The sequence below is a fragment of the Meriones unguiculatus genome, chromosome 3, assembly GCF_030254825.1.
Source record: "Meriones unguiculatus strain TT.TT164.6M chromosome 3, Bangor_MerUng_6.1, whole genome shotgun sequence".
Taxonomy (NCBI): domain Eukaryota; kingdom Metazoa; phylum Chordata; class Mammalia; order Rodentia; family Muridae; genus Meriones; species Meriones unguiculatus.
This window is the reverse complement of record NC_083351.1, coordinates 28,023,094-28,093,385: the sequence shown is the minus strand read 5'-3', so window position 1 is coordinate 28,093,385 and position 70,292 is coordinate 28,023,094. Positions and strand designations below refer to the sequence as shown.

The following is a 70,292-nucleotide window of genomic DNA, read 5'->3' as shown; positions in this document are numbered from 1 at the left end:
TTAAAAGCAAACAGCTTTATTTATTTATTTATTTATTTATTTATTTCAGCCGGTGGCATGCACCTGTAATCCCAGTGCTAGGGAGATGGCGACAGGTAGACCGTCTGAGGGGAACTGACCTCTGGCCTCTACACACTCTTGAATGTATCTGCCTCCTTCCCACCACACAGACATGTTACCCACACCCACAAAACACATGAAAATTTCATGAATGAGTTTGCTCACACGACTGTACTTGTGTGACGGTGAATCATCGTAGAAGGAGCGCCAAGGTTTTGGGAGAGTGAGATAGGCAGAGAACGAAGGTGGGAACAAAGACCTGAGCCTTGAACTGGCCCCAGCACCCAGGGCCCATGGTGGGCACAGGCTGTGGATTTATAAGACTGTTTTACGCCCTCCCTTGTGCAGCCTCCATTGTACTCTACAGACACTGGGCCGCCTTTAGACACACATAGCAAAGTGACTGCACTCACTTATTCTATCTAAACTCTTAAACAATTTGTTTGAAGCAAAAATCTCACTGAGTAACCTGGGCTAGCCTGGAACTTACTGTTAGCTCAAACTGGCCTGGAATTTGTAGTGATCCTCCTGCATCAACCTCCCAAAGCGCTAGGATTACAGGTGGGTGCTCAGCCATGCCTGGCGCTCTTTAAATTTTTGTTTTTGGTTTGGTTTTCTATCTTTATTTTTATTTATTTGAGACAGGGTTTCTTTTTGTAGCCCTGACTGTCCTGGAACTCATTCTATAAGCCACGCTGGCCTTGAACTCACAGAGATCCACCTGCCTCTGCCTTCTGAGTGCTGTGGTCAAAAGTGCAACCATCACTGCCCAGCCGACTCTTTTAAAACTTTTGTTTAGGGATAGGGCCACCCAAGTTGCCCAGGCAGGTTTTCAACTTGCCGTTCTCCTGCCTTAGCCTCCTGAGACACTAGGGCAGCCCTCATCAGTCCTGGCCCAAGCCAGTGGTTCTCAAACCTCTGTCACGAAAGGTGAGGGTAGGATCCTGAATTTGTACTGCTAACAGGCAAGCAAGCTAGTGGACGTGAGATGATGCTTAGAAGAACACTGGTACAGGTGCTTGGAGTATCCTGTGCCCTGCGGTAAAGGCAACGGCAGAGCAGTATATGCAGCTCTGGCTTCTCCCTTCTGGCTGTTTGACTTAGTCAGGGTTGTCCTTGCTGTGATGCAACACTGTGACCAAAAGCAGCGTGGGGAGGAAAGGGTTTATTTGGCTTGCACGTCATGAGTCACAGTCCACTGAGGGAAGCCAAGGCAGGAAGTCAAACCTGGCAGGAACCTGGGGGCAGAAGCTGTTGCAGAGACCACAGAGGAGCGCTGTCCCGGCTTGCTCCTCATGGTTTGCTCAGCCCGCTCTCTTACAGAACCCAGGACCAACAGCCTAGGGAAGTACTAACCACGATGGATGGGGCTCTTCCCCATCGATCATCAAGAAAATGCTCTACACGGTTGCCAACGGTTCAATCTGATGGAGACATTTTCTCAAATGAGGGTCCATCCTCTCAGATGTCAAGTTGACATAAGACTAGCCAGGCACACCATTCAGGAGCCTGGTCACAGGGTCACAGACTCAGAAGGAGAAAAGAATTTTAGTGGTTATTCCATCAACACCATCCTGCGCAGGTAGTATACTTAAATATGCTTGGAGAGGAAGGTGTTCTGGGACAGGGGAATAACTTCAAGAGAAGCAATTGGGAAGTTTGTGCTAGATCTAGGTTGAGGGGAGTGATCTGGTTTGATTTACCAGCCAAACACATTCATTTTGACAAATTAGAGTCACTTTAGGTTTGTGAGGAGATCCTGTCAGAAGCAAACATCCTCTCGAAATTCTTTGAAAGGGAAGTCAGAGCTGGGGATGTAGCTCAATGGGAGCATTTGCCTAGTGAACACAACGTTCTCAGCTCTGTCCTAAGCAATGCACACACACAGAGAGAAAGAACTCTCTCCTAAGCAATGTACATTCACACACACACAGAGCTCTGCTCTAAGCAATGTATACACACACACACACACACACACACACACACAGAGAGAGACAGAGAGAGAGCTCTGTCCTAAGCAATGTACACAATACACACACACATACAGAGCTCTGTGCTAGGCAATGTACACACACACACACACACACACACACACAGAAAGAGCTCTATCCTAAGCAATATATATATATATATATACAGAGAGAGAGAGAGCTCTGCTCTAAGCAATGTATATATACACATACACAGACAGACAGAGAGCTCTGTCCTAATCAATGTACACAAGACACACAGCTCTGTCCTCAGCAATGTACATACACACACACACACACACACAGAGAGAGAGAGAGAGAGAGAGAGAGAGAGAGAGAGAAGTCAAGGGAAGAAACTGAAAACTGATTGTGGTTTGGAGCACAATACGACTGAGCTGATGGGGTTATCCAAAATGTAGCTCCCAAGAAAACAGGAAATAGGACAGGAGCCTACCACAGAGGGCCTCTGAAAAACTCTACCCAGCAGTGTATCAAAGCAGATGCTGAGGCTCAAAACCAAACTTTGGGCAGAGTGCAGGGAATCTTATGAAAGAAGAGGGAGATAGAAAGACCTGGAGAGGACAGGAGCTCCACAAGGAGAGCAACAGAACCAAAAAATCTGGCCCCAGAGGTCTTTTCTGAGACTGGTACTCCAGCCAAGGACCATTCATGGATATAACCTAGAACCCCTGCTCAGATGTAGTTCATGGCAACTCAGTATCCAAGTGGGTTCCCTAGTAAGGGAAACAGGGACTGTCTCTGACATGAACTCAGTGGTTGGCTTTTTGATCACCTCCCTCTGTAGGGAGAGCAGCCTTACCAGGACACAGAGGAAGACAATGCAGCCAGTCCTAATGAGACCTGATAGGCTAGGGTCAGATGAAGGGGAGGAGGACCTGCCCTATCAGTGGACTGGGGGAGGGGCATAGGAGGAGCTGAGGGAAGGAGGGTGGGATTGGGAGGTAATGAGGAAGGGGGCTACAGCTGGGAAACAAAGTGAATAAACTGTAATTAATATAAAAAACAAACAAACAAACAAAAACCAAAATGGAACTCCCAACAGAAAGCTAGAAATGCGATATTAGGAAGGGTTTGACCTAGCATTTGGCAGGCTGAGGCAACTGAGTTTGCCCTGAGTTTGATACCAGCCAGGGCTACATAGCAAGACCAAGTCTCAAAAGATAAACCAAAATCCGAAAGAAGATGTCGATGGTGAGGTGGCTTAGCCGGTAAAGACCCTTGCTGCCAGACATGATGACTGATTTCTATCCCTTGGACCCACGTGGTGGGTCCAACTCTTCCTGCAAACTGTCCTCTCCCTGTCATGCACACACCACAGCACAGGCCCACGTGCATACACACACAGTGAAAAAATAAGACATACTACAAAACTTAAAAGGATTTCAGTGAAACAAACAAGTTTGAAACTCACAAAGATATGAAGGGGCCACCCAAGAGAAAGAGAAGGGGTGACGGCAAGAGAAGAGTAACAAGCAGGAAGAGAATTTGAAACACCCATGAGGTTAGGATGGGAAAGCCCTTCTGAAGGTCTGCACTCTCCGACTCTCCACCCTGACTGTACGGATTTCCCACAGGGCTGAACAGGTTGTCTCCCTGGAATATGCTCTGGACTAAACTCTATGACTCAACTTTTGGTAGAACACAAACTCAAGAACAAAGAGAGTACTACCCTCGTCTTCCTTTCGCTTATTTTGAGCAATTATGACATCCTAAATTTCAACAGGCCCATCCCTAGAGCAAACAACGACTCAGAAAACAATGTAAAACACTGTGATTGCTCCATCCATCTGGACCAAACAGAACCTGCGGGAGCTGCCTTGCTCAGAAATACAGTCTTTGCAGGTCTCATCAAGTTAAGAGTCAGACATACTGAATTGGAGTGACTCTACTTCAGCGAATACTGTCTCAAGGAGAAGGCAGTTCAGATAGATACAAAGAGGGGAAATAGCCCGTGTAAAAAAAGACAGAGACTGGGGTTGTATGGCCATAAACACGAATAGTTGACAGTAACTACCTAAAGCAAAATGAGGCCAACTTATACATCCTTCCCCATAGAGAACACAGGGGCGTGGCCTTCAGGCAGCTTGATTTTAGTTATTTGTCCTCTAGAACTGTAAGGAAGTTAATTTTGCTTGTTTTAAGCCACTGGGTTTATGGTAATTTGTTAAGGAAGCTCTAGGAATTAAATGTAAAATGTAGGCACTAGTTTATTTATTTATTTTTTTTTTTTGGAGACAGCGTCTCCCTATGTGTTCCTGGCTGGCCTGAACTCACTCTGTAGATGAGGTTGGCATTGAATGCACAGAGATGTGCCTCTGCCTCTGCCTCTCCAGCGCTGGGATTGCAGGTGTTGTGCGCCACCGCGCCCAGTGTTTGCTTTGGACCCTGCCTTCTCATCAAGAGAGATTTGGTGCTCTCTTCTGGAGTGCAGGTATACACGCAGACAGAACAGCAGACAGAACATTGTACACATAAGTGAATAATAAGTTAAAAAAAAAACACCAACAATTCAGGCTTTATAGAGAAATCTTAATTTAGAACACAGCTGCTTTGGCAAGAGATCACATCCAAAGACCTTCTAGGTCTGTGTGATCCAGCTTTAATCCCAGGAGACAGAGGCATGCAGATCTCTCGTGTGTTCTGATCAGTTTGTTTGACTCAGTGAGTGAGAGGCAGTACAATAGAGTTGAGTTTATGGCTGTCCAGTTCATGGCATTCAGAGGCAGTTTTTACTGGGGCAGTTTTACAGAGAGAGGGTGAAGAGAGAACAAGCTACACACAGGTGAAGACAGAACAAGCCAGAGAAAGACAAGGAACGAGAATATTAGAACAGATTGCTAGAGTTGGTTTTGAGGCCAAGCAGAGCTATTCAGTGAGAAGCAGAGAGAATCCAGATTGAATCAATCAATTTGGAGAGGACTTTTGAGCCAGAACAGCTGAGTTGAACAGCCAGCCAGAGTTCAGAGAGAACAAGAAAGGGTGAGCTTATTCAGCAGTAAGCTTCAGAGGCTGAAACATTTTAGGCCTTGATTAGGCCTTGTAGAGAGGCTACAGGACTAGGCCTAGGTTAGCAGATGGAGGCAGTAAGTCTCTGAGATGACAATTGTGTCAGGCAAATAAAAGGAACTGTTACAAGGCTTCACATGGCCTGACCATCTCTCTGCTCTGAACACCACAATACCCTCCAGAATTCATTTTAAATGTCTAAGTCTTCTACATGATCTTCTTTAGATACCCCTCTGCTCTAATGGCTTCATCTTCTGACATCTTCTTACACCTTTTCCTCCCTGAAAATTAAGAAGAAATTGATTATTTGGGACCTTGGGAGATGGCCCAGTCAGGAAGGTGCTTGCTATGCAAGCATGAGGATCCGAGTACAGATTCCCAGCACCTGGGAAGCTGGGCATGGTGGCATGCACCTGTAATCCTGACAGAGGCAGGAGGATCCCTGGGGCTTGCTGGCCAGCCAGTCTGGCCAAACCAGTGAGCCTCAGGTTCAGTGAAAGACTGTGGCTGGAGAGATGACCCAGAGGTGGCTGTTCTTGCAAAGGTCCTGAGTTCAATTCCCAGCAACCACATGGTGGCTCACAACTGGCTATAATGAGATTTGGTGCTCTCTTCTGGAGTGCAGGTATACACGCAGACAGAACAGCAGACAGAACATTGTACACATAAGTGAATAATAAGTTAAAAAAAAAAAAACTAAGTTGGAGAGCAACTAAGAAAGACGACTGATATCAGTCCACACACATTCATGTCCACCTGCTCATACATATACCACACACACAATCTCAACAATAAGACAACTAGAGATGATGAAGCAAACACTCACAAGAGAATCACCTAGATTCCTCCCTTTCCTCCCCACACACCATTTCTCTTCTTTCTGATCTTTCCCTATACCCGTGTACTTTTTTTTTTTTTTTAAAGAAGGTGAGAAAGGTGCAGAGAGAGTGACCCTCTTTCCCCTGGAGAAACACACACTGTGAAAATTAGGTGGCTGTCCTTGGGATTTCGGAAGGGTAGGGAGAACTCCAAGTAACCTGTGTGCAATGCCTATATTTTTAAGGTACTCCTTCAAATCCAACCTATCTTCGGTATTTTTGCCTTTAAAACTAAGATTTCATTATTATTATTTTTTTTAGGGGAAAGGTAGGGACCATGTCTTGCAGACCTGGCTGGCTTGCTATGTAGTCCAGGCTGGCCTCAAACTGGTGACAATCCTCTCATCTCAGACTTCCTAGTGCTGGGGTTATAGGCCTGTGCCACCACCAAATGAAAACTGAGATTTCTGAAAGTCTATCATGGTGGTCGTGATTCTAAGGCCAGCGCTTGGGAGGCAGAGGTGGGAAGGTGGTGAGTTCGGGGCCACCCTGGGGCGAGATACTAAGAATCGGCTTCAGAAACAAACAAACAAAGCCAGGATATCTTGGCAGAGGGTTTGCTTTGGTGGTAGAGTGCCTTCCTAGAAAACACGCCAACCCTCTGGGTTTTTTTCCCTCCAGCACCACACAAGCAAACAAACGAACAAACAGACAAAACCCCTGCAGGATTTCTTTGTTTGCAATAGCCTGAGCACGATGCATGAAGTCTGTTAGAGGTAGGCTTCTGCAGCAGTCTTCTTCCTGGGGTATAGACATATGCTCTAAGTGACATACGTGTATTCTTTTCAGAATAGAGTGAGCCTCTTCCCATCTGGTCTCATGGAAGAGGGAGGTTGAGCTCTATACCTGGGCGTGAGTACTAACAGCTCTCCTGACACACACCCCGCCCCCCCCCCCGCCCGTGCCTTCTTTTATTTCCTTATTACCCTGCAGTGCTTCCCCTTTAGAAAGCTTTATGCTGTTGTTTCAGAAGTACTTATCAGCTCCTGGTCATAGGCTTGCATTTCCTAGTTTCCCCTCTAACACAATGCCTCCGATTAGAATTTTGAATTACAGGATATCTTTCTTTCAGGAACTGTTTCTAGTATATATAATTCAGAATTCAGAAGATCACTACATTAGAACTACAAATAAAATAGGGGAGGGCCCCTTTTTTATTTTTATTTTTTTAGATGCCCCTATTTTCATTAGGTAGGGCCAGCAGTAATGCAGTGAAGGAAACAACACTGTGTTTTTCCCCACTTCTCCTCATTTGTTTTGGACCACAGGCTCCATTCTGATTTAGGAGTCTTTGCTGCTCAGCATTTCAGTGATAATTCTCCCTATGGTCTACAGGATCCCTGTTCTCCTTGTTACTATAGCAACAGCCCCGTGTTGCTTGGCTAGAAGCAATTTTCTGCTGCTGTGGTGAAGCCCTATTTTTTTCATTCCTTTCTCTCCAGTTGCCTTGGTAACGAGCCTCTTCCTCTTCTGGTCTCTCGGTGGTAAATTCCTCCCTCCTGTTTCTTTCTCTAGTAACAGTCACCTGGTCATGACTTGGACAGTGCTAGCCCCATCTGTGAGTGAGTATAGTCTGTCGTCGTCAGACTGTCATCATGAAATTGGCCTCCGCTTTCTCTTTATGTGCATCATTCCTCCAGCCTGCCATCGTTCTGGTGGTTGTCATGGTAACCATACCCTCTGAAAGTCTCCAGGCAAAGGCTCTACAGTTAACAGCCGTCATGTGAGTGTGTCTGCCAATATGTGGCCACACATCTCCATTTTAAACTTAGCCCCAGGCGGGTACCACAAATTAGAGAGAACAAGGCTTTTCATAAGGAAAAAAAAAAAAAAGCCTGGATTGAGTAAAGGAGATACTAGGGACCAAGGACTAGGAATGGGAATTCTCTCGAACAATATAAGTAGCTACATGGTTTAGCCTAGGTCTGTGAGAGTGGCCATTTTGCCCAAGGAGATTCAAGTGATTGGCAGTCATTCTAGTCATATACCCTGGCTTTCTCGGGTGGGGTAGGGGCAGGTACTACTTTGACATGAGGAGTCCTGGCTCTAGGTGGGAGCTAGACAGACACCAGCCCCCTCGCCAAGTGCTGGCTGAACCCAGAGCCTCATGCTTACTAAGCAAACGCTCTACAACTCACTTGCGTCTTCACACCCCTTAAACTGCCTAACTAGGCAGAGGTTAGCAGAAGGGGTATTTAAGTGTCTACACACATTGTTGAAAAGTTCTCTGCCCTTAGGCTTTTGCTCTTATTTAGGAAGGCAGATGGGATTGTACAATTATAATAATGCAAACTGTTCAACAAATGGTGGTTGCTATTTGCCAGGGCATTTGCAGCAAGCACTTTCCAGACATTAGTTCACTTTTTCCTTATGGCAATCCTCAGAGAAATTGAAAGATAAAACTGTGGAGGTTAGGAGGGGAAGTAGGGATCTGGTGGCGAGTGCTCAGTGTTAGGGTGCCTGTTTAGCATTCAGGGGGCCCTGGGTTCAATCTCTAGACAAAGAGAATGTTAACGGAAGGTCGCACAGCTGATAAATCTGAGAGGTGGAATTTGAATCCAGCCTAGTCTAAGGTGCAGTGTCAGCTCTCTCCTTTCACCATGAGGATCCTGGGGTCATCAGATCTGACAGCAGGCACCTTTACCTGCTAGGTCATTTCACTGGACCCCTAGAGATCTTTCTTTCTTTCTTTTTTTATTTTTTGGTGTTTGTTGTTGTTTGGATTTTTTTTTTTTTTTTTTTTTTTTTTTGAGACAGGGTTTCTCAGTGTAGCTCTGGCTGTTCTGGACTCTCTCTGTAGACCAGGCTGGCCTCGAACTCACAGATCCGCCTGCCCCTACCTCTCAGAGTGCTGGGATTACAGGCATTTGCCACCTTGTGGGGCTCTAAATCTATTTCTTAAAGTAGGAGTGTTCGGACTCTTTTGAATTGTGGTCATCTTTGGTTCTGATTTTTCTTTTCGTCACTTGTATCTGCTTTATCCTTTCCGTTTTTCTTCCACTTCCTCTTGTAATCTTCGAGTTGTTGTTCACTTGCTTGTTTTTTTCGGTCTTAGCCTATCTCTTAACTGCTTTGGCTACGCTGATGGAAAGTTTTGCCCTGCTTTCTGACTGTGTCTGAATGACTGTGGAATGAAAACATTAGGGCCATGCCCTTGCCTGAGAACTGGACAGATCTGATTTTGAAGAATGACACTCTCTGAGCTTATTAGATCCAGCACTAAGTAGGCCCATTTCATCACTATTTGGGGTGTCTGTGCTAGGCACAGGAGATACAGCAGTGACCTAGTCAGAACTGGCTCCTTGTCTTTGTGAAACTAACAGCCTGTGGTAGAAGTCAGACAATAAACCGGAGACCAGTAACGCAGTTTTATTCTGGAATTAATGGTATGAAGAAAACGAATTGGGAGCCTGGACGCAATGTAGACTGATATATTTTAGATGGGCTGCCATCTCTCTTTTGAGAAAGCAAGCCGGTGCGCTAGCTCAGCTAGACAGTTACGTCATGAACCTCCCCAGCTTGATACCTTTGTCCTGCAGTTTCCTCCTCTTTTGCACCCTCCCTCGCTCCGGAGCCGGAGATCCGCGCCGGCGCACTGACTGTTGCCATGGGGACAGCGGCTTCGGCGCGTGCGCAGATGCCTTCAAGATGGCGGCCGCTGCGGCTGCACGAGCGGTTCCTGCGAGCTCTGGATTCCGGGGCCTGCAGCGAACACTGCCACTGGTAGTGATTCTCGGGGCCACTGGCACTGGCAAGTCCACCCTGGCGCTGCAGCTAGGCCAGCGGCTCGGCGGCGAGATCGTCAGCGCGGACTCCATGCAGGTACTGCAGCGTGCCTGGCGCGGGGCGTGGGAACCCTGAAGGTCGCGTGCGGGCCTGCGGACTCCTCGACACCCTGTCGCGTGGCCGCACTGGGTGAACCCCGAGGCTTCGGGGGTGCAGCCGAAAGGAATCCACACCTCTGAGGGCAGACAGTGCCGACTGTGTCTTGTGACCGCCTTAATAACTCCTCAGGCTGCTGCTGTTTCGTAGATAGCACCGATAGTTCTCGTTTATGGATCAAAAATGTTGGGGCTCAGGGAGGTGACGCGGTTTTGTGGCGTGGTACATTGCAAGTAAGTGGAGGAGAACGTAAGACTGACATGTATCCGGTGAATTTCCAAAATTGAAAATCAGTCAGGAACTTTTGCCATAATTTTAATTCCAGCCCAATGGGATGCCACCTGTGAGGGTCTCCTGGGCACTGGAACAATCAGAAGACCCGATTGCAGGCAGAGGCAGCCATTGGCCGCGTGACTTCAGATCATCAGTGCCCTTTATTTGAACATTTTATTTGTAAGGTAAAGGAAATGCCATTTGCCTCACAATCACAAGGCAGAGGTAATAAGTGTGTTTTGAGTGTGACATTGGAAGCAGGGTGGCCTGCTCCAAAGAAGGTCAGACCTGGGAAATGCAGGCTAAAGCTGAGGGTTGTTTGTTTGTTTGTTTGTTTAATCCTTTTGTCCTCTTTGAGGTGGGATGTGCAGGAGGGTAGTATTCATCTTAGTGGGAGCATTTGTGCGCTCTTAGAGGGCAGGTGACATTTTGGGTGAATGTGAGAAGGATTATAACAGCTGTTAGGCAAGTTCAAAGGTGTCACACAGCCAGTCACTTAACCTAAACCGATGGGCACTAACCAAAAAAGGTAGTTCATTTCCCTACTCTACCTCAGGAGGCTCCTCGAATGGTTTCTACCCTCATTAACTTATTTGTCTGGGGTAAGACCATCAGCATATACTAAAAGATAGGGGTAATGCAACACATATTTGTTTGCAGCCTGCTTTGTGCCAGCTTTGGGAGATAGAGTTTGGCTTGAATCTCAGCCTGGTTTTCCCCCAACTTTAAGCTGACTTGGAACAAAGATGCCTTTTGTTTCTTTTTTAAAATAGGAAGAATACCAATAACAACATTGTGATCTTGAGATGAAGTATGATATGTGAAGCACTTAGTACAACTTATGGCAAGTAATATGGTAGCAGTGAAAAATATGGCGTCTGGTGTGTGTGTGTGTGTGTGTGTGTGTGTGTGTGTATGTATGTGTATGCACGTGCTGTGCACGTGGGCAGATGAGCCCATACTCTCTGTACTGGGGAATGTTGGTCTGGCTAAACACGATATAAGGCAGAGCTAATGAGTGGACAGAACTATTTATAGAGCATTTGCAGGTGGATGGGTTCAGAAGAAGAGACCACAGTCATGATAAGCTATTAAGTGCTATAGAATTCTTGGGAAGGGAGAAGTCAGTGAAGGTCATGGGAAGTCTCTAAAGAAAGGCCTGGGCTGGGGAGACCTCAGTTAGCAAAGAGTTTGCTGTGCAAGTGTGAGGATGGACCTGAGTTCAGGTCCCACGGACCCATACAGAGAAGCCAGGTGTGGTACCACATCCTAGCACGGGGGAATGTAAGACTGGAGGGTCCCCAGAGATTGATGGCTAGCTAGTTTAGGCAGCTGGTGAGTTCTGGCTTCAGCAAGAAACCCTGTCTCAAAACATTAGGTAGAGAGCAATTGAGGAAGACATCTGACATTGTTTTCTCTGGCCTCTGCATACATGTGTGTATGCACACATGCACTCATACACAAACACACACATACATTCAAAAAATAAAAAGTAAATAAGTAAGTGTGAATAAAATAGATAAATAAGTAAACATGAATTTTAAAAAAGAAGAGCTTGAAGTTGGGCAAGGTGGCATACGCTGTACTCTTTAATCTTGGCAAGCCGAAGCAAGAGAAGTGCCATAACCCGGAGGTCAACCTGGTTTACAAAGGAAGTTCCAGGCCAGCCAGGACTACATAGTGAAACCTAGTCTCAAAAACAAAATAAAATAAATGAAGGTTTGAAAAATAAGAAAACTGGAAAGGAAGGAACACAAAAGAAGTTAGAATGGTGGAAGAGTGTATGTAGGACAGTCGGGAGACCTCAGGAGGGGGTTCCCCACAGAGGCTTTTGGGTTAGGAGATGAATACAGGGTGAAAAGCAGAGTGTGGAATGGTTGGGAGGAGCATGTGACGGAATTAGTGTGGTATAATTAGAGCTGTTTGCCCTGAGACCTTGGAGACCTGATTGCCCAGGGCTTCGGTAAGGTGGAGCTGCACTAAAGGTGTCTACGGACCATCCCGGTCCTTGTGTTCTGTAACTCTGGGCTGGTGAAGCATTAGTGGAGAAGGTCTGATTGAGTCAGGAAGAATGATGAGCCGAGTGTGATGCAGGAATCAGAAGTGGGGGCTTGGGAGAATGGCCAAGCTCCAAGTCAGGAAGATCTTTCAGGGAATCCAAAGGGAAGTCTGTTAGGGGATGGGTGTCTGGGGAGTGCTATAGAAATGATCATATTTCAGGACTCTTGGGTTGATCCTCCTGCTCTTACGGAAACACGATTTGTTCTGTTTCTTTGCTCAGACCTTTCTCACATGTCATTCCTCATGTAGCAAACCTAGTCCCTTCAAACACGTTTCAAATAATCTTTCCTGTTTGTTTTGTTATTTTTCTTGAAATAGGATCTTACTCTGTAGCCCAGACAGGCTTCAGACTTGTATCAATCTTCCTGCCTCAGCCTCTGGAGGGCTGGAATTACAAGCACGAGTCACCATGCCTAGCTAGTCATTTTGACTTACATTAATTTTGCAGTAATCAAATGGGTTCTGGTAACGAGGGTTGGGTGTTCTCTGTAGTGGCTACTGTGGTCTCAGGAATGGTTATTCACTCAGCTTTGCCTAGAGGGTAAGTTAGAGTTCTTTGTCATTGTAGGGGTAAGACATCAGGACACTCTGCCTTGCATAGTGCTGACAATATGGTAAAGCTTTCATATTTTACAGAGTATTTCATTAAAGTGGTACTTTTTGTGTTTCCTTGAGGTGCTAAGACTCAAACCTAGGGCATGCTACCATGTATGGTAGAGTTATGTAACCAAATAGCCACAGTCCTAGTCCCAAATAGTGTGTCTCTTGTGTGTGCACTTGTGTATGTGCAGATGCCTGTGTACATGTGCACATGGGTATGGAGGCCAGAGGATGACCTTGGGTGGCATTGCTTAGGTGCTGTTCACCACTTTCTTTGTTTTCGAGACAGAACCTGGTCCTTCCAGCACTGACCTCCCATATTCACATCATCATCATCATCATCATCATCATCATCATTATCATCTTTTTTTTTTTTAAACAATCCACTGAGTCCAATTAACACAGCCTGCATGAGCAACTTACCAGTGACCACAACCCCAAATTACTCCCGTCCCCCAGCAGCCATCAGTTACCAATGTCACCTCAGCTAGGATTGGCGCCCTTTGAGTTTCTCCTCCGTCCACACTGGAATTTTGACCACACTGATCTTGTACAGGTGACCCCAGGTCCTGAGTCCCTGCGTGCAGCAGCCATGTCATGTTCAGAAGACAGCAGCAGAGCATTCTTTTCCGTCCTCCAATTCTTCTCTCTCTTTTCTTCCTTCCTCCCCCTTTCCTTCTCTTACACGTGTATGAGTGTTTTCCTCATATATATCTGCACATGCATGCAGTGTCTATGGAAGCCAGAAGAGGGAACAGATCCCTTTGGACTTGGAGTTAGTTGTGAGGCCACCACATGGGTGCTGGGAATTGAACCTGGCACCTCTGAAAGGGCAGCTCTCAAGCACTGAACTCGGTCTCCCCAGGCCCATCCTTCCGCTCTTCTTAATTGTCTTTCTGTATCCCCTGAGCCTTGTGGGGGTTGATACAGATGTCTTGTTCAGAGCTGCACAGTTAGCAGTCAGTTATTCTCAGCTCTTTGACCAGTTACTCATGAGTCCATGCATTGACCGCTGCCCGCTGGAAAAAGAAGCATCTCTGACCAAGCTTGAGAGCAGCATTAATTTATGGAGTAAATGGGCTGGCACAGCTGCCAGCTAAAAGAGAAAGTTCTCCGAACCCTTTGGCTCCAGCAGGCTCCATTTGTGCCTGTGTAGAGAGGGGCAAATGGGCGCTGTTGGTTTTTGCAGTTTTTCTGGTGTGTGGGGAAGAGGAAGCTGGCAGTCCTGTTGTGGTAGTTTTCTGGTAGTTTCTGGTAGACCTCTGCACTCCACTTGGCCTTTTCTGGTTCTCAGGTGCTCGAAGGCACATTCAGAATTGTACATTTGTGACTAGAATGTGAAGATTAAATTTCCTTTATTCTTGAGGAGTATTAATATATGAAAAACATAGATGATTTTTGAGCTTGTGAACTGTGTCTAGACTCAGATTGTGTTTAATTTTGGGTGTTCATAACATTTCCTCTCACTCCCAGTTGGAGAACTTTGATCTGTGTTTGACTGATTGATTGAATGAACGACAGATTTTTATGCCTAAGCGCATATATACAGTAAGATAGCCGTGTCCTCTGGACTGAGGACGCAGGTCCAGCAGTTCTTCATTTCTCTCTTTGTTCACCATTGTGCGCTGTTACAACTAGAGCTCACGTTCTAGTCAGTGGAAGGAAGAGGAGCTTTTTGTTGTTATTTTGTTTTTTAAAACAGGGCCTTCTCCCTGTGTAGCCCTGAACTCAACAATCGTGCCTACCTCAGCTTCTCAAATGGAGATCCTACTTAAAAATAAGATTTATTTTATGTATGTCATTTTTAAAATTTTATGTATGTATGCTTATTTTATGTATGTTTGCTTACTTGTATGCATGTACACCATGAGCATGCAGAGGCCAGAAGAGGGCATTGGATGCCCTGGAGCTGCAATAATTAATGATTATGAGCCACTCTGTGGGTGCTGGGAACTGAACCTGGGTCCTCTGCTAGAACAAGTGCTCTTAACCTCTGAGCCATCCCTCTGACCCCTGGAGGAACGACTTTTAGTGATTTAACGGAATATATTTTATAAATACTTAAACAAAATGTCTTTTTGAAGACAAAGAAGGTCTGAAGTGGCCCGGGCTGTTTTCAGATCAATATGTAACTGGAGAGAGGAGAGGATGACCTTGAACTCCAACCTCCTCATCTTCCCTCTTCCTCCTAAGTGCTGGGGTTATAGATATGTGCTACCACATCTAGGTTTATGCTCTTTATTTTACTTTTATTTGTTTTTTTGACACAGGGTTTCTCTAGGTAGCTCTGGCTGTGGAACTCCCTCTGTAGAACAGGCTGGCCTTAAACTCAAAGATTCTCCTTCCTCAGACCAGGCTAGCCTCAAACTCAGAGATCTGCTTGCCTCGGCCTCCTGAGTGCTGGGATCAAAGGTGTGCACCACCACCACCCAGCAGCTTTACACTCTTAAAAACTAAATTTATTGCTATGATTTTATGTGGATGGGTGTTTTGCCTTCATGCATTTGGGGGGGGGGGTGTTGTTTTGTTTTGTTGAGACAGGGTTTTTCTGTTTAGCCCTGGCTGTCATGGAACTCACTTTGTAGACCAGGCTGTCATTGAACTCATGTAGATCTGCCTCCCTCTTGATCCTGAGGGCTGGGACTAGGCTGTATGCATGGTTGGGCACCACTACATGCCTGTTGTATGTGGAGAATAGAGAACAGAAGAGGGCATTGGAGCCCCTAGGCCTGGAGTTACAGATGGTTGCGAGCCTCTGTGTGGGTGCTGGGAGTCAAGGCCAAGTCCTCTGGAAGAGCAGCAAGTGCTCTTAACCACTGAGCCATCTCTCCAGCTCCTAGGCTTACTCTTATAAAAAAATTAAACTCTGTGTAATAATTGTGTGTGTGAATGTTTCATGTGTAGAGATGCCCATGGAATCAGGAAGAGGGCTTCAGGAGCTGGAGTTACAGGTTGTTGTGACCTGCCATGTGCATGCTGAGAATTGAACTCTCATCTTCTTCTAGGACAGTGAGTGCTCTTAACTGATGTGCCATCTCCTGAGTCCCTTAGTACTCTTTTCAAATCTTTATTTAACGGTTATGGAGTGTTAAATAAAGACTTAACATAATAACAGTTATTATTTAACAGTTCATGGAGTGTGCCCAGGATCTGTTCTTGAGCGTAGTTCTCTACTTCTCCTGTCTAGTAATTTTCTTCTTGAGATGAGGCGACATCTGTAGGATTTAGTCACAGAGAACAGTTCTTATCCTAATGCCACTCATCCCTCATGGAATATGCTATAATTTGATCAGGATCTAAAATGTATGTTAAGATTCATAATACAAAGCCTGGTTAGGCAGTATACAACTGTGAAGACAACACTTGGCAAACAGAGGCAGAAGGACCAGAAATTCAAGCCATTTCCAGCTATTGAGTGAGTTGGAGGCCAGGGCTACATGAGATTCTGTCTCAGAGAACATAACAACAGGGCCATTGAGATGGCTCATCAGTAGCAGTGCTCAGCCGTGCGCTTATGGGCCCGAGTTAGATCCCCAGTGCCAGCATGGTGATAGGAGAGAACTGACTTCTGAAAGTTGTACTTGACCTCCATACACTTTCTGTGAACTCCTCTCCCCATAAGTATGGTTTAAGAAAAAAAAATCACCAAAAAAGAGGTTCGTCGTGTGGATCATGGTGATGTGTGTCAGATGGAGCAGACTAGTGGCCGCTGGGTGTGTTGTTAGGGGCTAAAATTTGGTATAGCTAAGAAATAGAATTGAGCATCAAGATGAACAGTTTATTGAGACCAAGGAGAAACGCAGTTTTTTTGGGAACCCAGACAGCACTGAAACTTCCTTGTTGACAGCCACAGATGAAAGGGAAGCAAGTGGGGAGTCGTGATTAGAAACGCTTTTCAAGTTTCCAAGTAGAGTTTTAGTTTATTTTTATTTGTTTACATTTTGAGATGGGGTCTGGTTGTATTATCCAGGCTGGTTTTAAATTCATAGACTCAAGCATTCTTCTCCTCAGCCTCCCAAGTAGTTAGACTATAGTTTCTGTAACTATTATTTTGGCATTTTAATATTCCACTTAGGTGTGCTCCTTGGCTGTTTATATTCAGAAATGCTCCAGTAACTCAACAAAATTGTAAATTTTCTTCCATATAAACACAGAGAAACCCTCTCTAGACTTGGCTGTCCTGGACTCACTTTGTAGACCAGGCTGGCTTCAAACTCACAGAGATCCACCTACTTCTGCCTCCTAGAGTGCTGGGATCACAGTTGTGTGCCATTGTGCCTGGCCATCTTTCTTTTTTAAAGATAGAGTCTCACTATGCAGCTTTGACTGGTCTGAACTCATTCTGTAGACCAGGCTGGCCTCAAACTCATAGCTATCTTCCTGCCTTTTCCTGAGTGCTGGGATTAAAAGCATGTGCCTTCAGCTTAATTCTTACTTATTATAGTAAGGATTTATTTGGGTTTTTGTTTGTTTGATTTGAGACAGAATTTCTCTGTAACAGCCTGGCTATCCTGGAACTCTGTAGACCAGGCTGGCATTGAACTCAGAGATCTGCCTGCCTCGTCTCCCAAGTGCTGAGCTTAAAGGTGTACACCACCACTGCCCAGCTTGATTGATTGATTTGTATGTGTTTTGCCTGTATATATGTGAGTATACCATCTACATGCAGTTCCTGTAGAGGCCAGAAGAGGGCTCTGGATCCCCTAGAACTGGATTTGCAGACAGTTGTGAGGCACCTTGTGGGTGATGGGAACCAAACCCAGGTTCTCTGCAAGAGCAGCAAATGCTTTTAACTACTGAGCCACCTCTCTGGCCCCATTGTTTTTGAGACAGTTCTCACTGAGCCTGGAGCTTGCTGGGTTTTGCTAGACTGACTGGCCAGTGAGCCTGTCTCCATCCCACCCAGTGCCGTGTTATAGATGTGTGCTGCTCCAGTGACCTGTACATGGGTGTTGGGGAGCTGAACTCAGGCCCTCGTGGTTGCATAGCAAGCACTTGTAGTCACTGAGCCATTTCTCCAGCCCTTGTTAAACACTGTCTTAGTTGATCTCCCTTCCTTCCCGAGCTCCCACAGGTCTCATAACCCAGACTGTCTTCATTCCCTTACTCTTTCTTCCTTTAACTCCTGGTGGGGTGCCTGAAGTGTCAAGATCACTGTGCTACTAAATCTGGTTAGACAAACCTACCTTCCTTCTTTCCTTTCTCTGTCTGGATGGTGCTAAGGCTTGAGCTTGGCTTGTGCACCAAGAGTTCTGTTCTGAGCCGGAGCCTCAGCCCTTTGTCTTCAGCAGTCTTGAGTTGTACTTCTTCTGTTACCCTTTATCCTTAGGGTCTATCCTAGGTAATTTTTTTGTCCACTTGACGTGAGTTAGAGTCATCTGGGACGAGGGAACCTCCCTTCAAAAAATACTCCCGCCAGATTGGCCTGAGGTGCACTTTGTCGATTGATGATGGAGGGCCCAGCTCACCCTGGGCAGCTGCATCTGAGGGCTGGAGGTCTTAGGTGATGTGAGAAAGCAGGTTGGACAAGAGTGAGCCAGTAAGCAGCACTTCTCCGTGCCTCGCCCTCAGCTCCTGCCTCCAGGTTCCTGTTTTCACTTCCGTCGGTGATGGAGTGTGACGTGAAAGTTCCTCTCCAAGTTGCTTTTGGTCATGGTGCTTATCACAGCAGTACAAACCCTGGGTAACACAGGGTCATCCATGGCAACCTTTTACAGGGCACTGGCTCTTCTAGGCAACACTGTTTTGATAAGCATTGAATAAGTAAGTTTAATCCTTGCACTTGAGCTGAGGCAGGAGGATCCCGTGAGTGTGAGGCCAGCCTGGAAGAGGAAGGGAAGGAGGAAGAAGGGAGAGTGGAGGGGAAGAAGTGAGTACTGAACGTAAGCACTGAGGCGAAATAACAACGCGCTGTTAAGGTTACAGGTCTGAAGTGGTGACCTTTGTCTTGAGAGCCTGATAAACAATGGCTTGAGCATCCATCATCCGAAGGTCCTGCTTTTCTTCTGGTTTAGGTGTGTGATTTGTGGGGTGGTGTGTCAGAGTGACTCTTTGAGAGCTTACTGTCTTAGGGATTCCTTCTGGGTTCTTCTTAGGTATTTCTGTGTAGCTCTGACAGAAGTGACCCTTCTGAAAGTCTGCTTTTTCTTTCTAAATCCCTATAGTTGTTCAGTGTGTAGAAACATAAATATTCTCATTCAACAGTGAGAGTCAGAATTCAAAGTGAGGCCAGTAACACAATCCCTGCTTTCCAGGATGGAAAAACTGAGGTACAGAAAGATTAAAGAGCCTCCTAGAGATCATACTGCAAGACAGCTGCACACCTGGAAACTGGATCTGGCTCTTCAAACTCATTTGCAGAGTCTGATCCAGTGCAGGAAGGCGATACTGAAGGTCTTCCTTTCAGGCTGGCTTGTCATCTTGGCATGCAAATCCGGGGTAGAATGCTCCCTCTTCAGAGACTGCGAAACCTGAAGGCAGTGGCTGAACATGTGCACTGCCTGCCTGAAAACAGAACTGCCGAGTGCATGCTACCAGGAGATAGAGTTCTGTGTGGGTGTGTAGAGAGGAAGTATCGCTGAGGCCTTAATTCTTAATGCTTCAGGGAGTCCTGGGGAGAAGTCATATCAGACATAGGAGCACAGTTCCCTTTGTGTTTCCTCAGAGCTACAGGAGAAAAGCAAACGACTTTTGGCAGACGACTAATCAGCAGGCTCTGGTCAGCTAATAGATGTGGAACTCTGTGTTCTTTTTGTCTGCTTTGGGGCATGATTTAGGAACAGTGTTTTGTACTAAAGGACTGTCTGTCTGATAGTGCTCAGGGGAGATCTGGGAGGCATGGGGAAAGGATATGAAAGGAGAGATGGGATGCTGCCTCATAGTGGCTTCTCAGGACTCAGATAAAAGGCACACAGACATGTTAACCAGGAGAGAGATGGGGCTACCCAGAGCTCTTTATCACAGCTGGCAGACAGTCTTTAAATGGCTAAACATGACAAGAGGCCATGAAGGAGATTTCAGATATTTTTGATTCATGCAGTGTGTGTGTGTGTGTGTGTGTGTGTTGTGTAGACAATAGCTTCTAGCTCACTTGGTTGACTTCCATGTTAAATACAGTTTTATTTTGTGTAGGTTCTGCATATATGATCACTTTTTGCTTCTACAGGGAGACCAGTCCACATTAGAAAGGAGAAGCAACTACTGGCTAACTGGGAAACCACAGGCAAGCACAGATGAGGCTTGAGATCCGGGCTGGTGAGCTGAGGTACTGCCCTGATGTTTCAGTGGCAGTTAAAGTGCCAGAGATGGCTCACCACAGGCCGGAACTCCAGCTCCAGAGGCTCCGGTACCCTCTTCTGACCTCTTCCTGCAGCAGCACATGTGTGCATATACATACGTGCATGCAGAACACTCATAACATAGAATAAATAAACCAAAAAGTTATTTTTTAAAAAAGAAAATACCATAGCGAAGGCCATTGCATTGTCTGCTATCTCATTAAAGTACATGTTCTTTTATACTTTCTGGAATGGCTGGCCACCATCTGGCACAGAGGATTCTTGAGGGACAGTTGTAGGAGGTGAAACTAAAAACACAGCCCCTAGGAACAGATTGTCGAGGCCCTTAGAAGCCATGCATGTGGTTTGGGGTTTCAGCAGGGAAGTGAGAGTCACTCCGGCAGCTGAGTGGAGAGGGAGCCAGCGGGGTCTACAGCACTCGACTGTAGAACTTTTAGAGTACAATGATTTTGATTCACTGATAACTGAAGTCTGTTTTTAGGTTTCTCTCTGTAGCATACTTGCATTTTATTAAAGAACAAAGGCCAATTGGTCCTCAGATTTTCACCCAGCTTCACCTTGGGTGATCTGGAAATAATGAAGTCAGAGTCTCCTTAGTCAGATGCTAAGACTCAAGAATTTCTTGGTAAGGTATTTCAGATGCCTTTTAGAACTGTTTCTCAGAAACAACTGTGATTTTATATAACGTATGTACTTTGTAGTGTAACTTACACCCTGAGAAGAAGTCTCAGTAATTACTCCTTTGAGAACCAAAATTAACAAGTGCAGTGCTGTTACAGTTTTATTTCTAGTAGAAGTTAGTAATAAGCTCCTTTTGCTTTCACTTGAGTGTGTGTGAGAGAGTACAAGCATGCTTGTAAGTGCATATGCTGGTTTGAACTGTCATCCTCCTGCCTCAGCTTCCCAAACACTGATATTACAGGTGTGCACCACCAGTTTCCCCACTCCCCATCTGGTTTTAGCTACAGGCAACATGTGGTGGGCGTGGGTACATGTGCCATGGCAGTCATGTGACATCAGAGAACAACTTTGGGGAGTCACTTCTCGTCCTTCACCTCTCTTGTTGAGACAGTCTGTTTCTGCCCAGCCACCGTGTCCTCCCGGAAGGCTGCCCTCCGTCGCCTGTGAGCTTCTCCTGTCTCCACTTTGGGATTAAGCGTACAGAGTGTGCAGCTTTTCACATGGACTCTGAGAGGATCAGTGTAAGGTTGTCAGGCTTGTGGGGCAAACACTGTTAACTGCTGAGCCATCTGCACGGCCTTGTCTTTGTGGTTTTGAGACAGGATCTCACATACTCCAGATTGGCCTGGAGCTTGCCCTGTAGTGCCCACCACACCCTCTAGTGAGGTGCTGAGGAGCAGGTACAGCCTGTGCTCGAAGGCAAGCGCTCTAACTGAGCTACATCGCCAGCCCCAGTCAGCTGATGTTTAAATCCGTACATTATAAGTACTTAAACTTTTTTTAAGTGTGTGCAGATGTACCAGTGTGTGCGTGTGCACGCGTGTTTGGAGGACAAATTGTGGGAGTCATTCTATCCTTCCACCGTGTGAGATTGAGCTCAGGTTGTCAGCTTTGGCAGCAAAGCCCAGGCTGGTCTCAAAGATGTAGGTATCCTCCTGTGTCAGTCTTGCTAGTATGGTCGGGCAGCTTTTGGCTGCTTATTTTTAAATTGGGTTGTTTGTCTTTTTGTTGTTGAGTTGCACGTATTACATTTTGATACATAACTTCTGTGTTTCTTTCCAGAAACAGTGGTGTTGCCTCCTTGCCCCTCCCTCCTCTTCCTCTTGATAATACTGTGTTATTATCTTTCATTCTTGTCAGCCTGTGCCTGCCTTCTTTTTCTATACAATAGGATCAGGTGTCTTTTCAAGAGTATATTGGCCTTTTGTGTTTTTCTGCTTTTGAATTTCTGTTCTTTTTGTTAGTATTTGTTTGCTTATTTGTTTTTTAGACTAGTTTTGTCTATATAACAGCCCTGGCTGTCCTGGACTCACTCTGTAGGCCAGGCTGGCCTTGAACTCACAGAGGTCCGACTGCCTCTGCCTCCTGAGTTCTGGAATTAAAGGTGTGCTACCACCTGCACCACTACCACCTGGCTGAATTTTCTGTTCTTATTATTGGGCTCACTTCTGTATAATGATTTTCATTTGTATGTTTGTTGATTTGAGACCTTTCTGGGTATTATCCTTGTTTTGTTGTTATTTGTGTGTGTGCTGTGTTTTTGTTTTTTGAGATGGGGTCTCATGCAGCCCAGGGAAGCCTCAAACTGACCAGAGCCAAGTCTTGAACTCCTTATCCTCCCACCCCCACTTTCCAAAGCTGGGGTTATAGATAGGTGCCAGGACAGCTGGTTGGTATTGTCTTGTGTATTCGGTTTTTCAGTCAGTCACTTACTCCCACCCCCTTTTTGTCATAATTTGCATATTATTATAGCTTAATATCCTTTTAAAAAGAATTCACAGCTAACTTTATAATCGTGAAGTGGGGGAATTTACGGGACCCACATCTGTGCCCTCAGCGTTTTAGAGGCTTCCACACGAGATGCATTTGAATTTGGACCAGCCTGTGCTACATAGTGAGCTTCAAAAAAAGGGCTGGGGCTCCCCTACCTATTTTCCTTTTTCCTTCCCTTCCCTTGGGGTTTGTCTTTGACAGTGCTCTGTTGCTGTGAAGAGACACCATAACCAAGGCAGCTCTTCTAAAGGAAAGCGTTTCATTGGGGCTGGCTTACAGCTCAGGTTAGTTCATTATCAGCATGGCGGGAAGCATGGCGGCACATAGGCAGACCTGGTGCTGGAGAAGGAGCTGAGAGTTCTACATCTTGATTCACAGACATCAAGAAGATGAGCAGTCACACATACACACACTGTTGGGCCAGTTAGGCCTGGCTTGAGCATCTGACTCCCCAGAGTTCACCCGCAGTGATACACCTTCAACAAGGCCAAACTTCCTAATCCCTAATAGCGTCACTCCCTAATGATCAAATGTTTCAATGTATAGCCGATGGAACATTCCTAGTCAAACCACCACAAGATTGTCTTCACATTCTTGTAGGCAATAGCAGGTGACCATGAGGACCTTCTGTCAACTCTCCTGCCCCATCCTCTCCCCTCGCTTTGCCTGTTTCTTTCATGTCTTTTTTTCTTTTCTTTTCTTCGCATATATATGTGATATATGTGTTTGTAGTGTGTTCACATCTGTGGGCTGTTTAGAGGCTCAAAGTTGATGTTGGGTCTCCTCATCCTCTCTTTACTTATTGAGGCCGGCTGAGTCCGGGGCTTGCCAGTTGTGGCTGCTCTAGCTAGCCAGCTTGCCCAGGATCCTGTCTTTGCTGCACACTTTTGTACTGTCTTTATGTGAGTTTTGAAAATCCAAACTCTGTTCCTTTCGCTTGTGTGCTTTATCATAGAGCCATTTCCCCAGCCCTCCTCTCTCCTTGTGTATACCCACAGCCTAGCACAGTACTTGAGTGTGCTCAACCTTTGGTGTACATTAGGGTCACAGGGTCATTTAGGAGTGTCAAAAGCACTTCTTCTGGGTTACAGCAATTAGCAAGTGCCCTAGTAACTGTTGACCAACTTTAAAGGCTAGTAGTATCTTTAATTTACAGCTGTTGTTTCTCTGAGATCTTCTTTTACCTGGTTTGTTTACCTGGAAAGCTGGGTTTTACTATCAGTCCCACTACTCTAGGTATAACTTTGGACAAATCATGGCTCTATTTGGGTCTCCACTTCCTCTTTGGGTATGTTAGAATGGGAAAATGTCCTGGGTTAGAGCAGCAGCTGTCAGTGTTTTGTTAAGAGCCATTAGTAAATATTTTAGGCTTTAAGGGTCATACGTTGTCTCGGTGTCCAAAGCCCCTTTTGTTATTGGAGCTATCAGGGTCAGATAAGAGCCTGGGCCGTCGCAGCCCTAACAGTTGGGTTTAGCCACCTGCCTTTTGTTTGTTTATTTTTGAGATAGAGTCTTTCTGTGTAGCTTGGAACATTCTACGTCGATCAGGTTGGCCTTGAATTCAGAGATCTGCCTGCCTCTAGCTCCCGAGTGAGGGCTCTGACCAAAGGTGTGTGTTGCCATGCCTGGCACCCATCTTTAATAAGCCAGTTAAACAGACAAGCACAGTGAAAAGCATGGAAAGCACATTCATTCAACGTGGCTATATTGGGAAAAGGAGCAGATAAAGAAAGGGGTCCAGCGACACTCTCACCCCCACCCCTGTTCATCTTTGAGGTCTTGACATGAGGTGTAGGTTTGAGTAGCGTGTAAGAGGCCAACATCCTAGTCAAAGTGTGGTGCTGCTGTCTTGTCACTGTCTCAGCTTCAGTCTCTGCTGCAGGTTGTTCTGACAAGTTGTCAAAACTCTGAAGTGTCTTTCTTAGTTCCTCATCTGGTGACACTAGGGTTCAGCCTTTTCCTTCTCCCAGCATGAGATTCCTGGGGAAACTCCATTTCCTTAGGGACCAGTATTTCAATAGTCTGATAGCCAGAAGGAAGGCCCAGGAGTTTGTTTAGCCTGGCCATGAGTTGAGCCCCACCTGAGGACCTGAGTTTGATTCCCCAGAAACCATGTGGTAGGAGGAGAAAACTAACTTCTGAAGTTGTCCTCTGACCCCCAGTACTTTCCGGCCAGTTACACTTTTAGCTTTGGTACATTGTGGTTCTTTCAAACACTGGCCAGGGGGTTCACCTCCAAGCGCCAAGGAGAATCATGTTTAATCACCAGTAATTAAATATATTAAACATAATGTCATGTAATTAATGTAGTATTTACTGTCTGCTGGCACTGTTCTAAACATTTTACATATTAACTAATTATCAGAATACTCAATGAAGAATGTAGATGCATTCATTATCCTCACTTTACAGATGTGGAAACTTAAGGCAAAATAAAAATTAGATACTTAACCTGCCAAGTGAAAATTCCAGCTGGGTAAGCAGCCAGGTTTTTTGTTTTGTTTTGTTTTGGTTTGGTTTGGTTTTTGTTTTGGTTTTTCAAGATTGGGTTTCTCTGTATAGTACTGGCTGTCCTGGAGCTTGCTCTGTAGACCAGGCTGCCCTGGAACTCAGTGATACACCTCCCTCTGCCTCCCTAGTGCTGGGATTAAAGACATGTACCACCATGCCTGGCCAGCAGCCGAAATTTAAAGCTGACAGTCTGCTCCTTTATACCGTATACATAACTGCCTTCCCTAATTCAGACACATACTTCCAAGGAATGCAGCTACTCAGCTATCATGGAAAAGGTCAGAAATGGCCACCAGGCCTGGCCTGGGAATCTTCATCTGCACACAGATTATTCACCATGTCTGAAGCTGCACTTAAAAAAAAAAAAATTTAATTATGTTTGCCTGTGTACACATGAATGCATATACTGTGAGTCCAGGTGCCTATGAAGGCCAGAAGGTGTTGTATCCCCTGGAACTAGACTTAACAGTGGTTGTGAGCCACTTACGGATGCTGGGAACTAAATTCAGGTCCTCTGCTAGAGCAGTGCTTGGTCTTAGCTGCTGAGTAAACTTTTCAGATCAATTTTTGCTAAACAAAGCTAAAAGTCTTAATTGCTATGCTTCTGTAGCACAGTCATTCTAACTAAGAAAAGTTGTAAATTTTAAAATTAACCTTTTAAGAAAGTGAAGTGACTGGGCACAGTGATACATGCCTGTAATCCCAGCACTAGTGGAGGCTGAGGCAGGCGGATCTCTGTGAGTTTGAGGCCAGCCTGGTCTCCAAAGCAAGTCCAAGATAGCCAAAGCTACAAAGGAACACCTTGTCTTGAAAAATCAGAAAAGGAAAAAAAAAAAAAAAAAAAAAAGAAAAGAAAAGAAGAGAAAACAAAGAAAGTGTTGTTAGCTGAGAGATGAGCCCTTTCCTTGTCGAGCACCTGCTTAGTGAATTTGATAAAATGAAATCATTTTTTGTAGGTAGACCTGTTGGCCTAAGCCTGTAATCCCAGTATTGGAGATTCCCATGCAAGAGGATAGTCACAAGATGAGGGATGGCCTGGTCCGCATAGGGCACACCAGGTCAGTCAAGGCTAGACAGTGAGACCCTGTCTTATGAAACAGAACAAGCTGGGTAGTAGTGGCACAATTCTTTAATCCCAGCACTCAGAAGGCAGAGGCAGGTGGTTCACAATAAGTTAAGGGCCAGTCTGGTCTACAGAGTGAGTTCCAGGACAGCCAGGACTACAGAGAGAAACCCTGTCTTGAAAAAATATATATATATAAATAAACAAACAAAAAAAAAACCACCAAAATTTCTGGTATCAATTATTTTTTAAAAGAAATTTTCTTAGCTGGGCACAGTGGCACACACCTATAATCCCAGCACTCAGGGAGACAGAGGCAGGAGGATCTTCTGTGAGTTTGAGGCCAGCCTGGTCTACAGAGTGAGTTCACGATAGCCAGGACTACACAGAAACCTGCCCTGTCTCAAAAAAAAATTTTTTTTCTTTTCTTCATCTTTATATGCCTAGCCCCTTCTCCCCATCCCATCCCCTGAAGCTTGGACTATTTTTTATTTTTTTATTTTTATTTTTTAAAGATTTATTTATTATGTATACATTGTTCTGCCTGCAAGCACACCTGAACGCCAGAAGAGAGCACCAGATTTCATTATAGATGGTTGTGAGCCACCATGTGGTTGCTGGGAATTGAACTCAGGACCTCTGAAAGAGCAGCCAGTGCTCTTAACCTCTGAGCCATCTCTCCAGCCCTGAAGCATGGACTGTTGTCAGGCTTGGTGGTAAACATCTTTTCCCACTGTGCCATCTCACTGGCCTGTTGAGATAAGTTTTAAAATTAGCATGAGTTGAGTGTGATGATACACAGCTTTAATCCCAGCATTTATGAAGCAGAGGCAGGTGGATCTCTGTATGTTTGAGACCAGCCTGGTCTACATAGTGTTCCAGGCCAGCCAGGGTTGTGGGACTGGGGAAAACCAGCCTGGAGCATGAGTGAGGTTGAAGCATGTCCAAACCCTTTGAATCTCTGCCTGAGTTTGGCATTTGTGAGATTGTTCCCCCACTGCCCAGGCTTGTGTGTTCCAGACCTTTGTTCCCACTTCAGCCCCTACCAGCAGGTCATGCAGTCCACTAGCCAGGTTAAACTTCCTCTCCCCTTATAAAGTCGTGTCTAGCAGTACCTAGAAGTCTTCCTTATGCAAATAAGGCATCTCCAGCACCCTGTTAATGATTCACCCCAAAAGCCCCTACCTACCCACCAAAAGTTTAAGTAGCCTTTGTTTCCCCCATTCAAGGAGCTGCCTCACTGAAGCTGCCTCCTAAGAGTCTGTTCTCATTACGCTCACAGCCTCTGAGGTCTCACCTGCTCCCGGCAGGGAAATGGAAGCCTGACCAGCACAGAGCTACATAGTGAGACCCTGCCTCTAAATAAATAAATAAATAAATAAATAAATAAATAAGAACTGTTATGGATGATAGTTGAGGTAGATAGATAATATGAAGAAAAATAGAGGTACTGGGAATCCTTTAACATTTTTGTTTTATTACCTAGGTGATTCACTCACATACAGGAGAAGATAACAAGTTCATTTTCTGGCATGTCCGGTTTCTGGGGCCTGTGTGGGGTGATGATGGTGATCAATAATGAAGGTAATAATACTAGCTAGCTAACTAGCTAATGTTTATTGGCTGCCTCTAAAGGAAGGCCCTATTTTGTATGCTTTTGTTTATATGAACCATTTCACTGTGACAAGAACTCTTTGAGGGTAGGTTTAAGATCACCCTTGCTTGGTGAGTGGAGAGTCTGAGATACAGTGGGTTAAATAACCTGTCTGAGCTCATTTCTAGTGAGTGGCAAAGTCAGAACCCTATACTGTTGATCCCTTTGTTGCACTGTGGACAGCTTTCGTTGAGAGGGAAATGTCCAGTTCCATGTATAGGTTTGGTGCCACAAGGAAGACATAGGCAGCAGATACAGGCTTGGGAATTGTCGGCACAAAAATAAATGTAGAAGCCATGGTATCCAGAGAGGTTTGTGAAATGGGAGGCACATGCCATAAAGACTGCCGTTCGTCAATAGTGCCCCCTGGTAGGCTTTGCAGATAGGTCAGTGGCTTGCTTCAGGAAAGGATGCTGAGGAAGAGTTAGTGGGCTGAGAAGAGGCCCCGGGGAGAGTGGTGCTGCTGCTGGAGCTGGAGGAGAGAAGTTTCTGGTTAGCGCGCTCAGCAGTAGCAGATGTCTGCTTTTTCCGGAGCTTGTTTTGAAAGTTGAGCGAGCAGTGCCGTATTTGGCAGGCAGGTTCCTTGTGGCCTCAGTGAAAGACATTCACAGAGCACTTGAAGGTGGGGGCAGCGATCAGGGAAGGGTGGTGGTGACTGTATTGGTCTGTAAAACTGAGGCTATAGAATGTTAGTTCAGAACATGGCGGTTCTGGCAAGAGATCACATCCAAAGACCTTCTAGGTCTGTGTGATCCGGCTAGAATAGAAACTTGCCTTTAATTCAGGATATAGTGGCAAGTAGTTCTGAGTTCAAGGCCAGCCTGATATAGAGCAATTTTCAAATAAAGAAAGGCTTAGGTCCAGCCATGCTGGTATGCACCTTTAATCCCAAACAATGAAGGTAAAGTTAGTTTGTAGAAGGAAGCACCCATCTTTGAAAGTGATGTCTAATTGAGTGGCAGAAACAGTGATGAATCAGAGAAAGACTTGACAGAATAAGAGAAGAAAGAGAAGCTACTTGAGGGGCAATGAGAAAGAGGAGGAGGCAGTTTTTATCAGGACAGTAATAAAGAGACACGATGCAGAGAGAGAACTCAAGTGAAGACCGAATGAGCCAGAGGATGAGAAAGAGCCAGGAGATTAGAGCAGATTGCTGGCATTAGTTTGAGACCAAGCAGAGCAATTCAGAGGCTGAAGAGAGAAGCCAGATTGAATAAGTCAGCTGGGAGAGGAAGGTGAGCCAGAACAGCTGAGTTGAACCAGCCAGCCCAGAGCTCAGGAAGTACAAGAAAGACTCAGTTCATTTAGCAGTAAGTCGCAGAGGCTGCAAACATTCTAGGTTAGATTGTATGGAGGCTAGAAGCTTCCAGGACTAGGCCTGAGTTAGCAGGAGGCAGGAAGCCTCTGAGACTGAACCAGGCAAATAAAAGTTCCTTTTACACGAGGCTGTAGGTCTAATGTGAGGAGGGAAGAACATGGTTGGAGGACTTCAGGATCTGATTTGGAGTAGGAAGGAAATGAAGTCTAAAGGGTCAATAACTGGGAAGTAAAGAATCAACTTAGGGGGCCACGGCCACCCTGTGTTTGTGCCTTCCTTGGATCTAGATCCTCCTGGTTCCAGAGCAAGTGCTCTTAGCTGCAAGCCATCTCTCCCACCCTAAACATTTCGTTTATTTTTGAAACTTGTTACTCAAGCCCAGGCTGTTCTAAGTTTGATGTATAGTTCAGGCTAGTATTGAACTCACAGCAGTTCTCCTGCCTTAGCTTTCTCCCATTTTTTTTAAAGATGTTTTTAGTCAGGTGGTAGGTGGTGGTGCGAGTCTTTAATCCCAGCTCTAGGGAGGCAGAGGCAAGTGGATCTCTATGAGTGCCAGGCTAGCGTGGTCTACAAATTGAGTTCCAGGACAGCCAAGGCTGTACAGGAAAACCTTATCTTGAAAAACAAAACAAAAAAAGAAAGAAGGAAGGAAGGAAGGAAGGAAGGAAGGAAGGAAGGAAGGAAGGAAGGATGACTTATTCAGAGTGAAGCTTGTTATCACATTCTTTTTCTTTTTTAGGTAGGGTCTCTAATGCAGGCAGGCTTTAAATTCCTTATGGGGCCTAGGATGACCTGGAGCTTCTCCTTGTGTCTTAGAGTGCTGTAATAACAGGCATGCACCACTACACTGAATTTATGTAGTTCTGGGGAGTCGTGACCTCATTCATGCTAGGCCAGCACTCTCCCAGGCTTGGCCATCTCTGTGTGCTCCATCACGGGTTCCCACGGGAGTAGGGAGATGGAGCGAGTGGCTTGCTGTTTTTGGAAGGCTTCTTTTTAGCTCTTCCAGCGTCCAGCCTGACTGTTGTGTTAAGCAGAAGCACACCGAAACGAACTGAAACTGTGTATGAGGGCAGATAGAAGGCACTTAGCCACAGGTCTAATCTAATTCAAGCATGACTGTGGCATTGAGATATGGATGTCACTTAAACCTGGGCTAAAAATAGCATTTTAGAAAATGATTTGTTTCTAGGCTTTGCTATTATTACTTTGTGTTTTTATTTTTCTCTCTGGTACTAAGACTTGTACCGGGATGTGCTAGACAAGGGCCTCCTCCCCACTGAGCCGTGTCCTCAGCTCCCTGTAGGTATGTTTGAATATTTATTTATGATGCAAATCAGTGGTAGCTTGTTCTTGTGGCTTTGATGGTTATTTAGTTATTTTTTTACATGTATGGCCATTTTCCCTGCAAGTATGTATGTAACATGAGTGCAATGGCCACAGAGGCCAGAAGAACATGTCAGATTCCCCTAGGAGCTAGAGTTACAAGTACCTAATGTGAGTGCTGGGAACTGAACTCAGGTCTTTTGCAGAAGTATCATGTGCTCTTAACCACAGAGCCATCTGTGCAGCCTCCTGTTTTTACTTTTTAGTTTTGCAGCTGATTTTTTAAGGAAGATTTATTTATTTATTTTACATATATATAAGCTATCTGTAGGTCATCTGCATGCTAGAAGATCCCAGTATAGGTGGTTGTGAGCCACCATGCAGTTGCTGGGAATTAAACTCAGACCTCTGGAAGAGCAGACAGTGCTCTTAACCACTAGGCCATCTCTCCAGCCCTCTGCAGCTGATTTTTAACAGACAAAATATATATGCCCATCAGCCCAATAAACTGAAAGGGGGAAAAATGCCTGTGTAATCACACTAAGTTCAAGAAATGGAATGTTATCAGCACTCTGAATAATTCTGAATATTTTGTCTCATTGCTAATATTCACTTTTTCACATTTCCTCAAAGCTAGCATCAGTGTTTTTCTTTTTAAAGCTGGTTTGTGGCACATATCTATAAACCTAGCACTTGGGAGGAAGAGGCAAGAGGATTAGAAGTTCAAGGTTAGCCTCAGCTACAAAGTGAGTTTGAGTCTAGCCTGAGCTACATGAGACCCTGTCTCAAACAATAAAAATAAAAAGTAATAAATTCAGATGAAATATACATGGATCAGTGGGAGAGCACATGTTTCATGTATGCAAGATGCTGGGTTTAATCTCCAGAAATACACACACACAATATATATGTGTATATATATGTGTGTGTATATATATGTATGTATATATATATTAAATTTACCATATTATTTTAAGGGCCACTTTATTTTGCTGATTGATTGATTGATTGAGGCAGAGTCTCACCATGTATTCTGACTGGTCTCGAACTCACAGATACCTACCTGCCTCTCCTTCAGCTCTGCCTCTTTAATTCTGGGATTAAAGGTGTGTGCCACCACACCTGACTCAAGGGCCATTAACAAGAATTTTTTTTTTTTTAACATTTATTTATTTTCCGGTGCCTGTAGGTATGGCTACACATGCTAAGGCATGCATATGGAGGTGGGAAGACAGTTTGCAGGATTTCTCTTCCACCGTGTGGATTCTGGGGATCAAACCGGCCGTCAGGCGTGGTGGCAGGAGCCTTTAGCTGCTGAGCCCTTTCACAGCCCTCAGCAGCCACTTCACAGCTCAGCAGCATTACACACATTCACATCTTCCTGTGACCACCACCACTAGAATGTTCCTTCTAGTACATTCCTGACTTTTCAGAACTGAAGCTCTGCCGTAAGCTGAAAGAAACCCCGTCACGGCGGTGTCCGCTGCCAGGTGTCCTGTGTAAGTGGAGTCATGTTCTCAGGTCTCAGACGTTTGTGCCCCTGTAGGGCTGGTAGGCCTCACTCCTCAGTTCTGTCTTCAAGGTTTGTCTTTGTGTTAACATGATTCCGTTTCTTCCCTCTTTCTTAGGCGGTGTAATATCCCATCATAGGCATGTATACCCCTTTATGTGTTTCCACTTGTCTGTTGATGAGTCCTTGGTGTTATGTCCACTTTTTGGCTGTTATGAACATGGCTATATAGATATATGTTTAATACCTTGCTTTCATTATTTTGTGTCTATACCAGAAAGAGATTTGCTGTGTTGTATGATGGTCCTGTTTTTTTGTTTTTTTGTTTTTTTTTTTGAGGAGCTTCTGCATTGTTATTCATATAGCTCTGCTATTAAAAATTTTTTTAATGTGTCTGTTTTGTTTGCGTATATGTTTGCGCACCATGTGTGTGCCTAGTACCAAAGGAGGTCAGAAGATGGCATTGGATCCCCTAGAACTGGAAAGTTGGTTGTGAGCTGCCCCATAGCTCCTGAGAATTGAACCCAGGTCCTCTGCAAGAGCAGCAAGTGCTCTTAGCCGCTTGGCCATCTCTTCGGTCCCTGGCTCTGCCATTTTTATTTTATTTTTTTCATGGACCATCTGTCTATTGGATTTTATCTGTAGAGGCTGGTGAACTTCAACCAAAGCTACAAAAACGTGGTGTAGCCAGTGTTAACAGGCCCAGAGAGAAGGACTCACAGCAACCAGTACTTTCTTTAGACACCAAAGGAGCACTTTAGTAGGGGACAGAGGACATTTGAGGCATGAATGTCTGGGCGTGAGTCCAGACACACACACACACACGAACCCAACAGAGTTGTAACTCAGAGAGCTGAGGCGTGGGCAAGTAGGGCTTGTCCTTACCTTGTCCCCTGTAGGTCTCAGGCCCTGTATTGAACTTTAGTCTCATGAACACGGCGAACTAGTGTTGCTAGTCCTCCGAACAGGGAGAGGAAGGACTGTTATACCTCAGAGATCAGCTATTGGCAGGCCGCAGAGTGTTGACGGCCACGGCTGCCCCTGCATCTGTCTTGGTCGGCTCCCGCATGCTCTAGTGTTGCCTGTAGGATGTCTGTCAGCCTCCACAGGATGGGGTCATAAGTAAAGTCAGAGAACTCTGACCTCTCCATGAGTCACAGTGTGTCCTGCATGCTCTTCGATGTGAAACAGATGACAAGCAAAGTAGGCTGGAACATGGACCACGCAGTTTCGTGGTAGCCTGGGAGGCAGTGGGCTGAGAGCCCATTGGATGTGTGTGGTAGCAATTCAGCATCTATATGCGAGTCTTAAAGCTTGGACATAGGAGAGCTGCTGCTGCCCTATCCTGGCTTTCAGGGTCAGTTCAGAGGGCCACAGGACCCTGTTGTTGTTTTGCTGTTTCCTCCCTTCTTTTCTTCTTTCTTCTTATTTTATTTGATTTTTGAGACAGGGTTTCATAGTGTAATCTTGGCTGGTCAGGAACTCATGCATAGACCAGGCTGGCCGTGAATTCACAAAGATCTGCTTACCGCTGCTAGGTTTATGCCTGGCTCATTTTTGTATTTTGAGGCAGGGTCTTGCTATGTAGCCAAGGCTGACCCAAGCTTGTAATCTTTTTCTGTCCAATTCTTAAGTGCTATGATCACAGATGTGCATTACCTGCCTGGCCTCAGATATTTCTTACTACTCATCATGAGAACTTTCCCACGGAGATTTTTAAGACTCCATCTTTTGTTATCAGTATTTTCTTCCCCTTGGCACATGGACAGCACCAAGAAGGACAAGGCAGGTGTCTGAGACAAGCTGTCCAGCAGCTGTCTGATTTTGTGTTTGGTGCTGACAAGCTCCTAGTTGCCATCACTGTCATTGCCTAGGAATTTGGGCCTGTGCTGTACAGGCTCAGAGGGACAGTCACAGAAGTGTTCTTTGTGGCCAGGTCTGGACTGTGGCAGAGCTGAGAGACTGGGCGAGGACTTTAGATGTGAAAGCCTTTGGTGCCTGGTAGATACAGGCAGAGACCTTGCAGTAAGGAAAGGATGCTCTCCAGGTTTTTCTTGGTGATGCTGTCTTCAGTCTCCAGGGGGACCTGGGTGTGGAGACGAGTGGAGAAAAGGCCACATCAGTGTCAGCCTTCCTTACTGCTGAGAAGGCATGGCAGAGCTGCAGGGAGAAATCCATCCAAGGCCTCCCCATGTCACTTCCACCGAACGCCTGTTCAGGGTCTTAGAGTGACAGGCACTATGCTGAAGGGCTTGGTTGAGAAGTGGGAAGGAAAATCTGGAGAGGTGGATATTTGGCAGCATATTGGGTGGAGGGTTAAATGGTGGATTCCTCAGTAGTACGACCGTTTTATGTTGATTGAGTTGGTTGTTCTCAAGATGGAAGATTCTGTGATGTGCCAAAAGGATAGACTCTGGGGATGCATCCCTCCGAGGCCGAGGCCCTTCTTTGCTCTCGCCTTGGACACACTGGATGATACTGGACCTGCATAGGCTCTGTTTCCAACCAGCAGTAGCTGCAACAACTGAGGGGATGGGGGGTAAGGTCAACTTAGAGGCCATGGTGATGTCAGTTATTGATGTCACCTGGGACTGCAGAGCCAGCCCAGAATGGGGTGTATATAGTGCTTTAAATTTCTAAACATAATTTTCCCAAACTTTCAGTCTCTTTACATCCTTGTCAGCATTTGTTTTTCTGTACTTTTTTCTTCTTTGTTTCTTGTGGTGCTAATAATTCAAACTAGGGTACTTCTCACTTGTAGGCAAATGCCTTACCCCTAAGTCACACTCCCAGCCTTACCTGACACCTTAAATAAACAGGAAGCTGGGCATGGTGGCACAGACTGGAAGTCTCAGCACTTGGAAGACAGTGGCAGGCAGGTGATCTCTGTGAGTTTAAGGCCAGCATGGTCTACAAAGCAAGTTTCAGGCCAGCTGGGGCTACATAGTGAGACACTTGTCTCAATTTTTAATTAATTATGAGATAAAGTTTAATGCGGCCCAAGCTGGCCTAGAACTCTATGTAGCCAGGATGACCTTGACCTTCGATCCTCCTGCCTCCACCTCCACACTGGGGTTTACAACAAGCATATGCCACCACCATACCTCTCTCCCTCACTCCTACCTCTGTACTGTTGTACCCGTGCGCTCCAAGAATACAAGCTAGGATGTGGCAGAAGCAGGAGTTGGTCTGAGGCAGCATGGCACCAGGGCTGTTTCTTGTAACCGTAGAACTTGTAGAGGGAAATGTGAGATGAAATGCTTTAACGTCCTTGGGGCTCTGTGGAACTTGCTGTTTGTTGGTTTCAGTGCTCCTTGCAGAATCAGTGATTACAGAGAGAACATTGTATCCCAAACGTTTATTCCTGTTCCCAGAGTAGTAGTTTCAAGTCTGGTCTTCATCTGGGACCTTGTGTTCACACAAAGAATATTTGAAGTTTTTAGTTGAATTGGCAGATGAAGAGCTTTCGGGCAGGATATTGCCTGTAAGTAGACTGTGACTGCCGACCTGCGCAGCCATTGGGCACATCATGATGTCACTAGCAATGCAAGGCCGAGGTGAGGATGTGTGTGTTTGATATGTATAGAGTGGCCGCTTCTTCATAAAATGGAACCAATCTGAAATGAATCCTAAAACCTTTTAGAGCCCCTTAAATCCAAGAACTACTGAGCCTTTTGGGGTAGAGGTATGGACCATGCAAAGTGTTCCATTCTGGAGACTGGTAAGTAGAGTAAGTGAAGAAGCCTGGGGAACTCTTTGACTCTTGTAGATTCCTTCTTCCTGGCTTGGATTTACACACCTCCTTAATGTTTTCTTTTATTTTTTTCTTTCCCAGACAGGGTTTTTCTGTATAGCTGTGGCTGTCCGAGACTCACTGTGTAGACCAGGCTGGCCTCAAACTCACAGAGAGCTGCCTGCCTCTGCCTCCTCAGTGCTGGGACTTACACCACCACACCTGGCTATGTTTTCTTCTTTCTTTGACTTAGCTTTTGTGCTAAGGGTCTGCTCGCAGACACAAGCAAGACCTGTTGCTTGAGGTCAGCCAAATATTTGGCTGGAAGGAGAAACAGACTCACTTCTCATCAAGCATGTTTTTGTGGAGGCAGATGACTTTCTCACATCTATTTCCTTCCTCATAGGTCTATGAAGGGCTAGACATCATCACCAATAAGGTTTCTGCCCGAGAGCAGAAGATGTGCCAGCACCACATGATCAGCTTTGTGGACCCACTCGTGACCAGCTACACCGTGGTGGACTTCAGGAACAGAGCAGCTGCCCTGATATCCTTAAGGGAATAAAGCGCCCAAGCTTGGTGGCCTTCATTCTTTTAAGCAAGGGCACTTCTCCTGGTAGACAGCTTTCCATAGAACTCATTAGAAATGCTGGCTCTTGTCTGTGTGATTCTTCCTTTTGAAGTTTATGTATTTTTATTGTGTGTGTATGTGCATACATGTTCTGTGTCTACATGTGAAATCAGAGTAAAGCTTCCAGAAGTCACTTCTCTCCTTTTACTTGTTGAGGCCAAGTCTTTGTTGTTGTTTCTGCTATCCTGTGTATTCCAGGCTATCTGACATACAGTCATCTTCCAACTGATTCTTCTGTTTCTGACTCCTAGTTTGAAGTATAGATGCTGGAATTACATATATGTACACCACATCCAGTTTTTTTATCTTTATTTCATGTGCATTAGTGTTTTGCCTGCACGAATGTCTGTGTGAGGATGTCAGATCCTCTGGAACTGGAGTTATAGAAAGTGGTGAGCTTCCATGTGGATGCTGGAAATTGAACCTGGGTCCTCTGGAAGAGAAGCCAGTGCTCTTAACCACTGAGCCATCCCTCCTGCCCCGTGCCCAGCCCCGCTCTCCCCCCACATCCAGCTTTTTTATCCCCTAGGGATTGAAATCAGGTCATCAGGCTTGCTGGGTAACTGCTTTTACCCATTGGGCCATTTCACCAGCCTAAGGACATTTGGAGAAAAACATTTTGTGACAGGGACACTGATTTAGAAATAGAAAATCTATGTTCGGATTCTGAAATTGCCTCTTTTGACCGTGTTGTTTTACTAGGTAAGGCATTGCTCACACTGCTGAGCTTCAGGTCGCTGCCCTGTAGAGTGGGGATAGGGCATTGTGAATATCACAGTAATGGAGCCACTGAAAACCTCAGAGGGATTGTGACGTAGGGAAGGACTGGGAAAAATAGTTCTGGATAGGATGAAGACAGTTTTGAGAAAAGGAACTGAGTGAAGGGGCTATACCTGTAATTTTAGCTCTAGGAGAAGCTGTAGCAGGAGGATTGTACCTACAGCACCAGTCCGGGGCACATGCTGAGACTATCTCAAAGCCATAAAAGACAAGATCAACAAGAAATAAGTAATGTACAGGGCCTCCTTTATATTTTAAAATTCAGAGAATCTTTAATAGCTGAACTACCAGCTATTAAAAAAAAAAACAAACACTGAAAAGTTATAACAGTTATAATTACTCCTGGGGGATGTAGCCCAGTGACGGAGCACTTGACCAGTGTAAATAGATGAGGGCCTGGGTTCAGTTCCTCGTAACAGGGGAAAGCCCTGAACCAGTGAGTAGATGGTGCATTGGCAATGAAAGCTATGAAATACTCGATGAGTTTGTACCACAGAGGCAGCGGGGTGGCTCAGTGGGCGGAAGCAATTGCCGCGTAATCGGACGGTCCACATCCGATCCCCAGAGCCTAGAGTAGAAGAGGAGAAAACTGATTCCTGGAAGTGTGCGCCACACACGCAGACACACACACACACACACACACACACACACACAAATAAAACCAAAACAAAAATACCCCCCATTGCAACAGAATAGGAAATTCAGCGTGGGATGAAATGAATGTATATGTTTATCTTATGCATTGTAGACTAGTAAAGAATGAATGGAAGCCCTGGGTGGTAGCGCACCCCTTGAATGTTAGTACTTGGGGAGGCAGAGTCAGGCAGATCGCTCTGAGTTTGGGGTCAGCCTGGTCTACATAGCAAGTTCCAGGACGGCCAGGGAGATACACAAAGAAACCTTGTCTCGAAAAACCAAAAGAAAGAAGAAGGAAAGAAAGCTTGATTTTTTTTTTTTAATATCATTAAGAATGTACAGTAGAGGGGGCTGGAGAGATGGCTCAGAGGTTAAGATCACTCTCTGCTTTTCCAGAGGTCCTGAGTTCAATTCCTAGTAACCACATGGTGGCTCACAACCATCTATAGCGAGACCTGGTGCCCTCTTCTGGTGTGCAGGTGTACATGCAGGCAGAACATTGTATACATAATAAATAAATAAATAAAAGAATGTACAGTAGAGCTGGGTGTGGTGGCACACACCTATAATCTCAGCACTTGGGAGGCTCTGAGTTCGAGGCCAGCCTGGTCTCCAGAGTAAGTTCTAGGACAGCCAAGACTACACAGAGAAACCCTTTCTTGAAAAGAGTGCATGTCAGGACCTTGGATACAGGTGGAGTGCTTACGTAGCATGCACAGAGCCCTGATGTGGTTCCCTGCACTGCATAAACCAGGTAGGGTGTACCTGTAATCTCTTGGGAGGGAGAAGTGAGAGGGTCAGAAGTTCAGTCATGGCAGCATAAGGAGTTCTAGGCAAGCCTGCGCTAGAAGCTTGTCTCAAAAAAACCAAATCAAATAAAAGGCTGTCAAACTGGGACACCTAGGCATGTGCCCTAGGACACCTTGCTCAGTTTTGTCTTAGGCGTGCATCGGCGATTTGCACTTAGTAACAATAAACACCCAAATTACCGTTCTCAAAGAATGTGCAGTATTTGCTTTACTCTTAGAAGTTCTTTGTAACAGTAAAAATGAATAAATTGTAGTTACATGCATCAGTCAACATGGAAGAATTTTATAAACAATATAAATGTTGGGGATCACAAGATACATGTCTGTTTTTGCCACTGTTGTTACTATAAAAGTTAAAAAGCAAAAAAACTATGTTTGGTGTGCTGGAACACACCTGCAGTCCCAGGAGTGGAGGGTGAGGCCATTGCTGCACAGAGCTAGCATTGAGCAAACAACACATATAAACTTGGGGGAATGTCGATAGCATAGGGAACAGCTGACTAGTGTTCTTAATGCGTGAAGGGCTCTCGTGAATGTGAGAATACTTACAGGGCCTGGCGTGTAGTTCACACAGGAGTGAGCACAAATGGCGGTAAGCGCGGAAAAGGTTTGGCCCTCCTTACTAATCATGAGCATGCAAATCCAGACAAGGAGATAGTGGTTTTGCCTATCAAATGGGCAGATTAAAATGCGGATTGTAATTTCAGGTCTGCCTATTTTGCAGGGTGGTTGTGTCAGATAAGATAGTATGTATGAAAGCCTGACACCTGTCACCAAAGATGAGTTTGTTTGTTTGTTTTCCTTGGATGGTCAGCTTGTTCATAAAGAACTAATGCAGAAGATGGGCGCAGTAGTGCACGCGTGTAATCCCAGCATCTGGGGAGGCAGAGGCAGGTGGATCTCTGTGCGTTCCAGGCCAGCCTGGTCTACAAAAGCTAGCCTAGGACAGCCAAGGTGACATAGAAATTCTCCCTATCTCAAAACCTGGATAAAATAAAATAAAATAAAATAAAATAAAATAAATAAAATAAAATAAATAAAATAAAATAAATAAAATAAAATAAAATAAAACAAAACCTGACTCAGTGCAGAGGGCCTGATGTTTTCCAAGCACAGAAGCATCAGGGGACGACTCATCAGACCAGCTCCAGGCTAGATTTGAAGTTTACTTAAAAGCATAAAATCACAGTATCAACTGAAAGGATCACTGAAATTCCAGTGCAGGAAGATGGAGAGTTCAAGGGTAGCCCATATTTAGGTCAGCAGGCTTGGTGGCAAGCACCATTACCTACTGAGCCATCCTGCTAGCCCCTGTCTGTTTTTTGAGAGAAGGTCTGTGTGGCCCTGGCTGGTCCTGTAGTTACTATGTAGCACAGGCTGTTCATGACCTTACAGAATTCTCCTGCCTCAGCTTCTCAAGTGCTGAGATTATAGGTTGTTGTGCCCAGTGCCAGCCCTCTCTGTAGTCCTTGTTGCTAGCATCTTCCTTCCTGCTCTGCCAGAAGGAAGGACCCTGGAGGAAGCCCTCATCTAGTTCTGTCTACAGGTTGCTGCAGGAAGGAGCAAGGAAACAATTATCTGCATATTGAGAGTCATCCTTCTTTTTAAATAAGCACAGCCCTAGTAATTATCCACTCAACAGACATTCTAAAGAGAATCCCAAGAAGCAGAAATAAAAGAACAGTAGTGGCTGCAGTAAATTGAGTACTTACTGGCTTTCAGGCATTACAGTAGAGTCTTTATACACACTGTTACAGTTAATGTTCCTAAGCACTCTGGGATTTTGCAGGTGAGAAAACTGAAGCTCAGATAGGTTGAGCAACTTGCCCTGAAAATTAAAGTCTGGTGAGGTCTCAGTGGCTGAACTATGCGCTGCTACTCAGTAACGTTGACTCAGAACTGTGGTATGGGGGAAACAGCCTATGCTTTATCTTGAAAGTCAGGTCACACACAGGGTGTCACCTTGGTGAGCATCCTTGAAAGAAGCAAGACCCAGATGTTTCAAGAATCAGGTACCATTGTGCATTTATGTCTGGTTTTCTTTCTTTCTTTTTTTTTTCCTTCTGTTTTTAAATTTAAAGACTTTATCTTATGCATGTAAATGTTTTGCCTCCATGTATGTCTGCGCACCAAGTGCATGTCTGGTTCTAGTAGAGGCGTTGGGTCCCTTAGAACTGGAATTACAGGTGGCTGTGAGCTGACATATTGGTGTTAGGAACCAAACCTGGGTTCTCTGCAAGGACAGCAAGCACTCTTTAGTCCCCTCTTGGTGTTTTGTTTTGTTTTGTTTTGAGACAGGGACTCATATATTGCAGGCTGGCCTTGAACTTCTGATCTTCCTGCCTCTTTTTTCTGAGTGCTGGGATTACAGAGACATGTGCCACCATGTCCATTTTACATGGTTCTGGGATTAAAGCAAGAGCGTCTGCATGCTAGGCAATCACTCTTCCAACTGAACCACCTACCCATATCCTGTGTCTGGTTTATGGAAGTCTCACCAGGTCTAATTGAAAATGATTCCAGGAAATTACAGGAAGCATTGAAGGCAGTGCCACTGCCTGTTACCCTCAGCACTCCAAACAAATGTGATTTTATGTATTGTATGATTGTTTTGCTTACATTTAAGCCTTTGCGCCACATGTGTGCCTGGTACCTGGGGAGGGCAGAAGAAGACCCTGGATCCTCTGAGAGCCACACATGGGTGCTGGGAATCGAACCCAGGCCTCTGGGAGAGCAGCCAGTGCTCTCAACCCCCGAGCCATCTCTCCAGCCCCCCTGCCTGCCTGCCTGCCTGCCTTGGTTTTCTTTTTTTGATGTGTGTGTGTATGGTACGTATGCCTGTTAGTATGAGTATGTACACGTGTGTGCATGCGCACATATATGGGTGGAAGCTTGAGGTATGTGCCCACATATTATTGGCTTTTGTGCTTTCTTACTAATACTCTTCTTCTCGCGTGAGTTAGGATTCTCTTATTTATATTAAATAACTTTCTTAATGTTTACATTGAAGATATTTTTGCTCGAGACAAAATTCCCATTGTTGTGGGAGGAACGAATTATTATATTGAGTCTCTGCTCTGGAAAGTTCTCGTGAATACCAAGGTAAATCTGGTTCATTTGTAACTCACTAAAGAAACAGGTTTCCTTTTTTTTCATGCCAGGTAATTTCAGTGGGAGGAAGGTTGACTCTTACCTGATTCTTATAGTCAGCAGCTGTAATTTTCCTCCTTAATATTCTGAACAAATGCCACCTCCATATATGAAGTGTACTCCTCCAAGCTGGCCTGAGGGTAGGGGTTGTGTGTGGGAAAGAGGCTCTTGGATTAATTAGCATCCCTGTAAGTTAGCAGTCTGTCTGTCTGACTCAGCGTTTCCTGGCTGCCAGCACAGTGTACATGTCAGAAGTGTCCAGCACTGACCTTTCTTGTGGAGGTCAAGGCTTTGTAAATGGCAATGTGTTGGCAGGTCTGGTCCACTCTTTAGTCATCCTTGGGTAGAGTGGGCTACATTCCTGGATATGTTAAAATAGATGTGGTAGCCCAATTAAAATAAACAAGCAGAGTAGCCAAGTACTTACGAGGTAAGCCATTCTTCCTCTTTGTTTATTGTGGCCTTACAGTACTTACCACAGTGTACTGGAATTTTTGGTTTATGATCTGTCCCTTACTATATAGTACGATCTTCATATTTATCTCTGTTCTTCATTTCTAAGGCTTAGCAGCATTTCTAAGGCCTAGCCCATTTAGAGTGTCAGTGTTTATTGAATAGTTGGATTAAATTTATTCTAAACCTTCTTGTATTAGCCTCAGGATGTGGGCACCGGGAAAGCAGTTGACCGGAAAGTAGAGCTTGAAAAGGAAGATGGTCATGAACTCCATAGACGGCTAAGCCAGGTGGACCCAGAAATGGCTGCCAAGCTACACCCACATGACAAACGCAAGGTGGCCAGGTAAGAAGGCCTGGGTCCCTTGCCTCAGAGTTCCTTTAGAGCTGGGAGACAGTAAAGCGTTTGGCTAACCTGGGTGCCCGAGGGTCTTGGGAGTAGTGGAGATTGGTTTGTTGTAGTTCAGTGGGCTTGGAGGCCCGAGGTACTGCCTTAGTCCAGACCCTCAATAAACAGTCGAACCCTACTTTGTTGTTAGCATTTTAAAGGCACGGTACCATATTGTTTTTCCTCAGGGCTTCATTTTCTATTTGATCTTTGCTTGTATAACAGTTTTCATATAAATTTTTTCTGGCATGCAGTACGCTTACGTAGTGACTTGAGTTTCATAATTGATTGTGCAATGCTGGATCGTGCCCCAGTAGCTTTCCCGGTGGGAGGTAGGGTTTATAAGCTGTCTCAGGTGAGCTTGCCTTTGCACATGGGAACTTCATTGTAGGGGCGAGGGGTGGTGCGTTCTTAGAGTGCTTTGGAATTGGAACTTCCTATGCTGCTTTATCTGCAGTGCTGGGAACGGCTCCTGTGCTGGGGAACGGAAGACCGCCTAAGGAAGGGTGTGCTGTGGTAGCTGCACATATCACTGGTTATGGTGACATTGGTGTTGGGGGCCCTGCGAGGTGTTCTACTCTAAAGATTTTTAATCCTAGTGTTTCTTTATACTTTTCCAATATTCTGCCTTCAAAGAACATCTCCACCACATTGTGCCATATTCCGGTGGAATTTTTTTTTTTCAGACAGGATTTCCCTGTTGTAGCCCTGGCTGTCCTGGATCTCACTCTGTAGACCAGGCTGGCCTTGAACTCAGAGATCCACCTGCCTCTGCTCCTCAGTGTTGGGATTACAGGAGTATACCAGCACCCTGCTCAGATCTTTATTTCTTACTATATCTCTTTATCCTGCTTGAGAACTGTGCCTCCGTAAGGGTCAGTAGGTTCCAAGCAAGAGTATGTATTGTTCTAGGCAAGGAGTTACTGTTAGGGTTTTTTTTTTTTTTCTCACAGAACGACAAGGGGTCTCACTCTGGTGTTGGGGTTTCAGGAAGCAGAAGTGGGTCAGGAAGGGAAAGATCGCTTTCCAGCTGATGAGATGCAGTCACCTGAGTGGGAGAGTGCGGCTTTGGGTTACCGGGTGCTGCACTGTAACAGACTGTACACAGACATGAACGGCAGCTTAAAGAGCGTGTGGGCTCCATCTGTGACAGTATTTGTTCCAGGAGAGTGTGCTGGATTAGCCAGAAGCATTCTGGATTAATTTTAGACACACTGAAGAAGAGAGCGGCTGAGCTGGATACACGGCATGCCTTGGTACTGTGGGAAAGGTACGCTCCAGCGAGACCAGACTTGTCAGCTTGCACAGAGCGTCCTAAACAAGCTCGTGCTGCTCGCTTGAAAGCCGGTCTCCTGCTAGTACAGAAGAAGCCTGCCATCTCTCAACCCGCTTAACTCATTCTAGAAGGAGTTTTTAAAAGAGCGGTGTTTTTGCTAACCCAGAGTTCAGCTGCCTTTCTGAATAGCGTTGGGATTAGAGTAAAGATGGAACTTCTTGGTTTGGGAATTTATACATGAAGTTGAAAAATGAGGCTTTCTGTGAGAGAGTCTTTCTCTTCATTCCAGATGAGAATAAATGTTTCCTAATGGGTTCCCCATCTCACCTCCTTTTTTAAACAACTTAGGAGCTTGCAAGTGTTTGAAGAAACAGGAATCTCTCACAGTGAATTCCTTCACCGTCAACATGCAGAGGAAGGTGGTGGTCCGCTAGGAGGACCCCTCAAGTATCCTAACCCATGCATCCTCTGGCTTCATGCTGACCAGTCAGGTAAATGCTTCACCCTAGAGTCCATCTGAGGTAAAACGTAGATTACTAGGTTTCTTTCTGTCAGGTGTCTGACTGTGAACACTAGTGTAAGCTATTAAGTTTATTGTGTCAGTCATCATGTCTTGCCTTAGGCTCCTTGCTGTTCCCTTAGATATTTCTGGAGAGGGAAGAAGGAGGGGAAGGGAATGCTGGTTCTCAGACGCCAGAGGAGGGTAGGAGGAGATAGTCGGAATGAAAAGTGGTTGTTGTTCAGAGAAGGTTGAAAGGTGAGAGTGAAGGAAGTTTCCTGTGCATAGAGGTCTGACCTCATGGTTGGCTGTGGCTGGGTCATTGATTAGGCCTGAGAAGTGGCTGTGATGATTGGCTGACTAACCTGATAGACTTGTTGCTAAAGTATCGTGGTGCCCTGTCCTGGGAGCTACTTCACCCAGCAAACATCCAGTGAGCATTCAGTAAAGTGCCAAGTATTCCATGTATTTGCTGTGCTTTAGAGAAGAGTAAGCTAGTTCCTGCCCTTGCAATCTCCTAGGGGGTGGTGTGATAGACAGGACTGCAACAGAGTGATCAGTGCCAGCTGGAGATCTCCTCAGAGTGCCGAGGCTGCAGGGAAAGATGATGAGCGTCTCTGGGGGTTAGGAAGACGAAATGACAGCAGGCCAGGCAGTGCAATACAGTGGTAGATTGGCCAGGCTTGGAGGCGTTGCTTTACGTCACACATTGGCTCCGCTGTCTCCTAGCTCTGTGGGTTCTTAAGACCAGTTAGCTTACCTTTATGTCTTTCCACTCTTCAATAAAATAGAAGTGATGATAATAGTACTCAGACCTCATAGCATCCATTAAGGATTCAGTAAACCAATGCTGTACAAAGTTGTGAGGTTGGGAGTATGGCTCAGTAGGAGAACACTTGTCTGATGTGCACACAACCTTGTGTCCAATTCCCAGCACTACAAAATAAATAAATGACAGAGAGAGTGCTCACAGTAAATGTCACACTACTGGTTTACTGACCAGTCCCCAGTAAACAATCTTAGCAAGGTAAGAAAAAGTAGAGGCTAAAAAGAGAGAGCTCAGACAGTCATAACTGTAAGGCTAATGTTTCAGTCAAACCTTACACCACAGTTCAGTATAAACTAATGGCTTTGAGTCCTGGCAGCATAGGTCTGGTCGCTGCACCTGTATGGTGATGATCTCCCCTCATCTGGGTAGTTCAAGATGCACCAGGATGTCACCTGGGGATTCTGAAATGAAAACAACACAAAGTTACAGTTAAAAAAAATGTGACAAAAGTTAGGAAAGTCCATCACTGGATGTGGCGGTGCACACCTTTAATCCCAGCACTTGGAAGGCAGAGGCAGGCAGATCTCTCTGAGTTCCAGGCCAGAGAAAGGAAAAGTCAACCAAGGAACCTCAGCCACTTTGAAAAGCAGTGAGTAGGAAGTCGACACGGTCAAGCGCTTGCCCTTCATTCCAGCTCTCATGTGCTATTCAGATAGGAGAAGGCATGTGCTCCTCTCTGTTTTGCTTTGCACTTGTGCAGTCCAAAATACAAGTAAATACAGTATGAATTTTTATATCCTCTGCAATATGAATCCTTTCATTTGGATAAAAACCCTTCTTAGAGGCAGCGTGTTCAAGTCACCGTGTGAATGTGTAGAAGACACCTGCCATGTGTGCTCACTCAGGGACTGTTTTGACTCAAGTTCTAGATGAACGCTTGGATAAGAGAGTGGATGACATGCTTGCTGCTGGACTCTTGGAAGAGCTCCGAGATTTTCACAGACGCTATAATCTGAAGAACTCTTCAGAAAATAGGTGAGGATTTGGCTGCTGTTCTGAGTCACCCTCCACTACTTGCCCATGGTTGCCAGACCATAAACATAATACTGGCTTTGGATCTACTTACTAGTCTTTGGCCATGGCATTGGCAAGACCTATTGAAGGAGGTTTATTGTATCTTTTGGAGTGGAAATTTGCTTTTCTTTCAGACATTCCCAGAAGTTACTTTTTAAGGAAGTAACCTGGGGGCTGGTGGGGCGGGAAGGGGAGAATTTCAGTCAGTAACTGCTCTGGATCTCACTGTTCTCATCATTGAGAACCTCCGAGGCCCCTGCTGGCTTTCAGAGGCTGTGGCTCACTGCTGACGCTCTCCTGTTCCCAGCCAGGACTATCAACATGGTATCTTCCAGTCAATTGGCTTCAAGGAATTTCACGAGTACCTGATCACTGAGGGAAAATGCTCACCAGAGACTAGTAACCAGCTTCTAAAGAAAGGTGTGAACTCCTCCGTCTCACCTAAGTCTTGGACATCCTTGGGTGGTCTGAGCCGAGGCTAGTGGAGTCCCAGCTGAGAACTGAGATTGTTATCTGTCAAGTCTAACAGTGTACCAGTTTCTTTTGCTCTTGGGCTGGGAGGGTCGACTCCTGACAGAAGTGCTCACGGAGATGCTCCTGTGTTTGCTGTGTTTTCCAGGAGTTGAGGCCCTGAAACAAGTAACTAAGAGATACGCCCGGAAACAGAACAGATGGGTGAGAAACCGCTTTCTGAGCCGTAAGTCCACTCTTCCCATCTTCTGAATCCTTTTTGACAGAACATTGAGCTGTCCTAAGAATCTGGACCCAAGGTGGGTCATTTGCATGGATGATTATTCAGGGATGCTTTCTGGCTATGTCTCATGGGGGAAAAAAAGAAAAAGCATCTAAGTTTTCATTCAAGAGTTTTCCTTCTTCCTTGAACAGATGGTGGGGGCTACAAGCAGGAGGTAAGAACAAAATAGCAACTTGTGAGCAGGCTGGGTGTTCAGATCTGATTCTAACTTCAGTTTTGTACCTGAAGAGCAGGCAGAAATCTGCAGGGAGCTTTCCTCATTAAAATGGCTCCTGGGTCTAGTGATCTTTCATATAAAGAGCAAAACAAAATATTTCTCCTTGGTTTATCTTTGTGGTCAGATTCTTGGTAGTAGATACAGGGTACTTCAACTGCTTCAACTGAAACTTTAATTGAACTTTTTTGGGGGATAGGAGGTTCAAGACAGGGTTTCTCTGTGTAACAGACAGGCCTATCCATTCTATAGATCAGGCTGACCTTGAGCTCACAGGGATCCACCTGCCTCTGCTTCCCAAGTGCTGGGATAAAAGGTGTGCCCCAGCACTGCTAGGCTTGGACAGAGCCTTTAAGGGAGAGGGAAAGACAGTCTTCTACTGTGTCTTTGGCACTAAATGTAGTGCTGTGTCATTGTGTTGAGGCTTCAGAGTGAAGGGGTAATTGATTTTACAGGTAAGAACATGAAGACCTAATGAAAGTCCACTGACTCCCTTTCCCTTCACCCCCGCCAATAGGCAGGAGAGCCAAAATGCAGACCTGACTCTTTAAGTTAGGCTCATGTTTCATTTGCTACACCGTTGGCTAGCCGGCATTCGTATTAGCCATCAGGCCCCCGGTTGTGTGCTTATGAGCTAAAAGGAGATTAATTTAAGTGTACTGAAACTCTAGTTTTATCTTGCAGACACTTTTAAAATACACTTTTGAACCATCTCCAATTTACTTTTTGCCAATAGACTTCTGCTTTCAGTTACAGGAGAGGCCAGTTGAAGCCTCTGTCCTGTTCTTTGGTGCCTTTGACCATGTTCGTCTTGGTCTATGGTGTCCCTTCCATCAATCACCCTTTGCCTTCCTGTCTTGATAAATGGAGGGGTCCCATCTTAGTTTCAGCTGAACTTGACATTCAGAGCTACAGATTTCAAGTGCAACTTGCCAGGTCTGACAGTAAGTGTGAACCAAAAGTTTTTTTGTAATGGTGTAGAACTTCCTCTTGTGGTAAAGCCATAGTAACCCTGTCCCTGAGGCAGGAGGGGTTAATGGCACCTCATTCTGTTCAGGCACAATCCTGGTGCCAGAGTGAAAAGCACAGCTGCCCTCCAAGTCAGGAGCCACATTTGATTGGCCAGGGCTAGTCTGTTGGGATATGGCCTGGCAGAAAGCCAGAGGGACTTCCCCACCCCAGCTTGGCCTTGGACCCAAGCCAGAAATAGCAGCTGGGAGCCGAGAACTTGTTGAAAGGTGCTTAGACAGGGCACAGAAGCCCAACAAAGGCCTTAGAGAAGAGAGGGAAATGTAGAGTGGCCTAGAAACAGGTGCAGAGCTTAACTAAGGCCAGGTGTGCTGTGGGTGCCGCCTGCACTCTCCTGGTCTCACCTTTCCATGTGGCGGCAGGTGTAGGCCAGTCCAGTCTATGAAGAATCTTATTTGTGGTTGGCACACTCAAAAGGCCAGCACCTGCCAGCCGTTGGCATCCCGATGCCTTTGATGTTTCTTGTCCATGGGACAATGCTTCTTACCGTCAGGTAACTGAATTGAGCTAGTTGTAGAAGGCAGTCTAGTGTGTCTGTGGAATGCAGAGGCTAACTGAAGCTAGAGTGTTTCAACACAGTTGACCCAGATGTGTGATGTTTCTTCTCCTATGTCTAATGTCCATTCAGAAGTATTTACCAGAGAGTGTGCTTGAATCATCCTTTAGATATGGCTCTTAGGAGGTGTTCAGGAACCTGACATTGTACTGCATGGCTGTACTCACATCATTTGGAAGGTAGAGAAGCTGGAGAATCAGGGGTCCAAGACCAGCCTCAGGTGTGGAGTGAGTTTGAGGGTAGCCTGAGCCACATGAGTGTCTGACAAACCCCTGGGAGAGGGCTCATGGAGGGCAGGATAAGATTCAGCTAGATCAGCCTCAAGGCTAGTTCTTGAGTTCAGTGGTACATTGGTTAATGCCTGTGGTTATCCAGATGCTATCAAGGAGTGTGGACAGTCTGCCTACAGAGAGCTCTACTTTCAGATGACATAAAATTTATAGCAGGCACTCACTCAAAGCTTAGTTTATTCCCTCCTCTAACGTGCTGTCTTTATATAATAGTCCACACAGTGTTGTTCACTGGAGCTGTTCCTCCATTTTGATTTCCTTATGATCAAAGTTCTGCGCCCGAGGCCCTGTTTACACAGTCAGGCATATTGGCTACATGTGAGTCAAGCTTTTGGGCCTTTGGGAATGTGGCTTATATTTATAGTAGAATGGATAGCATGGTCAGAATGTCCTGTTGTTCCTGTTCCACTTGAGGGTTTAAGAGTCCTGAAAACAGAATGGATCGGGACTTGTAGACCAGACTCTCACGACTTTTCTTTGTCATCATTAGGACCTGGTCCCAGTGTCCCCCCAGTATATGGCTTAGAAGTGTCTGATGTTTCCAGGTGGGAGGAATCTGTTCTGGAACCTGCTCTCAGTATTGTACAAAGTTTCATCCAGGTGGGTGTTAAGGAGGCATGGTCTGTTGTCAGGTTTGCAGGCTACTTTCTTTTACTGGCAGTTTTGCTGCTATTTAAGGGAGTCAATGGAATAAAGCAGCAGGGCTGTCTGCCTTCAATTTTCTGGAGCTTCACATTTAGAAAGGTTGGTGCTAAAATCTGTTGACAGCCCACCTGCTCCCTGCAGATAAAAAAGAAATCTTGGGAAAATCCCACTCCCCTTAATGTAAGAGACTTGTCCCAAATCTCTTTGAAATGAATACCGTTCCCCTTTGTTCTCTTAGGGCCACAAACCTGCAGCTACTCCGATGACGATGCCATACGATGAAACGGAGAACAAGAGGAGTTACCACATGTGTGACCTTTGTGACCGGATCATCATTGGGGACCGGGAATGGGCAGGTAGAGTACAGATGGGAGCTGGGGGGGGATATACTTGGGTGGGAGTCATACTTCTTAAAACTTGGTCTTTAATAATTGAATGCTGGAGTGAGCTTGTAGCAGGGCAGATTTCCTGAGAACATTTCCTAGACTAGGGAGTTGTGCTCATATACCGACATGCAGAAAACCATTGCCCTCCAGCTGCAGCTGGAATAGGAACATCAGCTCTCTCTAGAAGGCATTAGGAAGCTTCTGCGAGTGAGTGGGGGCAGAAGCACAGCCAGGGGAGCAGGCATGCACAGGGTCCTCAGAGGCCATGGGGTCTTTTCAGCCCTTTCAGAGGAACTTGTTGAACTGGTGAGTGGCTGAAACTGTGATGAAAGATGGGAAGAAGTGCTGTGAGAGCTAGCCTGAGCTAGCCTGTCCCAGCCACAGGAAGCCTGCTTAGAGTACTGCTTTGCTTGGATTCTCAGGGTACACGCTTCTCTCCAGACCAACCCATACAATGATTAGGTCTATTAACTGGCATCTCTGGCAGAATGAACCCCATTGTCAGAGCCTGGGGGCGGCTGTGCGCCCGACCAGCAGAAGAAGCCTTGCTTGTTGGTGGTGTATAATGATGAAAGGGGAGGAGAGAGAGTGTCTGACTGCTTTGTAAAGGAAACTTAGTGGTTCGATTTGTCGAATGTCCTTTGGGGAGAGCCTTAGAGAAGCAACTTTTGTGAGCCTTTGTGAGCCTGGCTGTGTGAGCCTTCTATAGTGCCATCTGTCAAGTCCTTGCTCCCGTCCCCTGCTGCCGTGGAGAGCGGCCCAGAGTCCAGGTTTGCCTTCAGCTCTAGTTAAAGAATAGAGCTGACTCTTCTTTCTGCACAAAGTTGCTCAGCTTCTAAACTCTTCCACGCTCACACTCCCAAACCTTTTTTTTCTTTCTTTCTCTTTTTTTGATGCTTTTAATATGTGTAAAAGAATTTAGCCTCGGCTCAGTGGGTGAAGGGGCTTGGTGCAAGCCTTGAGTTCTTGAATCCCTGGGACCAACCTGGTGAGGAAAGAACCAACTTCCACTTCAAAAGTCTCCCGCCCCATGTACATGCACAAATAAGTAAATAATTTAAAAATTAGCCTGGCCATCCCTCTCTTCAGATGTTCCCAGGGGAGAGTTCTTTGCAGAAAAACAGGATAGTAAAAATGAGCCTGTATGAAATAGTGGGCAGGTCAGAGTGAGAGGACCGGTGGGTTCGTGTAGCAAGAGCTGCCCAGCAGAGCCTTAGCCAGGGCATAGCATAGGCCTAGAATCCTGCGCTTGGGAGCAAGGGCAGGAGGAGTCTAAATCTGTTAAAGAAAAAGATTATATAGTTATGTTTAAATGTTGTTTTGTTTGATTTTTTTGTTTGTTTAATTCTAGAACACCCTAATGGCTTTTTGTTTATTTGGTCTTTGTCTTCTCAGCACATATAAAATCCAAATCTCACTTACACCAACTGAAGAAAAGAAGAAAGTTGGACTCAGATGCTGTCAGTACCATAGAAAGCCAAAGCAGTTCCCCAGACTGTGACCCGGAACTTGGAGAGGGGAGTCCCCCAGGCATCATGAGCAAGAGCTGAAGGCCAGTATTTGAGAGACATGCCTAGTGGCATTTGCAGAGATGTGAGGATCAAGTCCAGGAGGGAGGGGAGTGTTGGTCTCCCACGCCTGCTCTGAGGGACACTGGGCAGAAGCCCCACCGTCTTCTCTTCATGCTGTGGTGTGGTCTGCAGTGGAAACAGCAGGCCTTTCAGCCCCCTGTGTGTCTGTTGTGTCTGGTAATGATGTAGTTCAGGGTGGGATTTTTTTTTTCTTTGAACCTTAAAGGTTTTATTTTAGAAAGAGGCACAGATTGCACATTTTCTACTTGAGGATCTTTTTTAGTGGTGAATACAAGATTCAGTACATCCTTTAAAAGAGAGTTCTTGTCCCTAGCACTGGCTAAAAATATCTCATTTCCAGATGCTTTTGTAGATGACTGAAGTATTGTAAGGCACAGTTAGGAGTTCTGGACTTGAGAATGGCAGGAAGGAGCAGCCCAGGGAGATGATTAAGCAAGCTGTCCCAGCTCTGTGAAGCCACAGAAGAGGGGGTCAGGCCGAGGTGGTTGTGACCTGGGTCTTGAAGACTAAAGAAAGAATCTGAGTCTGCTGAGCTGCTCCTGTGCATAATGGCTATCATCATCACTGTCCTTCTAGGGTAGAAATCTAAATATTCTTTTGAAATGTAAATAAAAAGGTTTGTAAAAAGCCCTCTAGTCTGTACACAGCATGCTGCATTGTCAATTTGATAGCTTTTTTCTCAAACTCTGCGTTCATCATAGATGTAGCTATATATGAACTCTCACATTCCTCAGAGATCCCCAGAGGGCCTTCAGCTGGGGACTTGTTATCTCTCTGGGGGTGCCTTCAGAACTCAGTGTTTAGACATGTAAGTCAGCATTTTACATTCACAGTGTTGGGCAGTCTTCACTACTGTTTTCAAAACCTTTTCATTGTCCCATTAGAGAACTCTGCACATAGGAAACCCTAATTCCCCGGGTACATTTGGTGCAAGTCTGTTGTAGGACAGACCCTGGAGTGGGCCATCAGGGCACAGCAGTAGGAGTCATTCTGCTTTCGGGTTCTCAAAAATATTTATGTAGTCAGCCAGTGTAGACAAGAGTACATGGAAGCTACAGATTTCAGTGTAAAAGGGAGAGGAAGAAATCATGCAGGAAGGAGCCTCTTGAGCTGGCCATGGTCACACACACCTTTAATCCCAGCACCTGGGAGGCAGATGGATCTTGAGTTCATGGCCATCCAGGACTACACAGAGACCACCACCACACACACACACCACACAAAGGAAGGAGCATCTCTATTGGACTTAATTTTAGAATCCCAGCACTTGGAAGGTCATATAAGCAGCATGTGTTCCAGCCTGGACTATATATTGAAACAAAAAAAACCCATATAATAGCAAACCACAGAGAAGTTGGGGCTGTAAATTATTTGTCACACAGGCATGAGACCTGAATTAGATGCCCAGAACCCACAGAAAAGCCCTGGCATGATGGCAGCCTGCTGCTGCTGATCTTTTGTGTGTCTGTGCACCATGAGCGTACCTGTCATCTGTTACGGGGAAGTGGAGTTACAGATGATTGTGCACTGCTGTGTGGGGCTGGGAAGTCAAACCCAGACCTCCTGGAAGAGCGTCGAGTGCTCTTAGCCAGTGAGCCATCTCTCTAGCACCACAGTGTGCTGCTCATCTCATTGCCGGGGAGGCAGAAATGGGACCCTCTGGCTGGCTAGCCTGCTCTAATATGCTGCTAGTAAGCAAATGAGAGGCACCGTCAGGTTGGGGTGTGGCGGGTCAGTGGCTCGGTGGGTAAAGTGCTTGCTCTGGGAGCACAAGGACCTGCACTCTGACCCCCAGCAGCGGCGGGCAGAGGGAACATCAGAGAAAGGCAGATCTCAACAGCTCATTGCCAGCCAGCTTAGCCAATCCATAAGCTTCGGGTTCAGTGAGAGACGCTGTCTTTAAAAAAAAAAAAAAAAAGTTTAAAAGGCAGAGGGTTGGTGAGGTGACCCAGCAGGTAAAAGTACCCATGTAAAAAAGTGGGTGAGCATCTGTAATGCACAGCTCGGGAGAGATGGGAGCAGGGGACAGAGAATCATCCCAAAGCTCTGACCATCTAGCCTGAGTGCATAGCAGGCCCAAACGAGGTAGGGGGTGAACTGACTTCCAGAAGTTGGCCTCTGGCTAGTGCGTGTGCATACTTCCCCACTAAACATATGCCTGCACAATAATAGCTGCTCTTTAAAATGTGCTCCACAGGCAAGCACACACAGGCATCCACACACATGCACACATACAAAACAGAGTGAATGGCGCCTGAGGAGGAATGACAGCTAAGCTCATTTCTCCGGCCTCCACCCACACATGCACATACATGTACATGCGGCCTTCCCTCTCACACACACAAAACAGGACCCCTTCCAAGCCTGTGTTTACCTGTGCACAGGCTGTTGTGTAGAAAGCGGGGTGAGAGACTTTGACCTCTTAGCGTAAGTGCTGACTGACTCTTAGTAAGTTTATTCTGCAGTCGAAGAAGAAGCCAAGCCTGCACCCACCCGCAGCTTGTTCTCCGTGTGATTTCCTCAGTCAGTGTACTACCTGCTTGAGGAATGAGCAGGCTGGGAAGCTGCGGCTTGAGTGCAGAAGTGAGTGCTTTCAGTGAGCCAAACACCCTTCTCCCAGCCTTGGAGGGAGAGGCCCAGGAAGAGGGCGGCAGGCCAGGCAGGGCTGGGCTGGCTGTGAGGCCAGCGGAGTCTAGCTGTTACGTGCTGTGTAGAGCTGGCTGGGTTTAGGGAGGAAGCTTACTTTTCTGAAATGCTTCACTCAGGTTGCTAAATATATTTTAAAGCTTTAAAAATGTCAGCAGATAATCAAGAAAAACAAGTTTTACTAACTCTGCCTCAAAAAGTCTTTAATCCTTCCATCTGCAGTACGTGGCATTGACTTCTCTGAACTCAACTTCTATGTCTTTTGGAATGCGAGAATGTTTTTACCTGCCTTATCCCACCAGTCAGTGTCTAATGGTTTTATTAAGTGCCTGCTAAGTTCGAGGCAGTGTGGTTGAACCCTCTGCTCATGTTAGGAACTCCTGCACCAACCATAAGAAACCTGGAGCGGACAGAACTCTAGACAGGCACCGTCCTGCCGTGCTTTGAATGGCTTTCTGGTGAAGGCAGGCAGAGAAGGAGAATAGCCCTTGGTTTCCATCAGACAGGAGAGTATCATCAGCCTTTGTACAGATGGAAGCTGAACCAGATCATGGGGGTGGGGGTGGTTTACCAGAGTCCCAGAGCAAGTTGTGGCCAGGCCAGGACACGTGAGGTGTCTCTTCACTCCGGGAGCAGCTCTCGGTGGCTAGCTGGAGAGGACTGTCGAGGCCAGTGTGAGCTGTTGGCTCAGGCTACACCATCTGGCCTTAGCTAAGCCCCGACGAGCAGGGTCCTTCAGCACAGGTCAGTTCAGTTTCCCACCAGCGGTGTTGGCTGAGCCTTTGCTGATGAATTCCAGCACACAGTGAAAGTCACAGTCCTCTTCCTGGTAGGAGTAGCAGCAGCAGCAGAAGGAGAAATTAAGATTTCGTTTTCACCCGGGCGGAAGACATGCACCACCACTGCTCAGACCCCATTTTATTTTATCAAACAGCTTTATTCTGTAGCATAGGCCAGCTTTAAACTCGACACAGTCCTGCCTCAGCCACCAGACACTAATAGAGGTCATTACTGGCACTATTACAGGTTGTGAGTTATCAGGCTGACTTGATTTAGCCTTTGGCACTTATAGTTCAAAAATTGTTGTGTAACTTTTTTTTTTTTTTTAAGATGGGTCTTCTAGGCTGTCCTGTCCTGGCTTGCTCTAACATTCATTCTCTGTCTCCCACCTGCTGGGATTATTGGGGTTACAGGCTTGTGCCCCGTTTCCCCTGAATGTGTGGGGATTCATCGCAGTCTCTCATGCAGGGGAGGCAAACACTTCACCAACTGAGCCTCATCTCCAGCTTCGGCGTTGTGCTGTTAAATTGTTGTTGCTTTTTGAGACAGGGTTCCTCTGTGTAGCTCTGGCTGTCCTGGAACTCTCTGTAGACCAGGCTGGCCTCAAACTCAACAGATTCACCTGCCTCTGCCTTCCAAGGTGTGTGCCACTACTGCCTTGCAATTTTTTGTTTGTTTGTTTGTTTGTTTTAAAGAGCTGTAAAGAGAGATGAGTTCTTCCTCTTGCGCTGCCTTGCTTGGGCCTGTGACAGTAAGTGTCCTTGAGCCAAACCTCGGGACCTGCCCTGCATTTATCTCCTGAGACTTAGACTAGGAGACAGCTGATTGTCTTGGGCCTCCATATTAAAGCCTATAAATGTACACACATACAAGGAAGTAAGAACTCAATAAATGTAAGTTTTGGTGTGTCATCATCTCACACACACAGACAGACACACACACACACACACACACACACACACACGAACAACAGGGTTTCTCTGTGTAGCGCTGGCTGTCCTGGAACTCACTCTGCAAACCAGGCTGGACTCTGCTTCCCAAGTACTGGAATTAAAGGCATGCACCACCACTGCCTGGCTTAATAAAATATAAGTTTAAAAAATAGTGTTTTCTTTCTTTTGAGGCCTAAGCAGGAAGAATTCATCTTTGGTCTGTGCACATGGTTTGCTCCTTTGTAATGCTCAGTAATTATTTGTACACAGTCTCCTACAATCAACAAAGAGCTTTCCATTGAAAACAGCACGTACAAACTACGCAAGGGTGGGGTACAGTGTTCGCCTGGGATTACATGTTCATTATTTGTAAGCTCTGGGTTTGATCCACAGCACAACAAAACTGACACATTATAAAGCAACAACACAACAGGCATGGATGCACGTGCGTGCGCACACACACACACACACACACACACACACACACACATAAGCTTTTATTACTATAGTGACTGACCCCAGCATGGAAAAATAGTCAAATGCTTATTGAGTTAGTTGCATAGACTCTAAGTGAGTCTTAACATAAGTGGTCTGTTTCAACCATTAAATGGTCTTGACACAAGCTGAGGAAGTCTTGGGTGGTAGCTCCAGACAGGAATTTCATTGATTAGCCCCCGCTTGGATGTTAGGGCAGGTTTCTCCAGTGTTGCCTGGTCATTTGTAAAGCCATTCTAAGCACTCACAAAGGAGGAGGCATGTTGTATTAGTTAAGGTAAAAGGTTAGGCTGCTGTAACAAAGAGCTCAGCGAGGCAGTGGCTTCGAGAACAAGGTGTCCATTCTTTCTCAGGTAACAGCTCCGGGTTCTGAGTTAGCCTTTCTGAAGAGAGCAGACCAGGCCAGTGGGGCAGCCCTGCTCCTGGTGGTCATTCAGGGACACAGGTTCCTTGTATCGTGTTCCCTCAGCATCCACTGCAGCACTGTCCTCATCTGTGTCCTTGAAGCCAGTCATCCCTGGTCCTGGTCAAAAGGAAGGAAAAGGGAGAAGAGGCAGGAGATGAGCCTGTCCACCCTGCCGGTCTGCTCTCTGAACATTGTCCTTTGGCTAGAACTTACGGCCACCCCTACCCACCAGAGAGGCTGAGAAACCTATGCCAAGAACTGAGGAGAGCAGATTTGGGTAGACAGCGTGTAGCCTTCACTAAATCAGTATCACAGAACACTAAATTCCAAACTTGTTTAGTAAATTGCCTCTGTTAACTCGATAGGGGCTGATTTACACACACACACCATTTGTCAAATTACGGGCTTCGTGAGCTGACCTCTGAAAGATCTCAAAAAGTTGAACATGGCGAAATCTTGGCTGGTAGAAGAATGTTAAGAATAAAAGTATTACAGGGACATGAAGCCTTGACTCTTGGTCAGCTGCCAAGGTGCTGGAGGGGATGTGGGAGACGGGGCATGGAAAATGAGCTCTGGTGTTTGACCACCCTAGGTTTTTTGTTTTGTTTTATGGGGGGGAAACCCCGCTGTTTGTAATTGTAGCTGAACACCTATCTAATCTGGTCTCTATAAAATTGCTAAGTAGCCTATTCATGTACAAAATGGAATTCTCTCCATTCCATTCCAAGGGGCATTGTGAGAACTAAGTGAGGCCCTTTTGTGACTAGTACATTCACTTGTCACTGCAGTGTCCAGCAAATAGTAGGTATGAATTAAATCTGTCTGCTCTATGGAAAAAAAAAAAAAGCAAACCTGTGAATGCGGCTAACGTGTTGACCTGCGGTATGGTATCAGTTCCCAGTACCAATCAGGGCAGAATCTGAACATTTTAAGGCCAAAAATGGTGGCTCCATCTTACCTCCCATGTTTGCTGGCTCAGTGTCGTTGGTCACTTCCTTGAGCAGGTCTGTTTTCTTCTCTGTCTCCGTTTATGGCTCCAGCTGTTTATTTCATTTTAAGTGCCATGCCTAGTAGTGCCTGGATGCACTTCAAGGCTGAGACCTCATGTCCACTACTTAGGGAAGAAGCTTCTTGGGATATGGAGATGGCTCAGCGGTTAAGAGCACTGGCTGCTCTTGCTCTTCAGCACCCACACCAGGCGACTCAGAACTGTCCAACTCCAGCTACAGAGGGATTCCACACCTCAGGCTTCCGAGGGGACCTCTCTCTCTCTCTCTCTCTCTCTCTCTCTCTCTCTCTCTCTCTCTCTCTCAGTATTCAAAAATAAAAAGTTTCACAAAAAAGCTTCCTCGGCTCCTGGCATGGTTTTCGCTCTTGTGTGGCTACTAGCCGCTTACACATCATACCAGGGAGGACTTAACACGGCACCAGCTGCCAGACACCACCCTAAGCTCCTTTACACATACTAACTCAGTCGTCACAATAGCCCTAAGGAGCCAAGGAGCCACTGCTGTTAGAGCTCTGTTTTACAGTTGAGGGCAGGCTGGGGTCTGAGCGAGATGGGTGGCCCCAGTGCGTTCAGCGTCCCTGGTCTGGTGTGACCGGCTCCACCTGTAGCTGTCTTGCCCCCCACCGGCCCGGATGTTCTGCCAGAGTGTGAATCCTTGAGACCATCCCGGAACAGCAGTGGGCAGTCAGTAGACAGCCAGGCCATGCCTCACTAGCCAGGGCTACCCTCCATTGAGCACTCCCTGTGCCGGGCATTGTAGGCTAAACGCCTGTGCACTGCAGAATGTCCCTTTAAACAGACCAGACATTGTGTTATCACCACTTTCCAAAGGATCGAACGTGCAGAGTCACCATCCAAGTAGTAGCTGGGTATTAGGAGGAGCTCTCGGGCGGGGCACCTACACAGGCCTGCTGCCGGAGGCTGTCGGCAGTCGTGTGTGAGTTCAGGCTGGGATCCGCCATCTCTCTGAGGTCAGCCTTCAACTCATTGCGGTCGTCCTGCTTTGGCTTCCCAAGGGCCAGGATTATAGGTATCTGCCTTGCACAGCCAGGTTTTTGGTTTGGTTTTGTTTTTATTCTTTTTGCTTGAAGCTAGTCTTTACATTTTTCTAGCTTCACTGAGCTGTTACTGACCAAGCTATATATCTAAGGTATATAACGCAACGATTTGATATATATTATGAAATGCTTAATCCATTTAGTTAACATCCAGTAACATTTGCCTGCCGAACTAAGATTTGAAGCCAGATTGGGCTGACTCTGAACTCATGCCCTAACCACGTCACTGTACTTCTTCAACTGTGTTCCTGTAGAGGTTTTTTTAGTGTACAAATTATTTGCATTGTGTCTACTTCTAAGACAGGGCTAAGAGAAGAAAAGGGGGGAAAAATCCTATTGAAGACTAACGATTACAAATTAAATAAGCCCAACTAAAACTCATGTACAAAATCGAATTATCACCAGGCCGTATTCCAGGAAAAGTCTCCTCACATGCAGAGACGGCTTGTGTTATGCATGCCTTTAATCGCAGTGATCAGTATCCTGAGGCAGGAGGAATGCCACAAGCTTGTGGTCAGCTTGGGTCCCAGTGGGTGAGGCCTGTGTCAAGTCCCTCCCGGCCGCAATAAATTCAAGGCCAGGAAAGCATCTAGTCCTTAGACACGACTTGTACTCCCATGGCCATGGAAGTGCCCTTTGCCCAACAGCCTTTCCCGCAAACGGGCTTTCTCTGCTGGGCAGAAGCAGGTCTGCCAGTAACAACCTATGCCTCACCTCTTAACAGTTCTGGGCACCGAGAGAGACCTCGAACCTGTTTGTCAGGGCACCTGGCGTCAACCCAGTAACAAGTGTTGATAAGGATGCGGAGAAATGGAAGCTTGTGCACTGCTGGTGAGAATGTGAAATGGTACAGCTGCTGTGTGAGAAATTCGAAACGGGCTGGAGAGGTGGCTCAGTGCTTAAAGCATTTGCTGTTCTTGCAGAGACCCCAGGTCCCTTTCCCTGTACCCACATCTCACAACTGTCCATAACTTCAAATTCAGGAGACCCACTCTCCGTAGTCACCAGGCACGCATACATACTCACAGGCAGACATTCGTCCACATAAAAACAAATTTCTTTTTAGCGGTTAAAAATAATTGTGGGCTTTGGAGATGGTTCAGTGGGTAAAGGCTTGCTGTACAAGCATAAGGACCTGAGTTCAGATCTCCCAGTACCCACGTGAAAATGGGACAGCTCCGTGCGCCTCTAAGCCAGTGTTGCGGGGCAGAGGCACGTGGGTTTTAGCAGCCAGCATAGCCAAACAACAAGCTGCCAGTTCAGTGAGAGACCTTGTCTCAGGTGGACAGCGATAGAGGAAGCCAGCCTACATCCAGCTCTGGTAAATGGGGATGTACACACGCATACACGCCACACACATATCACACACACACACACACATTATAAAAAAAACTGCTGTGTGATTTGGCACTTCCACTTCCAGATACACATTTCAGAACCCGGAGCAGGATGTCAGACAGCTGTGCATCTGCCTTCACAGCAGGAGCAGAAGCATTCACAGTAGCCAAGCAGAGGCAGCAGCAGGGATTTGTTTACCCCTCACGGGATGGATAAAGAAAGACTCGAGCGAGCGTGCATGCGGTGGGATATTCAGCCTGTGGAGGAGTATCGACCCATGCTCCGGAATGAGTGAACTTTGATCACATGCTGCTAAAGGGAGTAAGAACAGCCACTAAAAGGAGAATGGAGACATTTCACTTAAGGCCTCTAGAGTGTTGAAACAGCAAGTACTCTGATGGCTGCCAGGCCCCAAGGGAAGGGGCAAATAGGAATTGTTCAATGGCATAAAGTCTGGGTTTTGCCAGGCGCTGGTTGAAAAAAAAAAAATCAACCTGCTAAATGGTCTGAATCATTGTTACAAATGGCTGAGATAACTTTTAAGACTCTCACCCCCCCATCTCAGACTTTTTAAAGATTTTGATTTTATGTGTATGAATGTTTTGCCTGCAGGTAAGCGTGTGCACCACATCTGTGCAATGCTTGAAAAAGCCAGGAGAAGGCATAGGATCCCCTGGGACTGTAGTTACAGGCAGCTGTTAGGCTGCCGAGTGGGTGCTGGAAATGAAACCCAAGTCCTCTGGAGAGCCAGTGCTCTTAACCTCTGAGCCATCTCTCCAGCCGCCAATACAAATAAATCTTAGAAAGGGGCCAGGTGTGGTGAGTGACAGCATTTATAATCCTGTTTATAAGCCTGAAGCTTCCGCGTTCTAGGAAAGCCTGGGCTACCTAAGAAAGATGGCAGGGGTTGGGGGGGGGGGTGGAGGCGGGGATGGAATAAAGGTCCTCGGAAGAGATTCATCAGCCCAGCTTGGATGTAGTACTCTGAGGCCCATCAGCCTGAGATGGGTTTGTAAAAGGATGAGGCAGTTCCCATGGAAACCAAATGAATATAATGGATTTGCAGTCATTTCTAGGTGTGTGGGGTTGGGAAAAGGGGAGAGGTGCTAGGCACAGTGGCGAAGCTCCAGAGCTCCTCTGTAGAGTTCTTGCCTGCAGGGAGCATGTGACCTGGGGGCACATGGCCCTTTCTCTACCAGCATCACTGGGCCTGAGCTGATTCAAACCCTATGTAGGTGGCTCAGCCGTGTCTCCATCTGATGTCTCTAACAATCGCTTCCTATAAATGTATAGCTGTAAATCGCTCCCTCTAAATGTGCAGAGCGACTTATCTCACAAGCCCTCGCCCAAACACCCTTTGTATAAATGAAGAAACAGAGTCAGCATTTAAGTGACTTAACAGGGCTGGCGTTATTTCGCTTGTGAAGGATTAGAGGCCAATTTGAACGAATTTAGGTATAAAGGAGGATTTATTGACTCGTGGAATCCAAAGAAGAGTCAAGCATCAGACTCCCCAAGGGCAGCCGTTGCAGCTGGGCCTTAGGACAACTGCCACCAGGGACTCAGACACAGCCTGCTCTGTCTCTGTTTGCCTGCTGCACATTCCCTCCATGCAAACCAGTGTTACTTAAATGGCCACAAAGCTTCCACGCTTTGCATCCATTGCAGAGACATGGTCCTCTGTCCCTAGTCCATCCCTGGTTAAAACTGAGAGGTGTGTGTCTTGTTATTCCCACTTGAATCAAAGGACATAGCCTGTCACCTGAGAATGAATGGCCTCCCTGTGGAAGCGTGTAAGGCAAACGGGGCTGGGGAAAGTTCTCTGAATGTGGTAGAGATGGGATCCGTGGGCGCAGCAGTGACACAGTGTGAAGCCCAGGTGTCCCTGATGCTGCCTGTGGGAGCACATGACAGCTAGGGCTTGCCTGCTGTGGATGGCTCCATCTCTGCAAGGCCTCTGGGATGGTTCATGAACAGGTACAGGAAGCTGGGTCCAGCTTTGAATCAAAAAGGGCTCCAAGGCCCATGTCTTCTGCCTGAGCATCAGTGCTAAATCCAAGGGAGCAGAGGGATTTGAACTGCCATGCGGATGTTATTTGTAGATTCAGAAATGTCTGTTCTAGTTCAGTCTGGTGGTTCAGGGCCTAAATCGCAGTTGCTTGGGAGGTTAAGGCAGGAGATCAAGGCCAACCATGACTGCAGAATGAGTTCAGAGCCAGCCCCGGCAACTTAGTGAAAACCTTCAAAGTTTAAAAACAAAAAGAGTATGTATGTATGTATGTATGCATGTATGTATGTGTGTGTGTATGGTAAGGAGTCACTGACTTAGAGGAGATGCTTCATAGAGCAGGGGATGGAGAAACAGTCCCTGAGACGCTAGACAGTCACCCATGGCACGTGAGCTCAGAGTGGCAGCTGCAGCCCTGGCATGCTGGTTTAGGGTGTATGTGTGTGTGTGTTCTTCATACTGTATGGCACCACTTCTCTGGACCTTTTGAATAAACCTTCAACAAAAGTGGTTCTATTTTTGTTTGCTACCAAATATTAATTTGTCCTGAACTAGCATGAAGGTGAGTAGAGGATTCTGGGAGTCTAACCTAATAAACTGATAAAAGCCTTATAATTAGGAATGTGTTATGTTTTCAGCAGACTTAATGAGTGCCTGCTGTGTGCCGTTCTAGGTGCTAGGCATCAGTGGACAAGACTGTTCCTGTCTTCAAAGAGTTCCAGCTCTCTGTGCCATTGGGGGTGGGGGTGCCAGTGATAAATGCTAAAGAGAGCCTATCACGGAGCACTTGTGGCTTTACCTGGCCTGTGCAGAGGAGTCTGGGAAGGCTTTCCCTACGAAACGGCATCTAAGACACATTGGGAGCAAGCCAGGTAGAAAACCGGAACATAGAGAGCACTGTAGGTCAAGTGGGTTATGGAAGAGATAGCTTGAAGCTCTGTGGACAATGGCTTGGGAGAGGTTCATCAGAGGCAAAGGGTAGGTAGTTCAGGAACTTAGCAGGTAAGGCTGGGAATGCAGCTCATTAGCAGGGTGACTCGGCTGTACAAGGTCCTGGGTTCAATCTCCAGCACGAAAGAAAGAAAGGAAAAAGAAACAGACTCTTTGAAAAGGAAGGAAGGAACTGGATATTCAGGTTGAGTCCTGGTCTCATTCTGATCTGGAGATAGGTCTGTGAGTCAGCAGGATTGGCTGTATCTGAAGCTGTGGAAGATGAGATCTCTGGAGCAGGGGACACAGCGAGGGGAGGAACCTTCAGAGTGAACCTTGAACGAAGACACAACATCTCAAAGAGCTTTCAGCGGGGGGTAGTCAGCAAGGAAGAGGCTGGAGAGGGACCAAGTATGATAAGGATTTCAGTGACAAGGACATCAGTGGTGACCTTGGTTAGGCAAGAGTCAGCTGAGGGTCGGAAAACAGAAGCCACATTTCAGTGGCTTGAGGAGGGAAAGGAAAGGAGGTGACGACCGTGTCTTTGAAGTCCTAAAGCGAAAGGAGCAAGACTACAAGATACTATTCCTTGATGCTGTCTGTAGTGGACTCACCAACTCATCCGGTTTTCCTCCGGCACTGTCTGGTTTCAAGATTCGAATCTGGGAAACCCCTCAGAGAGGGCAAAGCAAGATGGCTGCTCGCCCTCGGTGTAGACCAGATAGGAACTCTTTAAGACTGCAACTCCTGAAGGTCTGGAGAAGCCACCACCCTCAGAAAAAGCCTGCTGCCAGAAGACAAGTGTAGGAGACACCGGACAGATTTCCAGTGGAGTTCAAAAGATGCCACGTAATTAACTTAGAAGCAGCAATCCTGCTAGTGGACTAATCGGAGATAAAGGATTAGAATGCGATTAGGGATGTGATTACTGAAAAAAAAAAATTGCAAGAACGCATCAAATGCCAGGATGAGCACAGCAGATAAGAGTCAATAAGTAGCATGAACTCACATGGTCTTGTACTACATAGAAAACTGACTGGGATTTGAAAACAAGGTCTAAGGAGCTGGGGGGGGACAGCGAGGGAAAATGAAGTTTAGGAAGCTGTGAATGGATCAGACTCCTGAGTACTAACGAACATGATGATGCACACAAGTCAAGTGCCTGGCATCATGGCAAGTGAGAACTCCAAGTGAGAACTCGGCCAGCCCTGCCAGGACCATGGGGTAAGGACTGTGCCCTTCCAGCCTGGCATATGTTGAGAGCGCAACACAGGGAGGCTGCACATGCATGAGTCTGCAAGGGGAGGAGGTGGGAAGCCTTGCTCTGCAGCGCTTGTTTTGAGGCCACGTTATTTAGGGAGTATCTGAGTGTTTGGTGCTGTCTCCCCGTTGCCAGACTCAGTTCTGCTGCGGGGAGAGCACCAAAGAGCAACACAGACTAGGCCCCTGCTTAGACCGTGACTGCTTCTGGTGGAGAGAGGGAGAGAGAATGTGCAGGTAAACAGCTAGGAGCATCTCAGGAAGTCCTGGGAGGCAGAACAGGAGAAACCGGAGCCAGGGTGTGTTGCTGTTTCTACCTCAGAAGGTACAGTCGAGGAAGACCCCGTGAGGAGGCACCATTGCCTCAGTCAGGTTTGACAGAGAATCAGCCACACAGGAGCACAGAGCAGAGGGAACTGTAGACATGGCAGTGTCCAGGTGGGCATGATCTTGGTGTGTGATCAAAGAATAGATGGATGAGAGTAGGGCCTGGAGAGATGGCTCAGTGGCTAAGAACACTGGCTGCTCTGCTAGAGGACCCAGGTTCGAGTCCCAGCACCCACAGGGCAGCTCACCACTGTCTGTAACTCCATGTCCAGGCAATATGACACCTTCACATAGACATGCAGGCAGGCAAAATACCAAAACACATAAAATAAAAATTAAAAAAAAAGAAAGATGAGAGCGGTGAGCACAGTGTGGATGCAGGAGGATTGTAAAAGGCAAACTCAGAGTTTCTGGGTAGACTCAGGCCAGTTGTAGAAAGGAATTTGTATTTTAATTCAGTTGCAACACAAAGAGAAGAGTTTTGTTTTATTTTGATTTTTAGCTTGTTTACCTAGTGGAAAAATACCATCTAATTCATGGGTTAGGATGAGCTGCGACTGAGCCAGGCGTGATGGCCCTTCCTGGATTCCTAGCCCTTGGGAGGCTAGGGTAGGCAGGAGGGTGGAAAGTTTGAACATGACACCCTACCTTAAAAAACAAACCAACAAATAAATGAGAGGCCAGGCATGGTGGCATGTGTAGTTGGACAGCAGAGGCAGGTGGATCTCTGTGAGTCTGAGGCTAGCTTGGTCTAGATCTATATAGCAGGTTTCAGGCCAGCCAGGGCTACATAGTGAGTCTCCAGAAGCAAGCAAGCAAAGAAAGAAATAAAGGGTAAAGGAGGGAGGAAAAGGGAGGGGAGGGGAGAGGAGGAGAGAAGAACAGAGGACGGGAGGGGAAGAGAGAGGGAAAGGAAGTAGGGGAAGAAAAGAGGAGGGGGAGGGGAGTTGAACGGGACACTCTCGCTAGGACCAAGGCCTGGAGCTCAGAAGGTTGGATGGGTGAGTATTAATTTGTCGCTCACAGTTCACACCGCCCAGAACTTAGGAGGCTAGGTGGGCAAACCACCCTGAGTTCCAGGCCAACCTGGAACTCAGAGTGACGAGCTGGCTGGAAAGGAAAAAAAAAAAAAAAAGAAGAAGAAGAAGAAGAAGAAAGAGAGAGAGAGAGAGAAAGAAAGAAAGAAAGAAAGAAAGAAAGAAAGAAAGAAAGAAAGAAGCAAAAAAAGGTTTTTACATGCCTTGAGGCTCCCTCTCCCCAGTTTATCTTGTCACACTTGATGACTTACACAGTGATGACAGAGGAGGGGATTTTCCTGCAGAAAAGGGGATTAGAGTTACGGAACTCCCTTAGAGCAATAAGCGCTCCCCAAGAGCCTAGCTTGTTAGACCACTGAAGGACCAACAGGTTCAGCCACTTCCACGGCTGCCAGGAGGGGACTGTGGCTTAGTCCAAGCTAAGTGTACTCGAACACAGAAGAGAACAGCCATGTTTGGGGCAAACACACAAAATAAATATTTGTTGTATGAATGGGTGCCCTGTGAAACAGAGAAGACTAGTCCACAGAGGAGGGAGGAGCAGATGTGGGAGCGAAGCCCAGGCAAGGAGAGTGAGATAAAGGGCTTGCCACTGACATCCTCCTTCCCGTCTTCCTTCCCTCGGTCTGCAGCTCCTGAGGCCTGGTGTCTGCCACAGGGTTCCCTGGCTAGCTCTTTTCTCTAGAAAGCACCCCACTTTCCTGCTAACGTCTTCTACATGTGCACTCACCGATCTTGTTCCTGGGTTGGGCACATTTACAGCTTCTGTCATCATGGCCGTGTTGTTGTTGGTGTGTGTGTGTGTGTGTGGTATATGATGCCTTTGCTTTCCACAGCCTTGCTAAGGTGGGCTTATCTTTGTTTCTGCATTTGTAGGTCTCTAACAGTAGACCTTAAAGGCAACTGAGTTGACCTCCCTATCTTTCTTCCTTCTTTCTTTTTTCCTACCTTTCTTTGAGGCAGGGTCTCACTGTATAGGGTCTCACTGTCATGGCATCGCCCTTGAGGACACCCCCCTCCCCTCAGTAAGTACTAAATAAATAAACACCCATCCTTGGAGTTGTCCTGGGAAATGAAAAATCAGCCGTCTCTTCCCTCCCCTCGCCCACCCAGTCTAAGTTGTCCCTGGGTCCCTTTCCTCTTAGACCAGGGGTTCTCCCTCAGTCAGGCGCTCTGCTTTCAGGCCTCACCTCCCACCTGTTTGGCAGGCTGAGCAGGCTCTTTTTATTGTAAACAATAAGTGACTTTTACCCCTTGCTCTTGCGTTCAGTGTTGGAATGAGCATTGCAACCGGACTCCGCCGAGGAGAGTCTGGTGCTCTCAGAATCCCCGCCCCCACTCCAGGCCTGTCTACAGGTGTGTTAGCCTTGAACACCCGGGGTCTCCTGGAGTGCACCCAGGGGCCAGGTGACCCTCAGGAACCAATAGAGCTCACGCAGAGCAGCTCTGCAGAGCTCATCCGCTTTAAGCTCTGGCCTCCGGGTGCCCTGAAGGCTCTTGAGGGTCAGAGACTGCCGGAGACACACGAGGTCAAAGTCAGTGAGCCGGCAGATGTAAGAGGGGTGGGACAGGGGCTTCAGTGCTCTGCTGCGCTGTGGTTCCCACGGCATGGAACCGGAGCTAAAGAAGAAAGTCTGGGTCCCAGGCGCTCCTGGACAGCCCGCGGACTGCCAGGCACTGTCCGCTCAGGCAAGGATTGCTCCCAGCTCAGTCTTCCCGGTCCTTATTCGTTACAATTTATGCGTTTGTTTACGTGTGTTTGCCCGTGCACGCCTCTGCAGGAATGCTCCTGGTAGGAGTTTTCTTTCACCACCGTTCGGATCCCAGGGATCAGACTCAGTGTCAGACCTGGCCATCTCCTAGGCCCCTCGGTCCTGATTTCAATGGTCTCACTCCCTGTCCCATCAGCCAAACCAAGCTCTTGGCCATTTATTCTTAATTCTTCCAGTGACCCCAGCCCTTTATAACGACAAGGCCACGAGAAGCTGGGGACGTTAGCGTCTTGAACTCCAGTGCTTTGGAAGGCAGAGGTAGGCAGAGCTCTATGACTTTAAGGCCAGCCTGGTCTACATAGAGAGTTCCAGGGGTACATAAGTAAGATACCCTGTCTCAAAACAAACAAACAAGCAAGAAAGCAAACAAGCAAATTAATTAATTAATTAATTAATAGCTGCATATCACTTTCCTATTGCTGTTGTAACCACTACTTGCTGGTTTAATATTAACACACATGGAATTTTTGTTGTTTTTGGTTTTTGAGACAGGGTTTCTCTGTGTAGCCCTGGCTGTCCTGGAGCTCACCCCGTAGACCAGGCTGGCCTCACAGAGGTCCTCCTGCTCCTGCCTCCCAAGTGCTGGGATTAAAGGCGTGTACCACCACCGCCCGGCACTACACATGGAGTTTTACTGTATAGTTATGGTGCCTAGAAATCTGAAATGACTTATGAGACCAAGACCAAGAGTTCAGGGGCTTGTTCCTTTTCGTGGCCTCACAGTGGAATCCATTCCTTGTCCTTTCCAGCCCCTGGAGGCCACCTACACTTCGTAACCATGTCGGTTCTGCTTTTGCTGGCGCGCACCTTCCTCCTTCACCTCCCTCCAATGTCCTGACTCTTACTTTTAAGGAGTCCTGTGATTGTCTCTGGTCCTCTCAGAAAACCTAAAAGTCACTCCATCTCAGGGGCCTTAATTTAGTCACACCCGCAGGTCCTTTTTGTCACAGAAAAAGGCATGCACGGGTTCTGAGGATTAGAGCACAGGCATCTTTGGGAACTCTCTCACACCGTGTACCACATGACCTCCTAAACCTCTTCTAGTTCACTGTCCCTGGGCTTCAGGCCGGGGCACTAGAAGCCCATTCTGATTGTCTGATTGGTCTGTGCCTCTTGTCCTGCCTCTTCCACTCATCTCCATTATCACATTGTGTGTGTGTGTGTGTGTGTGTGTGTGTGTGTGTGTGTGTGTGAGGGACTGGGGTACTAGGCAAAGCCTCCCAGAGCTGGGTAAGCACTTTAGCATAAGCCTCAGCCTTAGCTACATCTTTTGTCTTCCTGTTGACGGTGAGCTTGGCCAACCCCGTTCTGCTGACAGGCCTCTCTCTGTCTGAGCTCTTTCCTCTGCTCACTCCCTTAGCTCAACATCTCACTGACTATCAGCGGGGCTCCAGCTGGGGACACATGAGTCACAGAGCCCCCAGAGCCACATTCCTCAGGCTAGAGTCTCAGCCCCCTGAGGTCTTGGGCCAGTAGCATGTCCTCTGCACTTTCCTTTCTCATCCCGGTAAAAACGCAGCTCTCCAAAGTCGTGACAATTAAATCGTTACTGAGAACATGCTTAAGCAGTGCTTGGCACAAATTAGCGTTTTCTACTTTGTTCTGTGCTCTTTCAGCCCTCTTGATGTCTCTGGAATGCTTTCTCCACACCCCTGTTTCCCTGGAAATTTTTGCCCATCCCTTCCAGGCCTGCCTCACGCATGGCTTCCTCTGCACAGACCTCCTTTTGACCCTCCCACCGCAGCCAGGTAAGCTGGCAGTTTCCTGCTCTGCAGCTCCTGAACTCTGGGAAGCCTGTCACCCCTAACCAGGGGCCCTTGGACATCGCATTTGCAATCATTTGACTATGTGTGTAGGAGGAAAACTTCTTGAAATACTAATATTTGTGCTTTTTCTTTTCCACACTTCCTCATATGTGACCCCTCCGCCACCTCGTCAGCCGGGAGATACTCACGTTGCCTTTGTAAGTGTGTCCTGGGGAACTGGTAGTTTAGTTCAGCGGGAAGGGGCCGCTCCAGGTTCAGCCTGCAACACATGCAAACACGAAGGTGGGAGTGTAATGTTGTTGCTTTTCTTTTTAGACTTATCTTATGTGTATGTGCCTGCGTGTATGCATGCCCAGAGTTCAGAAGAGGCCATCAGATCCCCTGGAACTGAAGTTTCAGATGGTTGTGAGCCGTGATGGGGGTGCTGGGGCGCAAACCCCCCTCCTCTGCAAAAGTGACAACTGCTGAGCCAGCCCTCTGTCCCCTCCCTCAAAGGATCTTTACAGCACAAAAGCAAAAAGAACTATAAGAAAGAGCCAGGCAGTGGTGGTGCGCGCCTTCACTCCCAGAACTTGGGAGGCAGAGGCAGGCGGGTCTCGGTGAGTTGGAGGCCAGTCTGGTCTACAGAGCAAATTCCAGGACAGCTAGGGCTACACAGAGAAACCCTGTCTTGAAAAACCACACACACACACACACACACACACACGCAGAAAGAAGTAAAGAAAGAAAGATAAACTATGTTTACATTTTCAACTTCCAAACTAGGCTTCAATATGGACTCCCACGTGATTCGTTGTGACAACCTGGGACAAGGCTGTATGGAGAAGAGGTTTATAGTACCCAAAGTGATACCCCTGAAGGAAGGCAGGAGTGGAGACCCTGAGCTGGTGGGCTGAAGAGGCCATTGTCTGGGCCATCCTACTCACAGCGAGGCTGGGTCAGGGTAGCTCAGGCTGGGAACAGGGACAGAGTTAGCTCT

At 46.5% G+C, this 70,292-nt stretch overlaps 1 protein-coding gene across 3 annotated transcripts; it reads left to right on the top strand.

The window, feature by feature from the left end:
- The first annotated feature begins 9,557 nt into the window (after positions 1 to 9,557).
- Trit1 (tRNA isopentenyltransferase 1) lies at positions 9,558 to 58,104 on the top strand. 3 transcript variants are annotated; one of them, XM_060379644.1, is made up of 12 exons: positions 9,558 to 9,757; positions 36,025 to 36,167; positions 41,480 to 41,576; positions 42,278 to 42,423; positions 44,090 to 44,232; positions 45,933 to 46,044; positions 46,391 to 46,503; positions 46,703 to 46,780; positions 49,417 to 49,526; positions 49,810 to 49,927; positions 51,353 to 51,509; positions 57,928 to 58,104. In XM_060379644.1, the coding sequence occupies exons 1-11, from the start codon at positions 9,584 to 9,586 to the stop codon at positions 51,505 to 51,507; spliced, it is 1,389 nt and encodes a 462-aa protein (XP_060235627.1). In that variant the 5' UTR covers positions 9,558 to 9,583; the 3' UTR covers positions 51,508 to 51,509; positions 57,928 to 58,104. The 3 variants fall into 3 exon arrangements, with proteins under 3 accessions (XP_060235627.1, XP_060235626.1, XP_060235628.1); XM_060379643.1 differs by lacking the exon at positions 57,928 to 58,104 and having other exon boundaries at positions 51,353 to 52,176; XM_060379645.1 differs by lacking the exons at positions 36,025 to 36,167; positions 41,480 to 41,576; positions 57,928 to 58,104 and having other exon boundaries at positions 51,353 to 56,079.
- The last annotated feature ends 12,188 nt before the right edge of the window (positions 58,105 to 70,292 follow it).

Excerpts from the sequence above, each read along its gene's own strand:
- Trit1 (XM_060379644.1), top strand. The coding sequence starts at position 9,584 with ATGGCGGCCGCTGCGGCTGCACGAGCGGTTCCTGCGAGCTCTGGATTC. Across the intron at positions 44,233-45,932 it reads GCTTCATGCTGACCAGTCAG|TTCTAGATGAACGCTTGGAT; the intron begins GTAAATGCTTCA and ends TTTTGACTCAAG. Across the intron at positions 46,045-46,390 it reads AAGAACTCTTCAGAAAATAG|CCAGGACTATCAACATGGTA; the intron begins GTGAGGATTTGG and ends TCCTGTTCCCAG.